The following is a 64,978-nucleotide window of genomic DNA, read 5'->3' on the forward strand; positions in this document are numbered from 1 at the left end:
GATTGCTTGTCTTTTAAAAGGCGTTTTATTGACCATTTTTAAAATATCACCTAGGAGAAAACTAAGGAGAAAAAGTTAATTGCATAAAGGCCCGTGTGTTTATGTTAACCCGCCTCTGATGGACATGACATGCACAGCCATTACTGACACCTAATGTGTGTCAAACCTCAATGGCATTAATGCGCATGACGCAGGTTAAAGTGAGTGGAGGAATCTCCCTAGTGATTCCCGTGATCGCCGGGAAAGCTGATGCTCATTGTGTCTTTCCACTCCCTGGCGGATTGCATGGTGCCATGTCTATATAGCCTTAGTCAGTGGCCAGCGGCAGATTCCCGCTGCAACACTTAGTATAGCTAGAACCAAAGTAAGCAACTTTACATTTTTGCTCCAAGGCTCCCCATTGGTCTGTTAATTTAACGATGCTTTTTGCTTTAGCTATACTAAGTATAACTACAGCGGTGCGGTGGAGCAGCGGCGTGGGAGTGGAAGAGATCTCAATCAAGCATGTTAAAGGATACTGGCGTGAGACTTTTCTAAGGCTATTGGCACTTGAACATTTTTTAAAGGTACAAGTACGTATTTATGGTTAATTAAACACTTACCGACCGCCCACTGCACAGGGGCGGCCGGAAAGTGGATCCCGCAAGGACCGCCGCATGTACAATTGGCGGCGGTCCTTGTACGGGCATGGGCGGAGCGATCGCGTCATTCGTGATGCGATCAGCCACCGGCGACTGGCTCCGCCCCCCTCGCGCTGTAACCCGCCAGTCGTTCGGAAGCGCCGGCGAGTTACTAGCACCCGGATCGCCGCATACAAAATGTATAATACACTTTGTAATGTGTACAAAGTGTATTATACAGGCTGCCTCCTGCCCTGGTGGTCCCACTGTCCGAGGGACCACCAGGGCAGGCTGCAGCCACCCTAGTCTGCACCCAAGCACACTGATTTCCCCCCCGCCCCCTGATCGCCCACAGCACCCCTCAGACCCCCCCTGCTCACCACCCAGAACACTGTTTGCACCCAATCACCCCCCCCCGCCCTAATCACCCATCAATCACTCGCTGTCACTATCTGTAAACACTAATTTTTTTTATGCCCTAAACTGCCCCCTGCTCCCTCCTGATCACCCCCACCCCTCAGATTCTCCCCAGACCCCCCCCCCCTGTGTACTGTATGCATCTATCCCCCCTGATAACCTGTCAATCACCTGTCAATCACCTGTCAATCACCCATCAATCTACCCTAAACACCCACTAATTACCCATAAATCACCCATCAATCACCCCCTATCACCACCCTTCACTGTTACCCATCAGATCAGACCCTAATCTGCCCCTTGCGGGCACCCAATCACCCGCCTAAACGCTCAGATTGCCCTCAGACCCCCCCCTTATCAATTCATCAGTGCATTATTTACATCTGTTCTTCCCTGTAATTACCCACTGATCACCTGTCAATCACCCCCTGTCACTGCCACCCATCAATCACCCCCTGTCACTGCCACCCATCAATCAGCCCCTAACCTGCCCCTTGCAGGCAATCTGATCACCCACCCACACCAATAGATCGCCCGCAGATCTGACGTCAGATCACCTCCCAAGTGCATTGTTTACATCTGTTCTCTAACCTAAACACCCACTAATTACCCATCAATCACCCCCTGTCACTGCCCCTAGGGCACTCAATCACCCGCCCACACCCTCAGAATGCCCTCAGACCCCAGCCCTGATCACCTCGCCAGTGCATTGCTTGCATCTATTCCCCCCTCTAATCACACCTTGAGACATCCATCAATCACCTCCTGTCACCCCCTAGCACACCTACCCATCAGATCAGGCCCTAATTTGCCCCGTGTGGGCTCCTGATCACTCGGCCAAACCCTTAGATCCCCCTCAGACCCCCTTCCGATCACCTCCCCAGTGCATTGATTGCATCTATTTTCCCCTCTAACCACACCTTGAGACATCCATCAATCACCTCCTGTCACCCCCCCTAGCACTCCTATCCATCAGATCAGGCCCAATACAACCTGTCATCTAAAAGGCCACCCCGCTTATGACCGGTTCCAAAAAATTCGCCCCCTCATAGACCACCTGTCATCAAAATTTGCAGATGCTTATACCCCTGAACAGTCATTTTGAGACATTTGGTTTCCAGACTACTCACGGTTTTGGGCCCGTAAAATGCCAGGGCGGTATAGGAACCCCACAAGTGACCCCATTTTAGAAAAAAAGACACCCAAAGGTATTCTGTTAGGTGTATGACGACTTCATAGAAGATTTTATTTTTTGTCAAAAGTTAGCGGAAATTGATTTTTATTGTTTTTTTTTCACAAAGTGTCATTTTTCACTAACTTGCGACAAAAAATAAAATCTTCTATGAACTCGCCATACTCCTAACGGAATACCTTGGGGTGTCTTCTTTCTAAAATGGGGTCACTTGTGGGGTTCCTATACTGCCCTGGCATTTTAGGGGCCCTAAACTGTGAGGAGTAGTCTTGAACCCAAATGTCTCAAAATGACCTGTGAAATCCTAAAGGTACTCATTGGACTTTGGGCCCCTTAGCGCAGTAAGGCTGCAAAAAAGTGCCACACATGTGGTTCTGCCATGCTCAGAAGAAGTAGTATAATGTGTTTTGTGGTGTATTTTTACATATACCCATGCTGGGTGGGAGAAATATATCTTTTTTTTTTTTTCTTGTCACAAACTGTCATTTTCCGCTAACTTGTGACAAAAAATAATATCTTCTATGAACTCACTATGCCTCTCAGTGAATACTTTGGGATGTCTTCTTTCCAAAATGGGTTCATTTGGGGGGTATTTATACTATCCTGGAATTCTAGCCCCTCGTGAAACATGACAGGTGGTCAGAAAAGTCATAGATGCTACAAAATGGGAAAATTCACTTTTTGCACCATAGTTTGTAAACGCTATAACTTTTACCCAAACCAATAAATATAGGCTGAATGGGTTTTTTTTTTTTATCAAAAACATGTTTGTCCACATTTTTCGTGCTGCATGTATACAGAAATATTACTTTATTTGAAAAATGTCAGCACAGAAAGTTAAAAAAAAAATTATTTTTTTGGCAAAATTCATGTCTTTTTTGATGAATATAATAAAAAGTAAAAATCGCAGCAGCAATCAAATAGCACCAAAAGAAAGCTTTATTAATGACAAGAATACTAGACAAAATTCATTTAGGTGGTAGGTTGTATGAGCGAGCAATAAACCGTGAAAGCTGCAGTGGTCTGAATGGAAAAAAAGGGTCTGGTCCTTAAAGGGACTCCGAGCAGTGCAGAAACTATGGAAAGATGCACATCATTTTCAAGCTCTCTTTCTCCTCTTTCCAATGATATATAAACCGCCACCCTACGCCTTTTAGTTTTCGCTATTTTCGCGATTGAAATTGCCGCGGCCGAGATTTCGATCGCGAAAATAGAGAAAACTAAAAGGCGTAGGGCAACTATTTAGGTGTCGTCAGAAAGAGGAGAAAGAGAGCTTTAAAATGATATCCATCTTTCCATAGTTATATTGTATTACACAGGGTGACTTTTTGTCAAAGTCAGCAGCTGCATTCAGCAGAATGGAGCTGCTGACACTCTGGAAAGTGTCGTCCTGTGTAATACAATATAACTATGGCTTGATGGATATCATTTTAAAGCTCTCTTTCTCCTCTTTCTGACGACACCTAAATCTTTGCCCTACGCCTTTTAGTTTTCTCTATTTTCGCGATCGAAATCGCGGCCGCGGCAATTTCAATCGCGAAAATAGCGAAAACTAAAAGACGTAGGGTGGTGGTTTATATATCATTGGAAAGAGGAGAAAGAGAGCTTTAAAATGATATGCATCTTTCCATAGTTTCTGCACTGCTCGTAGTCCCTTTAAGGGGGGTAAAGCCCGCGGTCCTCAAGTGGTTAAGAATATTAAAATACTTTTTTCGTTGTGTTTTTATACTTTTTTTCTCCTAGGGAGGGAACTGGTATCTGGGCTGGGGTCCCTTTCTTAAGGGGGACACCCAGATGCCACCATGAACTCCCTCCAGGGCATCATCACCTCCCCCACCTCTTCCTGGAGCACCGGAGGTGGACAAGAGTACCTTGTCCATGGATTGGGGGAGGCTTAGCCACCCCTCTCCCCAGAGTCCTCCCATACCATGGGACATGCCGGCTGGTATAGCTTAGGGTGCAAAGCCCCACGTGGCTGGGGCTCCGCATTCTGGTTATCCTAGCCTGAATGGGGACAAGGGGTTAAAGAGGCTCAGGAGGAGGGACCCTACATCATTTCTTTTTATTTCCCACACTCTGAAAATATATATAAAAATAAAAATACAGTGGGATGCGAACATTTGGGCAATCTTGTTAATGGTCATTATTTTCTTGTATAAAAGGTTGGTTTTTGTGATACAAAATGTCAATTAAATATATCATATAGGAAAGACACACAGTGATAGTTGAGAAGTGAAATGAAGTTTATTTGATTTACAGAAAGTGTGCAATAATTATTTAAATAAAATTAGGCAGGTGCATAAATTTGGGCACTGTTGTCATTTTATTGCTTCCTAAACCTTTAGAACTAACTATTTGAACTCAAATTGGCTTGGTAAGCTCAGTGACCCCTGACCTACATATACAGGTGAATCCAATTATGAGAAAGAGTATTTAAGGGGGTCAATTTTAAGTTTCCCTCCTCTTTAAATGTTCTCAGAAGAGTAGCATGGGGGGGTCCCAAAACAACTCTAAAATGACCTGAAGACAAAGATTGTTCACCATCATGGTTTAGGGGAAGGATACAGAAAGCTGTCTCAGATATTTCAGCTGTTTGTTTCCACAGTTAGGGACATATTGAGGAAATGGTAGACCTCAGGCTCAGTTCAAGTTAAGGCTCAAAGTGGCAGAAAAATCTCAGATAAACAGAAGTGACGAATGGTGAGAACAGTCAGAGTCAACCCACAGACCAGCACCAAAGGCCTACAGCATCATCTTCCTGCAGATGGAGTCACTGGGCATCGTTCAACTTTGGTGTACTTTACACAAGGAGATGCTGTATGTGAGAGTGATGCAGAGGAAGCCTTTTCTCCACCCACAGCACAAACAGAGCTGTTTGAGGTATGCTAAAGCACATTTTGACAAGCCAGCTACATTTTGGAATGCGGTGCTGTGGACTGATGAAACTAAAACTGAGTTATTGGGGCATTATGCATGGAGGAAAAATAACACAGCATTCTGAGAAAAACACCTGGGGCTGTGTGGCCAGTGTAGGGACTGGGAATCTTGTCAAAGTTGAGGGACGCATTAATTCCACTCAGTATCAGCAGATTCTGGAGACCAATGTCCTGGAATCAGTGGCAAAGCAGAAGCTGCGCCGGTGATAGATCTTTCAACAAGACGACTCTAAACACTGCTTAAAATCCACTAAGGCATTCATGCAGAGGAACTAGTGCAATGTTCTAGAATGGCCATCTTAGTCCCCAGACCTGAATATAATTGAAAATCTGTGTTGTAAATTAAAGAGCACTGCCCTTGCTCAGAAGCTATCAAACCTGAGCTGTTTTGTTAAGAGGAATGGTCCAAAATACCTTCAACCAGAATCCAGACTCTCATTGGAACCTACAGGAAGCATTTAGAGGCTGTAATTTCTGCAAAAGGAGGATCTAGTAAATATTGATTTCATTTCTTTTTTGTGGTGCCCACATTTATGCACCTGCCTAGTTTTGTTTAAACAATTATTGCACACTTTCTGTAAATCCAATAAACTTAATTTCCTTTCTCAAATATCACTGTGTGTGTCTCCTATATGATATATTTAACTGACATTTTTTATTGAAACAACCAACGATTCATACAGGAAAATCATGATGATTAACAAGGTTGCCCAAACTTTCGCACCCCACTGTAAATACATTTATTTACATGTTAATACATTATCTTTCATTTTACTGCAGTATTTTTGCTACTTTTTCATTTAACTTTAACATTGATTTTCAAAAAAAACTATAAGGTATTTTTGAAAAATAATTTTCTTCTTTTTCACAGTGTCCTCCTTTTTCACAGTGTCCAAAAATGTGTTTTCCTACTTTTTATAACCCACACAATTATCATATTTGCTTTTGTGCACAAGTATTATAATTCATTTATAAATTATAACTTCCCACAGTTCAGTTTATTTACTTTGAAAGCTGCTGGTGCATTTTATTCATAACTGTTGTAATACTGTTTTAAATGCAGCTATCAGTGATTTCTGACCTGTGTTTCACCCCAGGCCAGGACTCATCAGCTGAAGTCCTACACAGCCAGAGAATGTTTTCATAAATGTATCAAGTAAAGAATGTATACAGAAGATAAGCTAATCACCAGTTCGGATGTGGCAGCCCCTGCAGGAGAAAAAGTCAGTCCTGTGATGTAACCCTTTAAATGCTGTTTTACTAAAAAAAAAAAAAAACATTTGGCTTAATTCACTAAAGGGTGCTAACACAGTTAGCACGCCTAAAAGCTTTGCACGTGCAAACTAGGGTGCTAAGTAGTTTGCATGGCAAAGCTGTTACTGTTCATGTGCTATTTTCGCGCGCGTATAACAAAGTCAGCTACTTCGCATGCAAAGTATGCTTATCACACTACTTTTCACGCGAAGCAGCTGATTTTGCACGCACAGTAGTGCGCGTAAAACTTTACGCGCGCAAACTCTTACACGCGCATTAGCGCGCGTAGAGGCAGTTTGCACGTGATAAGCAGCTTTTCACTGGCGTGCTAAAACTTAGCACATTTTTGTGAATCAAGCCCATTGTGTTAGTATATTATATGCTGTAAATAATCTTTTAGAGCAAAGAAGAAATACTGGGTTATATTCCACTTTAACATACCCTGCAAATTTGGTGTTTTTAGCATGTTCAGGGGCTTTGCTATTAACCGCTAAAGTCAGCAGCCATGAAAACATTTCTCATACTCAAAACAAGAATTTAAAATTGATTTTCTCAAAAACTGTAAGGTCATTTTCAAAACTGTTTTCTTTTTTCTTGTTTCCACTATGCCGCTTAATACAGCTGGCAAATTTGGTGTGTCCAGGTCTAGCACGTACTGGGGCTTTGCTATTAACTGCTAATTTCGACAGCGAGTGACTACTGTAAAAAGTGCGAATGCAATTTTTTTGCAAAAAAATTTGTGTTCAATGTGAACGGCAAACAGTTCAAGTTCCCCAGGAACTGCTTACCGGGGAACTCTGTGGGCCATTTTAACCTATTTTGGTTCCTGGACGTAGAAACTACGTCCAGGAACCATGCGCGCTACCGCGCGCTCCCGGCCGCGGATTCGGTACCCAGGCAATCAGTGAATCGGGCTACGGTGCCCGAACACTGATTCCTCTCCCCCGCTGAAAAAGCGACAGCTTCTCTCGGAAGCTGTGCCTTATCTGGCTGTTCCCTCCCAGATGCGTCACTCTAAGCGTGTGTTACGCTTAGAGTGACGTCATGTAAACAAACTCAAGGCCGCCATCTTGTGGCCAAAAAGTAATACTACAACTGAAAATAAAAAAAATGAAAATCAACACACATTTACATTACAAACCTATTGTTTACCTCCCACCCTCCCAAAACTACCCAAATAAAATGTTTACTATAAAAAAAAAAACAAAAAACATTACAATAAAAAAAAAACATGTAAATATTTACCTAAGGGTCTAAACTTTTTAAATATCAATGTAAAGATGAAATATTTCTATATTTTTTTTATTTCAAACTTGTAAATAGTGATAGATGCAAAACGGAAAAAAATGCACCTTTATTTCCAAATAAAATATTGTCGCCATACATTGTGATAGGGACATAATTTTAATGGTGTAATAACCGGGACATATGGCCAAATACAATACGTGAGTTTTAATTATGGAGGCATGTATTATTTTAAAACTATAATGGCTGAAAACTGAGAAATAATGAATTTTTCCATTTTTTTCTTATTCTTCCTGTTAAAATGCATTTACAGTAAAGTGGCTCTCAGCAAAATGTACCCCCCCCCCCCCAAACAAAGCCTAATTGGTGGCGGAAAAAACAAGATATAGATCAGTTCATTGTGATAAGTAGTGATAAAGTTATAGGCTAATGAATGGGAGGTGAACATTTCTCACGTAAAAACGACGGAACCTGAATGGGTTAATTACTGACCGTTATTGTAAATGTGATGCTTAGTGCAAAAATAATAAACAGCATTATTTGTTTCTGAGAAGGAACTTACCTTCTCCTAACATCCTATTCTGGATCTCCTGTTGAATTTGTTGCTGCACCCAATTCGTTGCAGCTAAATCAAAGAAAAGGTAGGGTTACTACTGTATGGAGCTAATTAGCATATCATTATAAAACATACCTGCTGGGAAAAATGAATAAGTGTACATGAACACCCGCTGCAAGAGAAAGCTTTACAAGTTGCACTTCATTGATAATTTTAACCCTAATAAAGCTGCAATACAAATATTTCAGAAATGCTATCATTACCATGCAATTGTTAGAAAAAAAATTATATATATATATATATATATATATATATATATATATATATATATATATATATACATACATATATATATATATATATATATATATACATACATATATATATATATATATATATATATATATAATTTTTTAATTTTTTTTTTCTTAAAAACCACAAAGCAATATAAGGGAGCTCAAGGCATAGTCATCATAAATGTATTCAGCAAACAATGGTAGTACAAAAACGCTGAAACACCATATACAATCTCCCCCCATAAAACCAACTGTGCATAGACTGGCGCTGCATCATATAAGTCCCTGATTGGAGTGCATTCCTTAACCTAGGACACAAGTTTCATGCATACTTTATATCTTCAGGCCGAACTTTATACTGCGAATTGTGACATCCATCAAGGAAATGGTGTGTGCAAATAGCCATCTTTGCTAAACTCACCCCGTGTGTTTATGTAAACACGCCTCTGATGGACATGCTATACGCAGCCATTACTGACACCTAATGTGTGTCAAGCCTCAATGGCATCAATGCGCAAGATGCAGGCTAAAGTGAGTGGAGGAATCTCCATAGTGATTTACGTGATCGCCAGAAAAGCTGATGCTCAGCAATGTCTTTCCACTGCCTGACGGATTGCGTGGTGCCGCGTCCCGTATTGCCTAAGTCAGTGGCCAGTGGCAGATTCCGGCCTCACATTAGATACACCAACTCTGAGCTTGGAGGAAGGTTGGGGAGGCACGGGGGAGTGACACACCAGCCTGAGGACATCACAGACACTTGAAGTGTTTTGCCCAATGCGACGTCTTCTGACTTATGACCTCAGCTTAAAGGGTCCCCCTCCTGAGCCTTTTTAACCCCTTGTCTCCCATGCAGGCTGGGATAGCCAGAATGCGGAGCCCCAGCCAAGCGGGGCTTTGCACCCTGAGCTATACCAGCCCGCATGATCCATGGTATGGGGGGGCTTCAGGGGAGAGGGGTGGCCAATCCTCCCCCTCTCCCTCCAATCCATGGACAAAAGGCTCTTCCCCACCTCTCATGCCCCAGGAGGAGGTGGGGGGCCGACATCCTGGGGGGTTCATGGTGGCATCTGAGAGTCCCCTTGAAAAATGGTACCCCCAGAGGCCCCCCCAGATGAGTATAGGGGTACATAGTACCCACTACCCATTTCCACAAAGGGTTAAATGAAATAACAACACAACCATGAAAAAAAGTCTTTTAATGTTCTTAATTAACCATAAATACTTACCTATACCTTTAAAAAAATGTTCCCACACCTATATCCACGGAAAAATCCCATGCCAATATTCTCTGACGAGCTTGATTAACTATCTCTGCCACACCCGATGCCACACCTCCATTCCCTGCCGCAGCTAGCTATACTAAGTATAGCTAGAGGCTATCTCCTGTGTCTTTCCGCTTTACTCCCCGCCCACCAATTGAGGCTACGTATGCTATGGGTGCTCCAGGGTGCCAGCGTGGGTGGGTGCGATAGGTGCGGTCGATGGGGGGAAGAGCGGGAACCGTGCAGAAGGTAGCCTCTAGCTACACTTAGTATACAGTGGCTTGCAAAAGTATTCAGCCCCCTTGAAGTTTTCCACATTTTTTCACATTACTGCCACAAACATGAATCAATTTTATTGGAATTCCATGTGAAAGACCAATACAAAGTGGTGTACACGTGAGAAGTGGAACGGAAATCATACATGATTCCAAACATTTTTTACAAATCAATAACTGCAAAGTGGGGTGTGCGTAATTATTCGGCTCCCTGAGTCAATACTTTGTAGAACCACCTTTTGCTGCAATTACAGCTGCCAGTCTTTTAGGGTATGTCTCTACCAGCTTTGCACATCTAGAGATTGAAATATTTGCCCATTATTCTTTGCAAAACAGCTCCAGCTCAGTCAGATTAGATGGACAGCGTTTGTAAACAGCAGTTTTCAGATCTTGCCACAAATTCTCGATTGGATTTAGATCTGTACTTTGACTGGACCATTCTAACACATGAATATGTTTTGTTTTAAACCATTCCATTGTTGCCCTGGCTTTATGTTTAGGGTCATTGTCCTGCTGGAAGGTGAACCTCCACCCCAGTCTCAAGTCTTTTGCAGACTCCAAGAGGTTTTCTTCCAAGATTGCCCTGTATTTGGCTCCATCCATCTTCCCATCAACTCTGACCAGCTTCCCTGTCCCTGCTGAAGAGAAGCACCCCCAGAGCATGATGCTGCCACCATGATATTTGACAGTAGGGATGGTGCATTCCAAGTGATGTGCAGTGTTAGTTTTCCGCCACACATAGTGTTTTGCATTTTGGCCAAAAAGTTAAATTTTGGTCTCATCTGACCAGAGCACCTTCTTCCACATGGTTGCTGTGTCCCCCACATGGCTTTTGGCAAACTGCAAACGGGACTTCTTATTAGGGATGCTCATTCGGATTCCGCGGAAATGCAATTTCTGAAATTCCGATCGGAAATTGCATTTCCGTATTGGAATGCGGAAATCGGTAATGCAAGTGCGTTAGGCAGATTTCCGCTGGAAATCGCGGAAATTTCTGCCGGAAATCGTGGAAATTCCGCCCGACTTTAACATCGGTTTTCTCAAAAACTATAAGGTCTTTTTAAAAACTTTTTTTGCATCTTGTTCACAAGATTCAGTTTCATAAACCCTGAAAATGTGGTGTTTATGGAACTTAGGGGGCTTTGCTATTAACCGCTAAAGTCGGTGGCTTTTTACTGTAATGTAAAATGCAGATAATCTGCATCTGCCTATTTTCTGCATGTACATTACAGTAAAAATCAGCCGACTTTAGTGGTTAATAGCAAAGCTCCAATAAGTCCTAGAAACACCAAATTTTCAGGGTTTATTAAACAGAATCTTGTGAACAAGATGCAAAAAAAGCTTTCATAAGGATCTTATAGTTTTTGAGAAAATCAATGTTAAAGTCGGGCGGAATTTCCGCGATTTCCGACGGAAATTCCGCATTGGAATGCGGAAATTGGTAGCGGAAAGCAGAATCGGTAATTGGCAATGGCGGAATGCGGATTTACCGTGGAATCAGAAATTGGCATTTCCGACCATCCCTACTTCTTATGCTTTTCTGTTAACAATGGCTTTATTCTTGCCCCTCTTGCATAAAGGCCAACTTTGTGCAGTGCATGACTAATAGTTGTCCTATGGACAAATTCCCCCACCTGAGCTGTAGATCTCTGCAGCTCATCCAGAGTCACCATGAGCCTCTTGACTGCATTTCTGATCAGCGCTCTCCTTGTTCGGCCTGTGAGTTTAAGTGGACGGCCTTGTCTTGGTAGGTTTACAGTTGTGCCATACTCCTTCCATTTCTGAATGATCGCTTGAACAGTGCTCCATGGGATGTTCAAGGCTTTGAAAATCTTTTTGTAGCCCAAGCCTGTTTTAAATTTCTCAATAACTTGATCCCTGACCTGTCTGGTGTGTTCTTTGGACTTCATGGTGTTGTTGCTCCCAATATTCTCTTAGACAACAACCCGAGGCCGTCACAGAGCAGCTGTATTTGTACAGATATTAGATTACACACAGGTGCACTCTATTTAGTCATTAGCACTCATCAGGCAATGTCTATGGGCAACTGACTGCACTTAGACCAAAGGGGGGGTTGAATAATTATGCACGCCCTACTTTGCAGTTATTGATTTGTAAAAAATGTTTGGAATCATGTATGATTTTCGTTCCACTTCTTACGTGTACACCACTTTGCATTGGTCTTTTACGTGGAATTCCAATAAAATTGATTCGTGTTTGTGGCAGTAATATGACAAAATGTGAAAAACTTCAAGGGGGCCGAATACTTTTGCAAGCCACTGTAGCTAGAGCCAAAGTAAGTATCTTTAAATTTTGGCTCCAAAGCTTCTCATTGGTCTGTTAATTTAAAGATGGTTTTTGCTTTAGCTATACTTAGTATAGCTAGTAGCTAGAGCAGTACGGTGGAGCAGCAGTGTAGCGTGGAAGTGGAAGAGATATTCAATCAAGCATTTTAAAGCATATCGGTGTGAGACTTTTCTGAGGCTATTGGCATTTGAACATTTTTTTTAAGGTACAGGTAAGTATTTATGATTAATTAGGAATATTAAAATATTTTTTTTAGTTGTTGTATTTTTATACTTCTTTCTCCTGGGGAGGGAACTGGTATCTGGGGTACCCTTTTTAAAGGGGACACCCAGATGCCACCATGAACCCCCTCCAGGACGTCATAGCCCCCCACCTCCTCCTTGTCCATGGAGTGGGTGAGCACCTTGTCCATGGATTGGGGGAGGCTTGGCCACCCCTCTCCCTCAGAGCTCTCCCATACCATGGGCCATGCCGGCTGGTATAGTTCAGGGTGCAAAGCCCCACACGGCCGGGGCTCCACATTCAGGCTATCCCAGCCTGCATGGGGACAAGGGGTTAAAGTGGCTCGGGAGGGGGCACCCTACATCATTTTTTATTTCCCACACTCTGAACATATATAAAAAAATAAAAAATAAATATGTTTATTTACATTATCTGTCAATACATTATCTGTCGTTTTACTGCAGTAACTTTGCTACTTTTTTCCTTTAACTGTAACATCAATTTTTTCAAAAACTATAATGTCTTTTTAAAAAATGTTTTTTTCTTGTTCCCAGTGTCCTCCTTAACATACCCTGCAAATTTGGTGTTTCTAGCATGTTCGGAGGCTCTGCTATTAACTGCTAAAGTAAGCAACCATTAAAACATTTCCCACACAGGGTTGCTCGTAAACTACGCCAGCGCGAATCTACGCGTCGTAGTACGCAACTACGCATCGTAGTTCGTAGGCGAAGTTTAAGAACTACACGTACGCATTTCCGCGTAGTCGTAGTCCCGCTATGTGAAGCTTTGCCTGCTACGCGTAGTTGACGTATGTATTGAGAAGTCAACTACGCGTGCGGTAACTGCATCTATATGGATCATTGCGCATGCGCAGAAATTTTATTGCCCTTTTATACGCATACAATTCCGCATTGGAAGGTGGAATGTACACTTATATTAGTTTATATTTGCAAATAGGTTGAAGATTATTGTGGAAATTTTTCTGCATAAGGGCATAAGCGGTCGCATCAACTACGCTTCGCACTACGCGGAGCTTGCGTATTTTAACACGTAGTCTACGAAATGCAAATGTAGTGAAGTTTCTGATTACATAGCCGTAGATTGCGAAGCGTATTTGTGTAAAAATACGCGTAGTTCCAGCGTAGCGAAGTTGGCTGTTCCCACACTCAGAAAATAATTTAAACTCAATTTTCTAAAAAACTATCAGGTCTTTAAAAAAAAAAATTCTCCTTGTTCCCACTATCCCCTTAGCATATCCTGCAAATCTGGTGTTTCTAGCATGATCAGGGGCTTTGCTATTAATCACTACAATCGGCTACCAGTACAAATGCAAATGCAATTTTGTAAGAAGTGTAAATGCAATTTTTTTACAAAAAAAATTGCATTATATGCGAACTGCGAACAGCCCAAATTTGCAAGGAACTGTCTGCCAGTGAATTATTTGGGCCACCTCTAATTACTGACTGTTATTGTAAATGTGATGCTTAGTGCGAAAATGATAAACAGCATTATTCCTTTCTGGGAGGGAACTTACCTTCTTCTAAAATCCTATTCTGAATTTGCTGTTGAATTTGTTGGTTCCCCAAATTCACAGGAACAACCGCTGCAAGAGAAAGTTTTGCCAGTTTTGTCATTTGCACTTCATTTCTAGTTTTAACCTTAATAAGGCTGCAATACAAACAATTCAGAAAAACTTTCTTTCTTCTCAACAGAAGCGTTATCATAATTATGCAATTCCTTGATTATGTATTTTTTTTATGGAAACCTCAAAGCAATATAAGGGAGCTCAAGGCATAGTCATCATAAATGTATTCATCAAACAATGGTAGTACAAAATGCTGAAACACCATATAAAATCTCCCCCCATAAAACCAACTGCGGATAGACTGAGGCTCCATCATAAAAGTCCCTGATTGGAGTGCATTCTTTATACTGCAAATTGTGACTTCCATTAAGGCAATGGTGTGTGCAAATAGCAATCTTCGCCAAACTCACCCAGTGTTTTTATGTAAACACGCCTCTGATGGACATGCCACATGCAGCCATTACTGACACCTAATGTGTATCAAACCTTAACGGCATCAATATGCAAGATGCAGGCTAAAGTGAGTGGAGGAATCTCCATAGTGACTCATGTGACTGCCAGAAATGCTGATGCTCAGCGCGTCTTTCCACTCCCTGGGGGATTGTGTGGTGCCGTGTCCCGTATAGCCTAAGTCATCAGCCAGCAGCGGATTCCCACCTCACATTAGATACACCAATGCCCAGCCAGGAAGAAGGATGGGGAGGCATGGGGAGCAACACATCAGCCAGGGGACATCACAGACACTTCACCTGTTTTGCCCAATGCGACTTCTTCTGACTTATGACCTCAGCTTAAAGGGTCCCCCCTCTTAAGCCCCTTTAACCACTTGTATCCCATGCAGGCTGGGATAGCCAGAATGTGGAGCCCCGGTCGAGTGGGGTTTTGCACTCTGAACTATACCAGCCTACATGAACCTTGGTATGGTGGGGTCCTCTCCCCTGGAGCCCTTGTCCAATCCATGCACAAGGGGCTCTTCACCACCTCCAGTGCCCCAGGAGATGGTGTGAGCTGCTGATGTCCTGTTTGAGGGGGGTGGGGCGGGGAGGTTCATGGTGGCATCGGAAAGTCCCCATGAAAAAGGGTACCATCAGATGCCTGCCTCCTTCCCGGGAGAAAGGAGTATAGGGGTACATAGTACCTCCTGCCTTTTTTCCACAAAGGGTTAAATAAAATAAAAACACAACCATGAAAAAATTTACCAGAAATACACTAATTTCTCCTGGGGAGAGGGCTGGTGTATGGGAGTCTCCGTCTTAAAGAGGACTCCCAGATGCCACCATGAACACCCCAGGGCGTCTTCGCCCTCCCACCTCCTCCTGGGGCACTGTGGGTGGGGAAGAGCCCATTGTCCATGGATTGGACAAGGGCTCAGAGGGAGAGGGAGAGGAATGGCCACCCCTCTCCCCCAGAGCCCTCCCACACCATGGACCATGCAAGATGGTATAGTTCAGAGCGCAAAGCCCCATGCAGCCGGGGCTCCACATTCTGGCTATCCCAGCCTGTATGGGAGACAAGGGTCTTGATTCACAAAATGGTGCTAACTGTTAGCACGGCTGTTAGCACAGCTTTGCACACGTTTTAGTGCGTTTTCGCGCAAAAAAAGGTTAGTACGTGCAAAAATTCATGTTCGCGCGTTAACGTGAATTTTTCATGTGAAAACTCAAAATTATTGGTGAACGCGAGCATTAACGCGTGACAAAAAATTGCGTTAACGCGTGAACACAAATTTTTGCATGCGTAACCGTTATCATGCGAAATTTCACGTGAAGCACTTTTCACAGCGTGCTAACAGTTAGCACCATTTTGTGAATCAAGCCCAAGGGGTTAAAGAGGCTCAGGAGGGGGAACCCCACATTAGTTTTTAATACATCTATTTATATGTTAATACATAATCTGTCATTTAACTGCAGTAACTTTGCTATGTTTTTCCTCTAACGTTAACATCAATTTTCTCAAAAACTATAAGTTCTTTTTGAAAAATATTTTTCCTCTTGTTCCCAGTGTCCTCCTTAACATAACATGCAAATTTGGTGTTTTTAGCAGCCATTAAAACATTTCCTACACTAAGAACAAGCATTTTAAACAGACTTTCTCAAAACTGTTAAGGTCTTTTTGAAAAAATTAAAATGTTTTCCTTGTTCCCACTATCCCATTTAACATATCCTGCAAATTTGGTGTTTCTAGCTCATTCAGGGACTTCACTATTAACCACTAAAGTGGCCAACTGTTAAAACATTTCCCACACTCAGATCAAGAACTTTAACCACTTCAGGACCACAGTCTTTTCGCCCCTTAAGGACCAGAGCCTTTTTCTCCATTCAGACCACTGCAGCTTTCACGGTTTAATGCTCGGTCATACAACCTACCACCTAAATGAATTTTACCTCCTTTTCTTGTCACTAATACAGCTTTCTTTTGATGCTATTTGATTGCTCCTGCGAGTTTTACTTTTTATTATATTCATCAAAAAAGACATGAATTTTGGCAAAAAAATGATTTTTTTAACTTTCTGTGCTGACATTTTTCAAATAAAGTAAAATTTCTGTATACATGCAGCACGAAAAATGTGGACAAACATGTTTTTGATAAAAAAAACCCATTCAGTGTATATTTATTGGTTTGGGTAAAAGTTATAGCGTTTACAAACTATGGTGCCAAAAGTGAATTTTCCCATTTTCAAGCATCTCTGACTTTTCTGCGCACCTGTCAGGTTTCATGAGGGGCTAAAATTCCAGGATAGTACAAATACCCCCCAAATGACCCCATTTTGGAAAGAAGACATCCCAAAGTATTCAGTGAGAGGCATGGTGAGTTCATAGAAGATTTTATTTTTTGTCACAAGTTAGCGGAAAATGACACTTTCTGACAAAAAAAAGAAAAAAAAAAGTTTCCATTTCTTCTAACTTGCAACAAAAAAAATGAAATCTGCCACGGACTCACTATGCTCCTCTCTGAATACCTTGAAGTGTCTACTTTCCAAAATGGGGTCATTTGTGGGGTGTGTTCACTGTCCTGGCATTTTGGGGGGTGCCTAATTGTAAGCACCCCTGTAAAGCCTAAAGATGCTCATTGGACTTTTGGCCCCTTAGCGCAGTTAGGCTGCAAAAAAGGGCCACACATGTGGTATTGCCGTACTCAGGAGAAGTAGTATAATGTGTTTTGGGGTGTATTTTTACACATACCCATGCTGGGTGGGAGAAATATCTCCATAAATGACAATTGTTTTATTTTTTTTACACAAAATTGTCTATTTATAGAGATATTTCTGCCACTCAGCATGGGTATGTGGAAAAATACACCCCAAAACACATTATACTACTTCTCCTGAGTACGGCGATACCACATGTGTGGCACTTTTTTGCACCCTAACTGCGCTAAGGGGCCCAAAGTTCAATGAGTACCTTTAGGATTTCACAGGTCATTTTAAGAAATTTCGTTTCAAGACTACTCCTCGCGGTTTAGGGCCCCTAAAATGCCAGGACAGTATAGGAACCCCACAAATGACCCCCTTTTAGAAAGAAGACACCCCAAGGTATTCTGTTAGGAGGATGGTGAGTTCATAGAAGATTTTTTTTTTTTGTCACAAGTTAGCGGAAAATGACACTTTGTGAAAAAAAAAACAATACATATCAATTTCCGCTAACTTGTGACAAAAAATAAAATCTTCTATGAACTCATCATACACCTAACAGAATACCTTGGGGTGTCTTCTTTCTAAAATGGGGTCACTTGTGGGGTTCCTATACTGCCCTGGCATTTTACGGGCCCAAAACTGTGAGTAGTCTGGAAACCAAATTTCTCAAAATGACTGATCAGGGGTATAAGCATCTGCAAATTTTGATGACAGGTGGTCTATGAGGGGGCAAATTTTGTGGAACCGGTCATAAGCAGGGTGGCCTCTTAGATGACAGGATGTTTTGGGCCTGATCTGATGGATAGGAGTGCTAGGGGGTGACAGGAGGTGATTGATGGGTGTCTCAGGGGGCGGTTAGAGGGGAAAATAGATGCAATCAATGCACTGGGGAGGTGATCGGAAGGGGGTCTGAGGGGGACCTGAGGGTTTGGCCGAGTGATCAGGAGCCCACACGGGGCAAATTAGGGCCTGATCTGATGGGTAGGTGTGCTAGGGGGTGACAGGAGGTGATTGATGGGTGTCTCAAGGTGTGATTAGAGGGGGGAAATAGATCCAAGCAATGCACTAGCGAGGTGATCAGGGCTGGGGTCTGAGGACGTTCTGAGGTGTGGGCGGGTGATTGGGTGCCCGCAAGGGGCAGATTAGGGTCTAATCTGATGGGTAACCGTGACAGGTGGTGATAGGGGGTGATTGATGGGTAATTAGTGGGTGTTTAGAGGAGAGAAGAGATGTAAACACTGCACTTGGGAGGTGATCTGATGTCGGATCTGCGGGCGATCTATTGGTGTGGGTGGGTGATCAGATTGCCCGCAAGGGGCAGGTTAGGGGCTGATTGATGGGTGGCAGTGACAGGGGGTGATTGATGGGTGGCAGTGACAGGGGGTGATTGATAGGTGATTGACAGGTGATCAGTGGGTTATTACAGGGAATAACAGATGTAAATATTGCACTGGCGAATTGATAAAGGGGGGTCTGAGGGCAATCTGAGCGTGTGGGTGGGTGATTGGGTGCCCGCAAGGGGTAGATTAGGGTCTAATCTGATGGGTAACAGTGACAGGTGGTGATAGGGGGTAATTGATAGGTGATTGATGGGTAATTAGTGGGTGTTTAGAGGAGAGAATAGATGTAAACAATGGATTTGGGAGGTGATCTGATGTCGGATCTGCGGGCGATCTATTGGTGTGGGTGGGTGATCAGATTGCCCGCAAGGGGCAGGTTAGGGGCTGATTGATGGGTGGCAGTGACAGGGGGTGATTGATGGGTGGCAGTGACAGGGGGTGATTGATAGGTGATTGACAGGAGATCAGTGGGTTATTACAGGGAATAACAGATGTAAATATTGCACTGGCGAATTGATAAAGGGGGGTCTGAGGGCAATCTGAGCGTGTGGGCGGGTGATTGGGTGCCCGCAAGGGGTAGATTAGGGTCTAATCTGATGGGTAACAGTGACAGGTGGTGATTGATAGGTGATTGATGGGTAATTAGTGGGTGTTTAGAGGAGAGAATAGATGTAAACAATGGATTTGGGAAGTGATCTGATGTCGGATCTGCGGGCGATCTATTGGTGTGGGTGGGTGATCAGATTGCCCGCAAGGGGCAGGTTAGGGGCTGATTGATGGGTGGCAGTGACAGGGGGTGATTGATGGGTGGCAGTGACAGGGGGTGATTGATAGGTGATTGACAGGAGATCAGTGGGTTATTACAGGGAATAACAGATGTAAATATTGCACTGGCGAATTGATAAAGGGGGGTCTGAGGGCAATCTGAGCGTGTGGGCGGGTGATTGGGTGCCCGCAAGGGGTAGATTAGGGTCTAATCTGATGGGTAACAGTGACAGGTGGTGATAGGGGGTGATTGATAGGTGATTGATGGGTAATTAGTGGGTGTTTAGAGGAGAGAATAGATGTAAACAATGGATTTGGGAGGTGATCTGATGTCGGATCTGCGGGCGATCTATTGGTGTGGGTGGGTGATCAGATTGCCCGCAAGGGGCAGGTTAGGGGCTGATTGATGGGTAGCAGAGACAGGGGGTGATTGACTGGTGATTGACGGGTGATTGACGGGTGATTGACAGGTGATTGACAGGTGATCAGGGGGGATAGATGCATACAGTACACGGGGGGAGGGGTCTGGGGGGGGGGGTCTGGGGAGAATTTGAGGGGTGGGGGGGTGATCAGGAGGGGGCAGTGGGCAGGGGGGGGATAAAAAAAATAGCGTTGACAGATAGTGACAGGGAGTGATTGATGGGTGATTAGGGGGGTGACTGGGTGCAAACAGTGGTCTGGGGGGTGGGCAGGGGGGGGGCTGAGGGGTGCTGTGGGCGATCAGGGGGCAGGGGGGGGGAAATCAGTGTGCTTGGGTGCAGACTAGGGTGGCTGCAGCCTGCCCTGGTGGTCCCTCGGACACTGGGACCACCAGGGCAGGAGGCAGCCAGTATAATAGGCTTTGTATACATTACAAAGCCTATTATACTATTTCCATGCGGCGATCCGGGTGCTAGTAACCCGCCGGCGCTTCCGAACGGCCGGCGGGTTACTACGAGCGGTGGGCGGAGCCAGTCCCCGGCGGCTGATCGCGTCACGAATGACGCGATCGCCGCATAGCCACCCACGCAGCCGCCCCCGCCGATGGGCGTATTGCGGTCGTTTGGGCCCGGACTTTGCCGCCGCCCATCGGCTGGGGGCGGTCCTCAAGTGGTTAAAGTCAATTTTCTCAAAAACGATAATGTCTTTTTGAAAAATGTACTTTTCTTCTTGTTCCCACCATCCCGCTTAACATATTTTGCAAATGTTATTGTTTCTGGCACGTACAGGGTTTTGCTGTTAATCACTAAACTCAGCGGCCAGTGACTTAAACCTCCTTGGTGTTATGATTATTTACAGATTCAGGGTCTTAAACCTGTGCAATTTTTTCACAAGCTTTTACACCCTAAAAACAAGAAGAAAAACATTCCCCAGAGAGGTCTGCAGCAGCTCCTGCAGCAGCTTCTGCATCCCAAGCCTGACTTGGAATTACTGCTAAGAAGGTTAATGTAAAAGGTGCAAACACAATTTTTTTTACAAAAAAAAATTGCTTTATATGCAATTGGCGAACAGCTCAAGTTCTCCAGGAACTGTCCACCTGCAAATTGTTCAGGCCATCTCTAAATACTGACCGTCATTGTAAATGTGATGTTTCATGCAAAAATAATAACAGCATTATTTCTTTCTGGGAGGGAACTTACCATTCGGAATCTGCTGGTAAATTTGTTGCTGCCCCAAACTCATTGCAGCTAAACCAAACCCCCCTGTTGGAAAAAGGTAGGGTTACTACTGTATGGAGTAGCTAAGATACATATCATTATAAAACATACCTGCTGGGAAAAATGAAGTGTACATGAACACCCGCTGCAAGTGAAAGTTTCACCAGTTGCACTTCATTGATAATTTTTACCCTAATAAAGCTGCAATACAAACATTTCAGATCAACCTTTCTTTCTCCACAACAGAAATGTTGTTATCATGCAATTCCTTGACTATATATATATATATATATATATATATATATATATATATATATATATATATATATATATATATATATATTATTGTTTTTTTTTTGTTTTTTTGGGGGGGGAAACCACAAAGCAATATAAGGGATTTTAAGGTATAGTCATCATACATGTATTCCTCAAACAATGGCGTTACAAAAACCCTGAAACACCTTATGAAATCTCCACTCATAAAACCAACTGCGGGTAGACTGGCGCTGCATCATATAAGTCCCTGATTGGAGTGCATTCCTTAACTCAGGACACAAATTGCATGCATATTTTAGGTCTTTGGGCCTAACTTTATATTGCAAACTGCAATACAAAAATTTCAGACCAACCTTTCTTTCTTCTCAACAGAAATGTTATTACAAATTCCTTGAATATATATATATATATATATATATATATATATATATATATATATATACATATATATATATACATATATATATATATATTTTATTGGAAACCACAAAGCAATATAAGGGATCTTAAGGCATAGGCATCATAAATCTTGGGTCCCAACTTTATATCGCAAATTGTGACATCCATCAAGGCAATGGCGTGTGCAAATAGCAATCTTCGCCAAACTCACCCGTGTGTTTATGTAAACACACCTCTGATATACATGCCATACGCAGCCATTACTGACACCTAATGTGTGTCAAACCTCAATGGCATCAATGCGCACGATGCAGGCTAAAGTGAGTAGAGGAATCTCCGTAGTGACTCACGTGAACACCAGAAAAGCTGATGCTCAGCGCGTCTTTCCACTCCCTGGGGGATTGTGTGGTGCTGTATCCCGCATAGCCTAAGTCATCAGCCAGCAGCGGATTCCCGCCTCACATTAGATATACCAATGCCCAGCCGGGAAGAGGGTTGGGGAGGTATGGGGGAGCAACACATCAGCCAGGGGACATCACAGACACTTGACCTGTTTTGCCCAATGTGACTTCTTCAGACTTATGACCTCAGCTTAAAGGGTCCCCCTCTCAAACCCCTTTAACCACTTGTATCCCACGCAGACTGGGATAGCCAGAATGTGGAGCCCCGGCTGAGTGGGGTTTTGCACCCTGAGCTATACCAGCCCGCATGAACTATGGTATGGGGGGATCCTCTCCCTCTGAGCCCTTGTCCAATCCATGCACAAGGGGCTCTTCACCACCTCCGGTGCCCCAGGAGATGGTGTGGGCTGCTGATGTCCTGGGAGGGGTTCATGGTGGCATTGGAGAGTCCCCATGAAAAAGGGTACCACCAGACGCCTGCCTCCTCCCCGGGAGAAATGAATATAGGGGTACATTGTACCTCCTACCTATTTCCACAAAGGGTTAAACAAAATAAAACAAAACCATGAAAAAAATGAACCATAAATACTTACTTTGTACTTTGGTATATGGGAGTCCCCTTTTTAACCTTTAAATGACCGCCTCACGCCAATGGGTGTGAGCGCAGCGGCAGCCCCAGGACCGCCTAACGCCAATAGGCATCAAGTCCTGGGGTGGGGATTTGCAGGAGATTGCACACGCCATTGCGTGCGCAATCTCCGCATAAATGACTGAGCTCCGCCATCAGTCTCCCAGTGGCAATCGCCACTAGGAGACTGTTAGATGGCAAAACCGTCGTCTATTTACTGTACCAGGGACTGCCGTGTGACACGGCTGTCCCCTGGGGGAGACAGGAGAGATCTGCTGTCATAGGCTGAAAAGGGGGTGGGGGAATCACTTGTGTGCTGAGTTGTATGGCCCTGCAGTGAGGCCTTGAAGCTGCAGTGGCCTATTTAGCAAAAAATAGCTTGGGGACTAGGGTACTCCCAGGTGCCACCATGAACCCCCAAGGTCGTCTTCACCCTCCCACCTCCTCCTGGGGTACCAGAGGTGGGGGAGAGCCCCTTGTCCATGGATTAGACAATGACTCCGGGGAGAGGGGGAGGCTTAACCTCCTCTCTCCCCTATAGCCCTCCCATACCATGGACCATGTGAGCTGGTATAGCTCAGGGTGCAAAGCCCCACTCGGCCGGTGGGGCTTTGAATAAAACATTATTTTTTATTATTTCCCACACTCTGAACATATATATAAAAAAATAATACATTTATTTGCATGATAATACATTATCTGTCATCTAACTGCAGTAACTTTGCTATGTTTTTCCTCTAACTTTAACATCGATTTTCTCAAAAACGATAAGTTCTTTTCAAAAAATATTTTTCCTTCTTGTTCCCAGTGTCCTTTTTAACATCCCATGCAAATTTGGTGTTTTTAACTTGTTCAAGGGCTTTGCAATTAACCGCTAAATTCAGCCATTAAAACATTTCCTACATTTAGAATTAGAATTTAAAATAGATTTTCTCAAAAACTTTAAGGTCTTTTTGAAAAAATGTTTTTTTTTTCTTCTTGTTCCCACTATCCCGTTTAACATATCCTGCAAATTTGTGTTTCTAGCTTGTTCGGGGGCTTCGCTATTAACTGCTAAAGTCGGCAACCGTTAAAACATTTCCCACACTCAGAACAAGAAATTTAGAATCAATTTTCTCAAAAAATATAAGGACTTTTTGACAAATGTACTTTTCTTCATGTTCTCACCATCCCACTTAACATACGTTGCAAATTTGCTGTTTCTGGCACGTATGGGGTTTGACTGTTAACTGCTAAACTTAGCAATCAGTGACTTTAATGTAAAAGGTGCGAATGCACATTTTTTTTACAAAAAAAAATTGAGTTAAAAACGATTGGCGAACAGCTCACTTTTCCCAGGAACTGTCTGCCGGCAAACTGTTCAGGCCATTTCTAAATACCGACTGTTACTGTAAATATGATATTTAGTACAAGAATAATAAACAGCGTTATTTCTTTCTGGGAGGGAACTTACCATTCGGAATCGGCTGGCAAATTTGTTGCTGCCCTACATTCATTACAGCTAAACCAAACCTCCCTGTTGGAAAAAGGTAGGGTTACTACTGTATGGTGTAGCTAAGATAGATATCATTATAAAACATACCTGCTGAGAAAAATTAAGTGTACACCCGCTGTAAAAGAAAGTTTTGCCAGTAGAACGTCATTGCTAATTTTATACAATACAATACAATAATACAATACAATAACATTTCTATAGCGCTTTTCTCCCATAGGACTCAAAGCGCTTAGGCTCTCTCAGATTCAGTAATTAGTAGGATGAAGTATTCACACAACAAAAGTTATATTTCTGCAAATGCCAAACTGAACAGGTGGGCTTTCAGTCTGGATTTAAACACGTCCAGGGATGGAGCTGTCCTGATCTGTTGAGGTAAGGAGTTCCAAAACGTAGGGGCAGCATGACAGAAGGCTCTGGGACCAAAAGTTTCCAAGTGGACTCTGGGTATGACTAGATTATTAGAACCTGTTGATCTGAGAATGCGGGGATTGCTACGCAGCTGCAACATATCTTTCATGTATCCAGGGCCTAAATTATTCAGGGATTTAAATGTCAGTAGGCCGATCTTGAATAGGACCCTCCATTCTATAGGTAGCCAGTTAAGGGAGTGCAGGACTGGCGTTATGTGGCAGTGACGGGGTTGGTTGGTTAGCAGTCTGGCAGCAGTATTCTGTATCAGCTGTAGTCGGTACAAGACCTTTTTTGGAAGGCCAGTGTAGAGAGCATTGCAGTAGTCCAGTCGGGATGTGATGAAGGCGTGGACTAAGGTTGGCAGATCTTCTGGGGGTATGAGGTGCTTGATTTTTGCAATGTTCTTCAGGTGAAAATAGGATGATTTCACCACAGCAGAGATTTGAGTTCTGAAGTTTAAATCCCAATCAATTAGAACTCCCAGGCTACGCACATGATCAGAGCTGCGCAGATCCGTGCCTCCTATTCCCAGTGGTGAAGACTGCAAGTTAAGTTGTTTTGTTATCATGCTCTGCCCTCCTATCAGAAGGACTTCAGTTTTGTCTGCATTTAGTTTCAGCCAGTTGTCATTCATCCATTGCTGTAGTTCACGTAAGCAGGCGTTTATAGTTAGAGTTGGGTCTGTCACACCAGGCTTGAAGGAAAGATATAGTTGGGTGTCGTCTGCATAGCAGTGGTATGTCAGGCCATGTTTTTGGATTAGTTTTCCCAGCGATAACCCTAATAAGGCTGCAATACAAACATTTTAGACCAACTTTTCTTTCTTCTCAACAGAAATGTTATTACAAATTCCTTGACTATATATATATATATATATATATATATATATATATATATATATATATTTTTTTTTTTTTTTTTTTTTTTTTTTTATTGGAAACCACAAAGAAATATAAGGGATCTTAAGGCATAGGCATCATAAATCTTGGGTCCCAAATTTATATCGCAAATTGTGACATCCATCAAGGCAATGGTGTGTGCAAATAGCAATCTTCGCCACACTCACCCCGTGTGTTTATGTAAACACGCCTCTTATGGACATTCCATATGCAGCCATTACTGATACCTAATGTGTGTCAAACCTCAATGGCATCAATGCGCAAAATGCAGGCTAAAGTGGAGGAATCTCCGTAGTGACTCACATGAACACCAGAAAAGCTGATGCTCAGTGCATCTTTCCACTCCCTGGGGTATTGTGTGGTGCCGTGTCCCGTATAGCCTAAGTCAGACAATGTCAGATTCCCACCTCACATTAGATACAGCCAGGAGAGAGGTTGCAGAGGTGTCACACCAGTCAGGGGATGTATAGACACTTGACATGTTTTGCCCAGTAGGACTTCTTTAGACTTATAACCTCAGCTTAAAGGGTTCCCCCTCCTGAGCCTCTTTAACCCCTTGTCCCCATGGATAGCCAGAATTTGGAGCCCTGGTCGAGTGGAGCTTTGCACTCTGAGCTATAGCAGCCCACGTGGTCCATGGTATGGGGGGCTCCAGAGGAGAAGAGCGGCCAAACCTCCCCCTTTCCCCAGAGCCCTTGTCCAATTTATGGACATGAGGCTCTACCCCACCTCCAGTGCCCTAGGAGGAGATGATAGCTGGTGAAATCCTTGGAGGTTCATGATGTCATCTGAGAGTCCCCTTTAAAAAGGGTACCCACAGATGCCCGCCCCCTCGACAGGAGAAATGAGTACATTACTCATTTCCACAAAGGGTTAAATGAAATGAAAACACAACCATGTAAAAAGTGCATGTAAAAAAATGTCCTTTAATATGCTTAACCATAAATTCTTACCTGTACCTTTAAAAAGGTCTATGCCACTACATCTGATGCATCAGAGAATGAAATTTAACAATTCTATTCGACTTCTAAGACACACTGCAACAAGTATCTAATAAAGACATAATTTACATCATGGGGATTTCAACCCAAAAGTCGGCCACCAAGAAGAACAAGGCATAGCTGGCAAGTTTGGTCTGGGTTATAGAAATGATGCGGGTGACCGCTTAGTGCATTTTTTTTTCAGGAAAATAGACTCAAAATCATGAACACGTGGTTCATGCAACACACGCACCGCCTCTAAACTTGGACATCCCCAAGCGATTTACATCGTAACCAAATAGATTTTATCCTGTGCAGTCAACGGTGATGCAGTTCTGTGCTTGCTGTCAAAATGTATCCTAGTGCGGACTGTGGCTCTGATTATGAACTGCTAGTAGCCAAAATCAAAGTCAAGCTCTGTAACATCAAAAAGACAGCGCCACCAAAGAAGTACGATGTCTCAAAGATCCCATCTTCATACGCTGTTGAGGGGAAAAACAGGTTTGAGCTACTTGAAACTTCCAAGAAACTGCTGCATTAATTATAGCAGGAGTTTCAATCAATCATCATTGAAATGGCAGCAAATAATATCCCCCATGAGAAGCCAGAGAAATAATGCAAATGGCTAACAGAAGATACCATTTCGTGGTGCAGAGAAGAGCAGCCAAAGTTGTGCCTAATCGAGAGGAGACTGCGATGTTGAATGCAGAATTTCAACTGACAGTGAGACAGGACAAATAAATATTTTGGAACCGTCAATGCAAATGACTGGAAGAGGAGTTTGTGAGGGGTCCTTCCAGAAATGACTTTGCACAAGTGAAAAAGTTTTGAATGCACTTCTCAGCATGTAAAGGAACCTTTAAAGACAAGAAAGGCACCCGGCATTGACAGAATCTTGTCTGAAATGCTAAGACCCACACCGATTGCAGCCATCACTGCAATATGCCAGAAGATCTGTGAAACCAACACATGACTAAAAGAATGGAAAATGTCAGTTTTGATTCCATTGCAAAGAAGGGAGATTCTAAAATTACTCTAACTTCCACACAATTACCCTCATTCCTCATGTGAACAAAGTGCTTCTTAAAGAGACACTGAAGCGAAAAAAAAAATGATGATATTATGATTTGTATGTGTAGCACAGCTAAGAAATAAAACATTAAGATCAGATACATCAGTGTAATTGTTTCCAGCACAGGAAGAGTTGAGAAACTCCAGTTGTTATCTCTATGCAAACAAGCCATTAAGCTCTCCGACTAAGTTAGTCGTGGAGAGGGCTGTTAACTGACTTTTATTATCTCAACTGTTCCTGGACTATTTACTTTTCCTCTGCTAGGGGAGAGGTCATTACTTCACAGACTGCTCTGAAAGACTCATTTTGAATGCTGAGTGTTGTGTAATCTGCACATATTATAGAATGATGCAATGTTAGAAAAAACACTATATACCTGAACATAAAAGTATGAGGATATTTTCTTTGCTGCTAATCTTCTAGTAATTATTCATAGTACACAACCAATTCACTATATCATATATTTTTTTCGCTTCAGTGTCTCTTTAAGATCGTACATCAACGTCTCAATTCAGTCATTGAAAGAGAGTTACCTGATGATCAAGCAGGTTTTAGAAGAGGTTGCGGTACCCGCGATCACCCAATGGATACACGGATTGGTTAAAAATTGGTAAAGGTGTGAGGTAAGGTTGTATCCTATCCCCCTTCCTGTTCAATCTTTACGCCAAAGTGATCATGAGAAAACTGGATCTTGAGGAAACAGAAATTGGCTTTAAAATCGGTGGACGGAACATCAACAACCTTCAGTATGCTGATGACACAACTCTTCTCTCAGAAACAGCGGATGGCCAGCAGCATCTGATTAATCGAATCAAAGATGAAAGTGCAAAGTTTGGCCTCCTCCTGAATATTAAAAAAGACCAATTTCATGACAACAGTAGATGACAGTAATATCAAGATAGCAGTTGACAGTGAAAAGAGTATGTGCAGGAATCCACCTTCCTCGGCTCTCAGATCAATTGAAATGGAGATTGTAGTCATGAAATAAAACGTTGGCTAACCCTCGGCAGAAACGCAATGGTAAGCATGATTCAAGTATGGAAAAGCAAAGACATTAGCATAGTGACCAAATGTAGACTGGTTCATGCCATCATTTTCCCCATAACCATGTATGGCTACAAACGTTGGATTCTAAGAAAAGCAGATAGAAGAAAAATTGACTCCTTCAAGTTATGGTGCTAGTGATGGTTGCTTCGCATTCCATAAACAGCAAGGTTGACTAACAAAGAAGTATTGGAACATATAAGATCAGACATGTCACTGGAAGGCAAGATCACCAGACTCACATATTTCGGCCATGTGATGTGATCAAATTCCTTGGAGAAAGTCCTAATGCTAGGACTGATCAGTGGAAAAAGGCGTCAAGGCCGCCAGAGAACATGTTGGCTTGACACCATCAAAGCCGACACAGAGCTTAAGAAAACTGGTGGAAATGGTACAAGATCAGACAGCATGGAGAGAGCTAACCCATAGAATCACTAAAAGTCGGATACAACTGAATGGACAACATCATCATCAACTTTAAAAAAATTCCTTAAGAATATTAAAATACTTTTTTTTGTTCTTGTGCTTTATTTCATGTAACCCTTTGTGGAAATAGGTAAGGGATACCCCCTTTGTACCTCTACACTCATATCTCTTGGGGAGAGGGCTGGTATATAGGCGTCCCCTTCTTAAAGAGGACTCCCGGATGCCACCATGAACCCCCAGGGTGTCATTTATTTACATGTTGACGCATTATCTTTTATTTTATTTCAGTAACTTTGATAATTCCTTTAACTATAATATCGATTTTCTGAAAAACTATAAGATCTTTTTGAAAAAGGTTTTTCCTTATGTTCCCAGTGTCCTCCTAAACATACCCTGCAAATTTGGTGTTTTTAGCTTTGCTATGGACCACTAAAGTCAGCGGCTGTTAAAACATTTCCCACACTCAAAACAAGAATTTAAAATCGATTTTCTCATAAACAATAAGGTGTTTGTCAAGGTTTAATCTCCCGTGTCTCAGGTGTATTGATGCCCTTCGAACCTTTCACCATGCTTCTAGGCCAACCACTCCCTCAGATTAAAAAGCATATTAAACTCCTCATTAACCTCCCTGGCGGTGCATTTCTGTCTGGAATTAGGAGTCAAAAGCAGTACTTTTTTTTTTTCAAGAATTTTAGACCTCCAATTCTTAAGTCTTAACTCACCAAAATATATCAGAATAAAGGCCTGGTAGACATTCTGCATATAAATAAAAGACTGGAAAACAAATTTGCTGAAATAATTAAATTTATCAATGAAAAAATAGGAAAACTGTACAAATAAGGCAGCAAGAAGATAATTATACACTATGTACATGTATACTTAGTACACCTCCCGTGTATGATAAGTTTTAAAGCAGGGAGCAGCACAGAGTCCAACATTGCAGTCAGGGCAGTAGATACGTGACTCCTTCATGAATTTTTTGCCCCTCTCATCGGTCTTGGAGCAGCACACCACACATGTCCTGGTTGGTGTGTTTTTTTTTAGCAGTGGGAGGTATGTGCTCCGGGAAGTGCCGGCCAGTGAGTCGCACCTGGTTAACGACATAGGAGGCACGTCGCCTGGTTCTGGCATCTGCGGCAGTCTGGTACCTCAAACAGATACACTCGCACATCCTCCATATGTAGCCCGCGTGAGTAATTGGCCTTTCACTGCGCTGCTTGTAAAGTACATAAGAATTCCACAGAGACTGCTCCAGAAGATGTCGGAATATCTTTTTGTAGTACCTCTTCTGCTGCTTGTGGACTGTGGGATAAAAGGTCACTGCTTGGTCCGCTCTGTCCACTACACCCATTGTTAGGTTGTAGTCCACCACAACCTGCGGCTTCTGTATTTCCTTTCCTCCTCTCATTCTGGTGGGAACAGTGGAGGTGTCGTGGACCGTGGAAAGGAGACAGACGTCTTTCTTATCCCGCCAGCGGAGAGCCAGCATCTTTCCTTTCTGCCAAGCAGCTATGTCTCCGGGTTTTAATTTCTGCTTCCCAAAAGATGTTGGCATTAGAGGTGGGCTGAACGGTTCGCCGGCGAACGTGGTTCGCGCGAACGTAGGTGGTTCGCGTGCGGGTACCGCACGCGAACGTTTTGCGGAAGAAGTTCGGTTCGCCCCATAATGCACCTGAGGGTCAACTTTGACCCTCTACATCACAGTCAGCAGGCCCAGTGTAGCCAATTAGGCTACACTAGCCCCTGGAGCCCCACCCCCCCTTATATAAGGCAGGCAGCGGCGGCCATTACGGCCACTCGTGTGCCTGCATTAGTGAGAGTAGGGCGAGCTGCTGCAGTCTCTCATATAGGGAAAGATTAGTTAGGCTTAACTTCTTCCTGGCTGCATACCTGTTCTGTTCAGTGAGCCCTCAGCCCACTGCATACCTGTACTGTGATCCTGCCACTGCATACCTGTTCAGTGATCCTGCCACTGCATACCTGTTCTGTTCAGTGAGCCCTCAGCCCACTGCATACCTGTACTGTGATCCTGCCACTCCATACCTGTTCAGTGATCCTGCCACTGCATACCTGTTCTGTTCAGTGAGCCCTCAGCCCACTGCATACCTGTACTGTGATCCTGCCACTGCATACCTGTTCAGTGATCCTGCCACTGCATACATGTTCAGTGATCCTGCCACTGCATACCTGTTCAGTGATCCTGCCACTGCATACCTGTTCAGTGATCCTGCCACTGCATACCTGTTCTGTGAACCCGCCACTGTATACCTGTTCTGTTCAGTGGACCCGCCACTGTATACCTGTTCTGTGAACCCGCCACTGTATACCTGTTCTGTTCAGTGGACCCGCCACTGTATACCTGTTTAGTGAACACGCCACTGCATACCTGTTGTGTTCAGTGAACCTGCCACTGCATACCTGTTCTGTGAACCCGCCACTGTATACCTGTTCTGTTCAGTGGACCTGCCACTGTATACCTGTTCTGTTCAGTGGACCCGCCACTGTATACCTGTTCAGTGAACCCGCCACTGCATACCTGTTGTGTTCAGTGAACCTGCCACTGCATACCTGTTCTGTGAACCCGCCACTGTATACCTGTTCTGTTCAGTGGACCCCCCACTGTATACCTGTTCAGTGATCCTGCCACTGCATACCTGTTCTGTGAACCCGCCACTGTATACCTGTTCTGTTCAGTGGACCCGCCACTGTATACTGCGGGCAGCTGCAACAACAAAAGAAAAGGCATGTACATGCGCCCATTCCCCTTCGTGATCATTACCTTGCCGTGGTGAAGGGGCTTGCGTATCACAATGAAGCAATGACCGGCGCCTAGATGAGTGTCTCGGGGGGCACACAAAAGATAATAAGGTCGTTGCTTCATTGTGGTCAGACCAAATTTGATCAGCTGGACAGTCACTGTTCTGTCATTCAGCTACATCAGCCAGGCCGACCATATGGGCTGTAAAGCCACCAAAACCTGCACTCTTGCCATGGTGCGCACCAGTCCAGCACGGCCGTCACTACACAAACAGCTGTTTGCGGTGCGTTACACGGTGAGTTTGGTGTGTCAGTGTGAAGCAGTACCTTAATTACACTACCTGATTGATGTATACACATGCAAGATGTTTTAAAGCACTTTAGGCCTGTCATTTAGCATTCAATGTGATTTCTGCCCTTAAAATGCTGCTTTGCGTCAAATCCAGATTTTTCCCGGGGACTTTTGGCGTGTATCCCACTCCGCCATGCCCCCCTCCAGGTGTTAGACCCCTTGAAACATCTTTTCCATCACTTTTGTGGCCAGCATAATTATTTTTTTTTTTCAAAGTTCGCATCCCCATTGAAGTCTATTGCAGTTCGCGAACTTTAACGCGAACCGAAAATCGGAGGTTCGGCCCAACTCTAGTTGGCATCTCCCGCCTGTTTGGCCTAACTGTGCCGTAGGCATCAGTGCAATGCTTTATGAGGATCTCAAAGAGTTCTAGGGAGGAATAAAAATTGTCCGTGGTGACACAATATCCCTTGTCCAGTAACGGCTCAGCAAGTGATAAAACTGAACTTTTCGCCACTCCATAGTCACTGAACCGGGGATTGAACTTTGTTTCCTTTCCGGTGTACAAAACCGTACTCCAGATGTACCCGCTTGAAGACTCACACAACATATAAGATTTTATTCCAAAGCAGGCCCGCTTAGAAGCTATAAATTGCAGCCAGCTCAGCCTCCCCTTATAAGCTATCAGGCTCTCATCCACAGATATATCCTGCTCTGGAACATAAGTGGTCCTGAAGTTCTCCACCACCATCTCGTACACTTCCCAGATTTTTTTCAGTTTGGGAGCAGGGTGAGAGGACTCCTCAAAGGTGTCGTTATTGGCAAAATGGAGAAATTTAATGATGAGCGAAAACCAATACTCGCTCATCACTGTACCAAAGAACGGGGTCGCTATAATTTTGTTGGTGGTCCAATACCACTTCTGCAGGGGCTTCCCCACCACTCCCTGCAGAATGATAAGTCCCAAAAATAGCCAAATATCTTCTTTGGTGACCGGCTCCCAGGTCCTGCTTCTTGAGAAGGGGCGTCGTGGAGCAGCCAGTTGTTGGGTGGCATAACGATTAGTCTCCTCCACAATCTTCTCAATAACGGCCTCATCAAAGATGAGATACAGGTAGGCCAGGGGGTTGTGCTCACACACTTTCTGTAGGCCAGGCTCCCCAGTAAAAGAAAAACAGGGGCTGGTGGCGGTGCCTGAGAAAGGTACCAGACCCGGACATCTCTAACATCCGTGGTGATGGAATCACTCTCGCTGTTGCTACCTGGGTCGAATGAGAGGTCCCCAGATGCGTCACTGTCACTTGAGTCAGCCAGTGACTGCAAATCGCTGTCCTCCAACTCCACCAGTGATTCCGCAACGAGCTGCCTTCTTGAAGCTGACGCCATAGCAGACTACAGGCAGACAGAGGTTGGTGAAAACGGCAGGCAGAGAGTTGTCAAATCCACGCAGAGGTCGGTGCAGGCAGCAGGAAGAGTAGTCAAAATCCAAGCAAAAATCGATACACAGTAAATCAATCAAAGTCCAGGCAAAATCAGTGCAGGGAGAAGGCAAAGAGAATAGTCAAAAATCCAGGCAAAAATCAGTAACGGGTATCCAATAATCAACAATCAGCAATCAGCAACTCACAGATCAAACAGCCAGCAGCCACGGTCTCCTGAGAGCAAATGGCAACATTGAATTGAATACAAACTAACTTGTATTCAATGTGGCCAATCAGATCACTTGTCATTTTTTTTTTCATATTCTACCTCCCTACCCCTGTGGCCAATCAGATAATTTGTCTTCCCTCCTTCCCCCATGACCCCACGCCGCCCCCTGACGTCACGCCGCACCACTGCTCCATGCCATCGATTGGCCGCCGGGTCCCCGGAAGATCAGACAGCTAATGGGGACTCCGGCGGCCGGGAGGGAGAAGCCTGGGTCCTGCTGTGCAGTGCGATCAGCACGCGGGACCCAGAGAAACAGTGCGTGCGGTGTTTTGACCCAGCCCAACCAATGTTCGGGCTCACCGCTTTCAGCACACAAAGCGGAGCCCGAACACAGGTCGAGCTTACCGCCAGGGGGGTTAATCATATTCTCACAGCCACTCGGTTGGCCATTGCTTCCTGTTGGAAGAACATAGCTCCTCCCTTGCTCTCTGATATTATCCGTAAGGTCTCCTGGACTAAAGATATGGAACAACTAACAGCAAAATTAAGGGACACAGTGGATACATTTACTAAAATTTAGGAATCTTGGGAATCATTTATCTCTATCTACCTCCCTAAAAAACCTTGGTATAAGGTGGTTTGGGGGGAGCATGGTGGGACCTTCTCATATGGAAATAAATTGATTCTTATTGCTACTGTATATTTACCAAGGTTAGTTGCTGATTTTTTGGGGCTCTTGACCTTTTTATTTTTATCCAACTTTAAAGTAATAAAGGGTCAATGCGACTCCTTCTTGACCTTCACTCATACTAGCTCTTTTCTTGTCAAAGGTACTCACTTACTCTTCCTTTCCTTCTCTACTTATCGTGAAGCCTTCCCCTGCTAGTTTCTTTTAAATGTTTGGCAATTTATCTTTCTAGCATGTTCGGGGGATTTACTATATTAATCGCTAAAGTCAGCAGCCTTAAAAACATTTCCCACACAAGAACTTTAATACTGATTTTCTCAAAAACTATAAGGTTATATTTTGAAATGTTTTTTCTTCTTGTTCCCACTATCTGGCTTAGCATACACTGCACATTTAGGGCTTGACTCACAAAGCAGTGATAACTGTTATCACGGCTGTGAAAAAGTGTTTACGTGCGAAAAATGGTCATCTCGTGCAAAAAACAGTTATTGCGCGCAGAAATTTGTGTTCGTGCGATAACGCAAATTTTTGTGCGTTAACGTTCGCGCGATAATGCAAATTTATTGCGCAAACGCAGAACATTGCCATGCACAAAATTCGCTTTATCGCGCAAACCCAAATTTTTGCGTGCAATAACCGTTTTCATGCTTAATTTCACACAAAGCACTTTTCACAGCGTGATAACAGTTATTACTGCTTTGTGAATCAAGCCCTTAGTGTTTCTAGCACATACTGGGGCTTTGCTATTAACCGCTAAATTCGGCGGCCAGTGACTAATGTAAAAAGCGCAAAGGCAATTTTTTTACAAAAAAAATTTGCGTTAAATGTAAACGGGGAACAGCCCAAGTTCACTAGGAACTGTCTGTCGGCGAACTGTTTGGGTCATTTCTAATTACTTACCGTTATTGTAAATGTGATGCTTGGTGCGAAAATAACAAACAGCCTTATTTAGTTCTGGGAGGAAACTTACCTTCTACTAAAATCCCATTTTGGATCTGCATTTGTTGCTGCCCCCAATTCATTGCAGCTAAACCAAACCTCCCTGTTGGAAGAAGGTAGAGTTACTACTATATGGAGTAGCAAAGATACATATTATTATAAAATATACTTGCTGGGAAAAATGAATAAAAAAAATGAAATGTACAAAACACTTGCTGTGAAAGAATATTTACCAGTTGCATTTTATTGCTAATTTTAACCCCCCCCCCCCCCCCCCCAAAAAAAAAAAAACAAAACAAAAAAAAAACTGCAATACGAACAGTTCAGTCCAAACTTTCTTTCTTCTCAACAAAAATGTTATCATTACCATGCAATTCCTTGACTATATATATATATATATATATATATATATATATATATATATATATATATATTTATTTATTTATTTTTATTATTGGAAACCACAAAGCAATATAAGGGAGCTCAAGGCATAGGCATCATAAATGTATTCATCAAACAATGGTAGTTCAAAAGCCCTGAAACACCATATAAAATCTCCCCCATAAAGCAAATTGCGGGTAGATTGGGGCTGCATCATATAAGTCCCTGATTGGAGTGCACTCTTTAAAGGACAACTGAAGTGAAAGAATTTGGAGGCTGCCATATAAATGTATACATACATTTGTGATCTCCTGCAGAAGAAAGCCATTACCTCTGAGGAAGCTGATGAGGTGGTTGACTGGCTCAGTCAACGTTCCACCTCTTCGACTGCTTCTGCTGCCAACGTTCCTGCTCCCTCCTCATCTTCCTCTGCTGGGGGCAACCACATAACCACCTCCACCACCACCATACCCCTTACTGAATTGGAGTGCTCAGAGGAGCTATTTACTTAGGCAGTGATGGACCAGAGAGACACGCAGGTGTTATTGCCATTGGATGAGGGGGAAGAGCAAGGCAGACACTCTGATGAGGAAGCAGGAAAAAAGGGCGCATATGGCTAATGGACAAAAAGGGCACCACCACTGGCAGCAATGCAAAATATCGGCTATTGAGCACCCGAGAGGAAATCTCGGCGCCTGAGAAATAGCAGTTGCAGGGATCGCGCTAACAAAAGTTTTCGTTTACAGAATAAGGTTTATTACAAATATTGTTTAAAAATTCGTTTTGACTTTTGGATTAACTTATTTCATTGTTTTTAAATTTCCCTTTCAGGAATGTAACAAGTAAATTTTCCTTTACACTTATTTAATTGGGTATTTTATTCAAGCACATAAAATTGACAACGTGTGGCCACGCTGTTAACAGAGAGGCGCTCATGCTTGCTACACATCCATAGCAGTTAAGGCACCTGTTTTTTTTCACTGATCTGAGGTCAAGTACTTACAAAACGCATTGTCAATTTTATGTGCTTGAATAAAGGACCTTTTTTCAATAAACTGGTCCAAATTCTTCAAGAGAGGTAAGATTCCCTCTCTGTTTATAAGATTAACATCTTATTAGCCTATCTTTTATGCATTGGGTGCCTCCACCCCTGTTTTAAGTGTCTTGTCATACCTCTTTTAGAGGTGATAGTTTTTTAGTTGTCCTAAAGAACTTCTGGAGTGAGACCACCCAGTTCCTGTCAACAGACCTGGGAAACCGAGCGGGGAAGGTTCCCACCTGCTCTGACAGTGGTTGCAAGGATTTGCAACCCCACCTTTGTGAGTATATACATTCTTAGCAATTTGCTTTCCTTAATCTTACGCAATCCTGCACCATTGGGCTCCTGGTCTCCTTTTGTCTTTTAGATGAACCTGAGGTTGTTATAATCACAGGAACCATTGACATAAGTTACACTGTTAATGGCAGGGTTCTTAAACTGTAGAGTTGACTGGGATAAATATTCAGAAAAGTGAGTGGAGCCTACAAAAGCAAATCAACATTTGCCTGTTTATTTTCAAGGGGAATATTTAACCACTTTACCCCCGCCCGTACGGATTTCTCCATCCCTTTTTCCATCCTTTAACCCCCAGGGACGGAGAAATCCGTACTTTCCGCGTTCCCGACGCTGTCCGCGCTCCCGCTCGTAAACACGCCGCCGCCCGCTCGCCCGGAGATCAATGAACGGGAAAATCCATTCCCGTTCGTTGATCTAAGCCCCGCAATGATCCGCTGCTCTCCTATGGGCAGCGCGATCATTGTGAAAAAAAAACTCACGTGTCCAGCCTCCTTATACTTCCTCCAAGCTTCCGGAAGGACACTTGGAGGTCGCATGAAAACAAAAAGTTACTGTGGCCATCTTGTAGCCAAATAGTAAACTACACCCTACACATTTTTCACATACAAATAAATGACTTTTACACAAAAAATTAACTCATTACCTCCCACACTCCCCATTTTTTTTTTTTTGTAATAAAAAAAAAATTAAAAAATTTACAATTAAAAAAAATACATAAATAGTTACCTTAGGGACTGAACTTTTTAAATATTTATGTCAAGAGGGTATAACACTGTTACTTTATAAACTATGGGCTTGTAATTAGGGATGGACGCAAAACTGAAAAAAATGCACCTTTATTTCCAAATAAAATATTGGCGCCAAACATTGTGATAGGGACATAATTTAAATGGTTTTATAACCGGGACAAAAGGGCAAATAAATTTCATGGGTTTTAATTACAGTAGCATGCATTATTTAAAAACTATAATGGCCGAAAACTGAAAAATAATTATTTTTTCCCCACCTTTTTACCTATTTTCCCATTAAAACACATTTAGAAAAAAATAATTCTTGGCATAATGTCCCACCTAAAGAAAGCCTAATTGGTGGCGGAAAAAACAAGATATAGTTCATTTCATTGCGATAAGTAATGATAAAGTTATAGACGAATTAATGGAAGGAGCGCTGAAAGGTGAAAATTGCTCTGGTGCTCAGGGGGTAAAACCCCTCAGTGGTGAAGTGGTTAAATTGCTAACATTCTTGCACTGTTAATGGCACAAGCCTCAATCCTGGTACAGTTGGTCATTTGGCCACTGGGGTTCAAATTCAGAAAAGGGGGTGGAGCCACAAACACCCAATCATATTTGTTTCATTTCAATGGCAAAATACAAATTATTGATGCCAATGACCCCAAAGCTCACAAACGTGGTCATTGAGTGTTTGTGTGTTAGTGTTAGAAAAAGGGAGCAGAGCGAAGGCGCATGCGATGCGGATCTGAGATGGCCGCTCAGAGTCAGAGCTCCGGCCCGACCCCGCACTGATTCCGCCGCTCTCAGCCACATCTCCACAGAGATCAGAATCGGAGCACATACCCGACCAGATGGCAGCCAAATCCAGCCTCAAGACAGCCCCACAAACCGGAGCTATGGATCGGTTTGTGCGCACCTCCTCCAGCCAAGATGGCACCGACCACGCTGACTCCCCTGGCGCTGATACTCCATCACAGGCCTCACAGCCACAGCAGCAGCCTGGCACATCTCCCCAATCAGCAGAAGGCACCCCGCTGACGGCCTCCATGCTAGAGGTAACACTTGAAAAGCACTATAGATCCCTCCATGACTCTTTGCAACAAGTAATACTATCTGCTATTAAGGATCTTAAAGGGGACATTACTTCTTTAGGGGAGCGCACTAATGTTATGGAGGAAAAGATGGAAGCTCTAACAATTAAGCAGCATGAAATTGAGGACGAACACAAAATCATACAGAATGACTTAAAAGCTATAAGGGCTGCACAAGAGGATAGCGAGAATAGGGACAGGAGGCAAAACATCAGAATCAAAGGCATGGCTGTGACAGTTACACCAGATTTACTGATGCCTCATCTCCTTGAGCTATTCAGATCGATTGTGCCTGATCAATCAGATGAATTCTGGCGTATGGATCGTGCCCACAGGTCCCTGGGTGAAAGACAGGCGACTGCACGCCGTCCTAAAGACGTCATACTTAGAATGCACTACTATGAAGCAAAAGAGGCTTTAATGCGCGCTCTTCGCAATACCTCCAAAGTTCCTTTCAAAGGAGATGAACTCTTTATCTTTAATGACCTATCCCTTATCACTCTGACCAAAAGGAGGGCTCTAAGGCCTGTTACGCAACTTCTGGCTGATGCAAAGATTCCATACAAGTGGGAATTCCCGTTCCGCTTAATAGTAAATAGGCAAGGCCTCCAATATTCGCTTACTGATCTGGATGATGCTCCCCTCTTCTTAAAACAGATGGGCCTTCGTCCACCTCCAAATGTGTCCTCTCAACATACCCTCTCGCCATCTGTTAGATCTTCACCACGAAAATTTCGCCACACCTCTGACTGGACTAAAACCCCTGTCCGGAGTCTCACCTACCCGGACAGATCAGAGGAAATGGAAGCTCTCCCAAGCTGACTTTCCTTTCCGGAAAAGCCAACAACTTTATGATGCCAATCTAGATATATGCTTCCCAACTGGCTCCTTATACTATATTCTATTCTATACTGCCAGCACAAAGATAATCTGATCTACATTATTCTATAATAAGTGCCGGACTCTGGGCTCTGAAGGGTTATCCAGAGACCCCCACATGTACCTCCGGATACCTGCCAATAGGTCTGCCTGGCCCTCTCGAGGACCGGTCACACCTTGGCGGTTCGCTTTCCTACAACCACTTTTGGTTGTCCTGATATGTTGCCACAACCTATGCAGTGGCTATCATAAGTTCAAAATAGTTTTTTGGATGTTAATGTTATTGTTCTTAATTATGTTATATGCATATCTTCTGATTTCTCTCCCTTCTCAAATGCTATTCCAAGGTCCTTGCACTCATTCTCAAATGGCTACCAATCTACATTTTGATGATATCCTCTTACTGGACAATGGTTAAACTATATACTTTGAATGTTAAAGGCCTCAATGTTCCACAAAAAAGAATGTCTCTTCTAAAAGACCTACAGAAGCTTGATGCAGATTTGGCTTTTTTACAAGAGACACATTGAACTGCACAAGATTCAGTACGGCTAAATAACAGACATTATACAAATGTATATCTGGCCTCTGGACCCAAAAAACGCGCTGGTGTAGCCATACTAGGTAAAAAAGATCTACCTTTACTAATAGATAAAATCATACGTGATGAAAAGGGACATTATCTGATACTAATAGGATCCTTAGCAGGTAAACCAATCACATTGGCAAATGTGTATGCACCTAATACACAACAGATCCCCTTTTTATCCTCTTTCCTTTCAAAACTTCATAAAACTGCCAAAGGTGTCATTATCCTGGGGGGGGGGGGACTTCAACTTGGCCTTCTCATCTACGAAAGATAGAAGTAAAACTCCCCCCACATCTACTTTCGCTTCGCATGAACGAAATTCCCGTAAATTCCGAATATTACTTCGAAAATATGGGTTGATAGATCTATGGAGGGTAGCCAACCCCACAGCAACTGATTTTACTTTCTACTCCCCACCCAATGCCTCCCACTCGCGAATTGACTATTTCTTCGCTAAAGCCCCGCTCCTCCCTATACTAACTGACTCCACTATAATCCCAACAGCTTGGTCTGATCACCAGGCAGTAATAATAGAACTTGACTGGCTATCTAACCCACACAAACCACTATATTGGAGGTTAAATGAATCCCTACTGAGAGACAAGACACTCACTCTAAATTGCTTAGAGGAACTACGTTCCTTCTTTGAAATAAATACGGATTCTGTTTCATCATTCGGCCTAGTCTGGGAATCACACAAAGCCTTTATAAGAGGTTTTTTTTATAGCACAAGGATCTAGGAAAAAACAATACACATCCCAAAAACTGACAGAACTGAACACCTCCCTGGCAAAAGCAATCACTTCATATAAAAAAGACCCGATACAAGAGCACTTTTCAGCTATACAGCAACTTAAGCTAGATATACGCACCCTTCAGTCCTCCCAACTGGAAAAGAGCTTAAAATGGACTAGACAATTATTATTTGAAAGGGGCAATAAACCACACACCATACTAGCTCGAAAACTTAACCCACAGAGTAGCCAGCAGATAATTTATTCAATGAAGGACGATCAAGGAGTCACATATTATAACCCAACTAAAATAGCTAACATCTTCACCTCCTTTTATGAACAATTATACAACCTACCCAACCCTTCTGGAAACCCACAGTACTCAGAGAAAGTATCATCCTTTCTAGAACAGCTTCACCTCTCTAAACTAACAGATGAAGATCGAGCCACCCTCAATGCCCCTATAACCTCAACTGAATTATTAGAGGTCCTCAAAAAACTACCATCATCCAAATCACCAGGACCAGATGGTTTGCCATACTCCTACTACAAACACTTCCAATCAGTTCTTATCCCACCCCTAGTAAAACTAGCTAACAAAATTATGAAAGGTGAGAATCCCCCGAATTCTATTCTTAAATCTCTCATCACTGTCATTCCTAAAAAAGGCAAGGACCCCCAGATACCCCAAAGCTACCGACCAATTTCCCTTCTCAACTCAGATCTAAAAATCATCACGAAAACAATAGCCAATCGCCTTAACCCCATATTAATTAGACTCATAAATAATGACCAGGTAGGCTTTATTATGGGTCACCAGGCGGGAGACAACACCAGGAAGGCCATTGATCTAATATCACTGATGGACAGATCCAACAGACCTTCTCTGCTCTTAAGTTTAGATGCAGAGAAGGCCTTCGACTGTTTACACTGGCCCTTCCTATTTAAAGTCCTTGATCACCAAGGCTTTACAGGTCCTTTTCTCCACCTAATCAACTTCCTCTACTCCTCACCAACAGCTTCAGTTAAGCTCCCCTTCGCCCCCCACTCGCCTTTCAATATACATAACGGCACACGGCAGAGTTGCCCCCTCTCCCCTCTCTTATTCGCTCTGAGTATACAGCCACTAGTCTCAGCCATTAGACAAAACGCTAATATCAAGGGGGTTATTCAAGGCAAACACGAACATAAAATATCCTTATTCGCGGATGATATCCTATTGACCATCGTCGACCCTCTCACCTCTCTTCCAGCCCTGCATGTTACTCTAGCCCTCTACGAATCTTTATCTGGTTTCAAACTAAATCAGGAGAAAACTGAAGCCCTACCAATAAAAATTACTCCTGATCTTCTCATTTCCCTGAAATCAAGTTTTCCCTATAAATGGCAATCCCACTCTATAAAATACCTAGGAATCTTTCTAACCCCCACGTATAATACTAAATATAAACATAACTTCCCATCTCTTATACAAAAGATCCTACAGGATTTACACAAGTGGACAGCCTATAAGATTTCCTGGCTAGGCCGAATATATGCCCTAAAGATGAATATTCTACCTCGCCTCTTATACCTATTTGAAACCCTACCAGTCCTAGTACCATCCTCCCAATTCAAAATCCTACAATCGGCTTTCTGTAAATTTGTATGGAATCATAAAAGAGTCCACAGGACCGTACTTCTCTCCCCTAGAGAACAAGGCGGCCTTGGGCTTCCCCCCCTACGTTCCTACTATTATGCCGCACACTTAAGACAACTTCCTGAGTGGTCTAGTCTAAAAGTCTACACAAAATGGGGTCTCATAGAAGCTACCAGCTTGCTACCAATTTCACTAGCATCTTTAATCTGGTCTCACTCCACTCTAAAACTCCCCCAACAGCAAATGTTGCCTACTATCAAATTTACCCTACACATATGGCGCACTACGGCCAATATGGCCAAGTTGAAGTCCTCCCCCTCACTATTATGTCCAATATTGGGGAATCCTGGTTTGAAACCGGGCCTTTCCGAATTCTTTATGGCCACCTGGTTCAAAATGGGCTATTTTAACCTCAACAACTGGATACACCCTCTTACAGGCAAAATCTATACCAGAACTCAACTTGAGGATAAAATACCCTTCACACCTCAGTTAATTATGGGCTACAACCAAATTACGCATTTTATACGCTCCATTATACATGAACCTGTCTTAACACTCAGATCTTCACCATTTGAACGACTATGTGGTCAGGGGGGGATACCAGAAGGGCCTAATCTCCCAAATCTATACACTACTCATTACCAAATCGGAATCCTGGATACCAGACCATCATTACATGACAAAATGGTCAACCTCACTTTCTACAGTGATATCTATGGAAGACTGGGAAGAGATTTGGGAAAACGCCAAACATTCTTCCATGTGCACACAAATTAAGGAGAATATTTACAAAATTATTTACCGCTGGTACCTCACCCCCGAAAAATTATCAAAAATTTACCCGGGTACATCAGATTTGTGTTGGAGAGGCTGTAACAACAATGGCACTCTAGAACACATATTCTGGAACTGCCCCTGTCTACTCCCTTTTTGGAATGAAGTTCAAGAACTCATTATCTCCACAACTGGTGTTACAGTCCCAATAGACCCTCTATATATGATACTAGGCAAACCAATCCCAGAAGTGAATAGACATGTGAATCGCCTAATCACCCATATACTAACTGCCTCTAGGCTAACTATTGCCTCAGCCTGGAAAAACATCGCCCCTCCAAACATCTCTGAAGTCATCCTCAAAGTCAACTGGACTAGGTCCATGGAGCAACTTACAGCCTCACTCAGGGACAATGAACGCAATTTCCATAAAATCTGGGATTCATGGCCCTATACATCACCTATTTATCACCCCCCTTGACCACATAAAATTGTCTTCCTTAGCCTACCAACATTAGGCCTTTACCTACCTACCTAATTGCCCAAACTGTCCATTCCTCTCAAAAGTATTGGCTAACCTTTGTGAAACTATGCAACTCCATACACAGGACCACTATTTTTTCTATTTCTGCTCTATACTTGGTTATCTCTCTTTACCCCTTTCCTTTCCTCACCACTCCTACATATACTTTTCTAACTGCTCTTCTCAACTACAACTTAATACTATTCTGGACGCAGGTCTTCTCAGATACTTCAACTGTTTGATTTTTCTGGGGTTATAAGAAAGTAGATATACTAAGCTTGTTGTCTTTACCCTTTTGTCAAGTAACTACATAAGGATCCCTCCACCTATAATCTAATTATGAGATGTCTGTACCATCTGTAAACATAATATTGCTCATCCATATGTTTTACTTGACTCTTGAACTGTGTCCATTGATCCTTCTGAAATTCCTTTTGATTGATGTTTTTTCTTTAAAACTTAATAAAAACAGTATAACAAAAAAAAAAAAAGAAAAAGGGAGCAGAGCCAACAGCAGCCAAATACATACCCGGGCAATGCCGGGTCCTCAGCTAGTGTGTGTATATATATATATATATATATATATATATATATATATATATATATATATATATATATATATATATATTCATTTGGATAGCTAGCTGTGCTTTTCCAGCACGATTGTTAGATCTCACAGCGAACTATACCATGTAAAAACACTACAGCACACACCAGAAAAAAAATGGCAACACTCCTCTCATTTCCCCCTACCCCAGAACTGTACCTGTAGTGAACAGAATAAACTAATTATCACACCACATTTGGCCAGCTGATGTCAATCAGGCACATGTGTGGGAGGGGGAGGCTCTGGTTGCTCAGGCACCCCCTTTTCTTCTTTCTTCAATAAAAAGTCCCCTTTGGTAGTGCAAAAGAATCTTTGCCCCGATCATGATAAGCTCCCACCCGCAAGAAGCCCCACCCCTGCCTGGAACACTTTGGAGTGAAGAGGCTCCAGCTCCAAACAGCGATCCTAGTGTGGCCATTATGTTAGCTGTGTGGAAGCAAGTAAGATGGTGTCTCCTTAACAGCTGCATCCACTATGACTTCTCCCTCCCCCAGCCCCCACAGTGACCTTTCCCTCCCCAGCACTAGCAGTCATCCAGCCTACCTTAGCACCCACAGTGACCAATTCCTCCCCCAGTGGCACCCCTCCTGTCCCCAGCAGCACCCACAGGGACCTCTTATCCCACCAATATCCAGCACACACATTACACTCAGCCAGTAACCCCCACAATGGCAAGCACACAGAACTTGCACCATGATATCCAGTCTAGCTCCACACACACATTACACCCAATACTCACATCTGGCCTCCATATGGTATTTGCATTAAACAGCCAAATGACACCCAGTACCTGCACCCCTTCACCCTATAGCTGGCAACCAGTACTTGCACCCACATGGCACTGTACCTGCAACCAGCCCAGACATGACACCCAGTTCTCACACCTGCACACAGCCACCACATGGCACCCACTATCTGCAACCACATAACCGGTATTCGCACCCAAAATACCTGCACCCAGAACCCACATAACACACAATGCCCACCCATAGCCAGCACCTAGTGCTGGCATGGCACCAAGTTTTTGTACCCATGTGATACCCAGTACCTGCACCCAGCACCCTCATGTTTCATCTGCAGTAGTTTCAGCTGTTCAAAGCCCTCATTTGGTGCCCAGTATCCACACAAAGCACTCACATGACATCCAGGACACACACCCAGAATTTATAATACACTGAGAACCTGTAACCAACACCCACATAATATTAGACAGAACCCACATGACACCCTGTGCTGGAACCAAGAACCCACATGGCACCCAGCATCTGCATTTAACACCCACATGACAACCAATACCCCACTAGCCAGCACCCATTACCCACATGGCAACAGGTACTCACTCCCAATACCCACTTGGCACCTAGTATTTGCACCTAGGACCCACATGACACCTTGTACTCCCCATCATAAACACACACATGGCACAGTACTCACACGGCACCAAGTTCCCAAGCCATTATATGCACCTAGTAACCTTCCATGTCCGGCAACTAAATATCACCCAGTACCCACCGATGGTCTGAACCCATATGAGAACCAGTACTCTCCCATGGCAGTCACACATCCAAACCCCACATGGCACTCACTACTCACTCATGGCCTGCCCACCGCACCTACATCACCCAGTACCCACTCTTGGCCTGTAACCAGCACTTAAATGGTGCCCTGTACCAATTAGCACTCACATGGCACCCACTATCATTTATTACCATCTGCTATTCATCACCCAATACAGCTTAGCACCCACTGCAAATAAACACCCGATACAAACTGGACCTTGGAATTCAGCTTCCCACAGACTTCCCACAGTTCTTTTGCACCTCAGCACACACTGCAAGTTAGCACAAACTGGACCTTTGCATCTTACCACGCACTGCATCTGGGCACCCACTGCACCTTGGCAGTTCTTGCAGTTTTGCAACTACTAATGCTTAGCAACCACTGTATATTTGCAGACAATTATTTTTTACCTAAAAGGAGCTTGTGTGCTGATCAAGAAGGACAGAGGTTCCCAGTAATGACAGGTGAGTCCGTTTTTACATCAGGCTCCACTGTGCACATTATACTGTAATAGTGGGCCTCTATACTGCTGATTTGAGGGTGGTGGAGCCAAAAGACTTGGTTGGAAGGAGACACAAAGTCTGCCTGATACTGCTTTAAAGGAAAAGAAGGGGGAGTGGGGGATAAGACTGCCTAATACTGCTTTTTGGACAGGGGGTATTACATACGCAATTGGTTAGGGTACCTTTTTCAAATTTGATCACCACGCCTTGAGTATCCTCTGCACGGCCTTGATGTCAATGGTCCAATTTCCTCTGAAAGCTGTAACAAGAGTGGTACCACACAATAAAATCAACATAATATTTCCTGAAATGTTTACATACATGTATTTGGATTTTTTTTTTATTTATTTTTTTCACAAATGATCCACTTCCCCTTTCCAGGGATGAGTATCTACATCCCTGCATTTCTCCATATCTTCTCGCAGGGATGTAGATACTCGTCCCCTGCTGTTGCGCGCTAGAAGCCCCAGGTTAGTAAAACTGTTTTTTTTTTGTCTTTTTAAGGCTTAAGTATCCCTTTAAGGGGAAAAACCCTTGGAGGTGAAGTGTTTAACCTGTCATTTGTGAATATGCCCTGAAAGAAAATGTTAACTCTATTTAAAGGAGTACTGAAGGGGGGTCGGGAGAAAAAGAGTTGAACTTACCCGGGGCTTCTAATGGTCCCCCACAGACATCCTGTGCCCACACAGCCACTCACCGATGCTCCGGTCCCTGCCTTCGGTACACTTCAGGAATTTCCGACTTTAAGGTCGGAAAACCACTGCGTATGCGCTGCCGCGCCCTCGTTCCCGCTGATGTCACCAGGAGTGTATTGCGCAGGCCCAGTATAGTCTGCGCCTGCGCAGTACGCTCCTGGTGACGTCAGATGGAGCAAGGACAAAGCCGCAAAGGCGCAGTGGTTTTGTGACTTTAAAGTCGGACATTCCAGAAGTGAACCGGAGGCAGGGACCGGAGCATTGGTGAGTGGCTGCGCGGGCACAGGACGTCTGCAAGGGACCATTAGAAGCCCCGGGTAAGTTCAACTCTTTCCCCCCCTACCCCCCTACAGTACTCCTTTAACAAATCAACATAGCATGTATCAGTGCAACAAATGTCACTTTGCAATTTAAAGTTTCTTAAATTACTTTTACATTTCAGCCTGCAGCCAGCTGTGATTTTCCAGACTTGACAGAGAATTCTAAGCATACTGACTTGCAGCCAGGACCGCAGTGCCCTGTTTGGTGGATGACTGACCTGATTTCCCCTTCACTTACTGTAAGTTTAAGCAATTCATCTTGTAATACCAGTCCATGCATACCTGTTCATGTTCACTGCACCTGTGTGACAGCACACAGTTTTATATACCAGTCCGTGCATAACTGTTCACTGTACCTGTGTGTGTGACAGCTGCACATTGTATTGATACCAGTCCGTGCATACCTGTTCACTCCACCTGTGTGACAGCATGCAGTTTTATATACCAGTCACTGCATACCTGTTCATGGTACCTGTGTGTGTGACAGCTGCACATTTGTAATACGCCTTCTGATGACGCCGGAAGCCGGCAAAACTAGCAGGGGCAGTGCGTCTCATGAGACGCCATCCTGCCACGCGAACTCCATAGCCGCCGTCGCCGATCCACCAGCCTTGCACTTCAGGGTCACTGTGCAGGCCGAGGAGACCCATTGACCTGCAGGTTACCATTCCCATAGCCGCTGGTGGCTGGATACTGCAGCGACCGGACATTTCAGCATTTGAAGCAGCATTCATTGATCACCACACGTGAGTCAGCCCCCTGTCGGGGCCAGCAAACATACATCCTTCAGCTGTCGCTGTGGCTATATGCATATCCTCAGGTGTGATATGTGGGCATCTGGACAATTGTCATGCTGAACAGCCCGTCCCAGCTTTCTAAGACATGAGCAATGACTGTGGCATGATGAGACTCTCTACATGCTTATGTGGCTGCTGTAATTGCATGGAGCTATATCTAGTATCCTGTGCCATATTAATATTGCCTGCTGGTGAGACCCTTTACACCCATATATTGCATCTGCATGGAATCTTTTCACTGATTAGTGCCATAGTAACACTGCCTGCTGGAACTTTGTTTGTTGCATCTTTATCCATTGGCTTTCTATCATGAACTGTTGCCTGCATGTTTTATGCCTAGGAGCTCTTCCCTGCTTTACTGCTGCACCGCATGAGGTTGAAGATCTTCTGTGAACTGTACTCCCCGATTTGTATGATACTGGGCAGTTCTATTGATTAGTGCAGGTGTGGTGACAGTGTGGAGTGAGAGTGCTTGTGTGGCGGGATGGCCATCTCGTGGTGTTTTTAAAAGTTTTTTATAGATATGATTTGATTAATAAAATAGATTTGATACTTTTGAATCAGTTGGATATTGTAATTATTTTGGGATTACCTGTAGCCTTAATTTCCTCTCCTTTCTTGTATAAATAACATTTGTAATACCAGTCCGTGCATACCTGTTCACTGCACCTGTGTGACAGCATGCAGTTTTATATAGCAGTAACTGCATACCTGTTCACTGCACCTGAGTGACAGCTCGCAGTTTCATATACCAGTCACTGCATACCTGTTCACTGTACCTGTGTGTGTGACAGCTGCACATTTGTAATACCAGTCCATGCCTACCTATTCACTGCACCTGACCTGTGTGACTGCAGCACATTTGTAATACCAGTCCATGCCTACCTGTTCACTGCACCTGAGTGACAGCTCGCAGTTTCATATACCAGTCACTGCATACCTGTTCACTGTACCTGTGTGTGTGACAGCTGCACATTTGTAATACCAGTCCGTGCCTACCTGTTCACTGCACCTGACCTGTGTGACAGCTGTACATTTGTAATACCAGTCCGTGCCTACCTGTTCACTGCACCTGTGTGACTGCACATTGTATTAGTCAAGTCAGTGCATACCTTTCACTTCTTCCCCTCCAATATGAACCAAACAACAGGCAGAGGCAGAGCCAGAGGCAGGCCACCCGGCAGGTCTGTTCGAGGCTGTGCTGACGTGATTTCGTGCGGCCCTGGGCCAAAGTACAGTACTCAGAAGAAGCCACGTGCCATCAACTCCCAAGATTTTCAGGGCGTAGTTGACTATTTAACACAGAACACCTCATCTTCCGCAGCCACCAGCCCTACTACAAGCACCACATCTGCTCCATTTGACACTTTTCAGGAGTTATTTGATAGGGAATTAACTGATTCACAGCCATTATAGTTACAACAAGATGAAGCAAGTAACACCACCTCATATGTCTGAGTTAGGCATCACTATGGACCTAAGGTGTGAGGAGGAGGATGAAGTACCTGCTGTTGGTGCAGTTTATGAGGTGTCTGATACAAGCGAAGCTGTGGAGGATGATTATGATGATGACGATGATGATGATACTAACATGGATGTCACGTGGGATCCTAATAGACATGATGACCAGGGGGACAGTTCAGAGGGGGAGTCAGAGAGAAGTAGGAGGAGACGAGTTGCTGAAAGGAGCAGGGGAAGCTCGTCATCAGAAACACCTCATGGCAGTGTCTGGTGACATGTATCGCCACCTATGGACAGCCAGCCAACATGCCCTTCAACGTCAGCTGCTGACGCCACCATAGTGCCATCATCCCAGGGCTCAGTGGTGTGGAAATGTTTTTGTGTGTCTGCCTCAGAGGAGACCAATGCCATCTGTACTCTCTGCCACCAAAAATTGAGCCGTGGAAAGACCAAGACCTGCGTAGGGACAACTGCCTTACGAAGGCACCTGACAAAAAGCACAAACTGCAATGGGAAGACCCCCTGATCAAAAGCAGCACACAAAATAAAAGCCACCCTCCTTCTCCTCTTCCTCCTTCAGGTGCATTATCTTCAGCCACTTTCTCCCTTGCACCTTCACAGCCACCCTCCTCCACTCCACCTCTCACCTTGAGCGCTTCCTGCTCCTCTGCCCACAGCAGCCAGGTGTCCGTGATGGAAATCTTTGAGCGGAAAAAAGCCAATTTCTGCCAGTCACCCCCTTGCCTGGCATCTGACTGCTGGCATGGCGGAACTGTTAGCTCGCCTGCTGTTACCATACCAGCTGGTGGACTCAGAGACCTTCCGTAAATTTGTGGCCATTGGGACACTGCAGTGGAAGATACCAGGCCGCAATTACTTCTCTAAAAAGGCGATACCCAAACTGCACCGTGAAGTGGAGAGGCAAGAGGCGTCATCTCTGGCACACAGCGTTGGGTCAAGGGTCCACCTGACCACGGATGCCTGGTATTCCAAGCACGGTCAGGGCCGCTACATTACTTACACAGCCCATTGGGTCAACCTGGTGACCCGATGGCAAGCAGGGAGTACGTGGCTGTGCAGCGGACCAACTTGTGACAACTCCACGGATTGCAGGCAAGCCTCTTGCCACCTCCTCTCCTCCTGCTACATTCTCTTCGCTGTCGTCATCCTCCTCCTCCGTGGCTGGTGCCACAATCTCCTCTCCAGCTACACAGCCCCAGCTCCCCAGGGCCTATGCTGCATGCCAGGTACGACGGTGTCACGCCATCTTAGACATGTCTTGCCTCAAAGCAGAGAGTCACACTGGACCAGCTCTCCTGGCTGCTCTTAACAAACAGGTGGATCAGTGGCTGACAGTGGCGTATCTGGGTAAAATAGTGCCTATGGCAAACACTACAATTGCGCCCCCCCCATCCCTGCCCCCAAGCTCATTCCCCCATAATAAAAGCAGCCAGATGCCTCAAGATAAAGAAATTAAAAGCCAGGAGCGCCAAGATAATTAAGTAGCAAAGAGCCCCCTATATACATAATTTGAGTAGATATGTTCCCCAGACAACCGAATTAGGTAGACACGTGCTTCTAGATATTAGTATACGGTAGTCATATGTGCACTCCACATTTGAAAAATACTCCTCAGTCAGTGACATGACTATGTAATCTGTAAAGTACCGCAGAAGATGTCAGTGCTATGTAAATACATAATAATAATATGGAAGGACATTAGACTATGACTATGGTAGGATTAGAGTGAGTTCCTCTGAGGACAGTCAGTGACATGACTATGTACTCTGTAATGTGCTGCAGAAGAGGTCAGTGCTATATAAATACATAATAATAATATGGAAGGACATTAGACTATGACTATGGTAGGATTAGATTAGTGAGCTCCTCTGAGGACAGTCAGTGACATGACTATGTACTCTGCAAAGTGCTGCAGAAGATGCCAGTGTTATATAAATACATAATAATAATATGGTAGGACATTAGACTATGACCATGGCAGATATTAGATTGGGAGCTCCACTGGGGACAGTCAGTGACATGACTATGTACTCTGTAAAGTGCTGCAGGAGATATCAGTGCTAAATAAATACGTAATAATAATATAGTAGGACATTAGGCTATGACTATGGTAGGATTAGAGTGTGAGCTCCTCTGAGGACAGTCAGTGACATGACTATGTACTCTGTAAAGTGCTGCAGAAGATGTCAGTGTTATATAAATACATAATAATAATAATATGGTAGGACATTAGGCTATGACTATGGTAGTTTAGAGTGTGAACTCATCTGAGGACAGTCAGTGACATGGCTATGTACTCTTTAAAGTGCTGCAGAATGTCAGTGTTATATAAATACATTATAATAATAATATGCTTAGGACATTAGGCTATGACTATGGTAGTTTAGAGTGTGAGCTCCTCTGAGGACAGTCAATGACATGACTATGTACTCTGTAAAGTGCTGCAGAAGATGTCAGTGTTATATAAATACATAATAATAATAATAATAATAATAATAATAATAATAATAATAATAATAATAATAATAATAATAATAATAATAATAATAATAATAATATGGCAGGACATTAGACTATGCGCATGGTAGAATTAGATTGTGAGCTCCTCTGAGGACAATCAGTGACATGACAATGTATTCTGTAAAGTGCTGCAGAAGATGTCAGTGCTTTATAAATACATAATAATAATATGGCAGGACATTAGACTATGCGTATGGTAGAATTAGATTGTGAGCTCCTCTGAGGACAATCAGTGATATGACTGACTAGGTACTCTGTAAAGTGTTGCAAAAGATGTAGATACTCGGATTCAAAATGTAAATTATACAGCGGTGACCGCGGGAGATGGGCGTTAACTTACCCATAAGTCCGTGGGATCCTATGCATTCCATTTGCGTCATGTTACACGCCAGTATTGTGCTTTCTCCTTCAAGCTAGGAGAAGGAAGTGCGGTAGTGACATGAAATGTGTCACACACACATTGCGTGTGATGTGAATGATGTGAATGCATATGATCCCACAGACTTATGGGTAAGTTAACCCCCATCTCTCGTGGTCAACGCTGTATAATTTACATTTTGAATCCAGGTAAGCTACTCAAAAGACCATCCCTGCTTTAATGTACCTTTTAAGGGATGTACAATAGATGGGGGGAGGGGGGTAAGACAAGCAGGGAGAATGGAGATTGAGATGGGGAAATGGAGGACAGTAAGAAGTGTGGGAAAGGCAGGGGGTGGGCACAAGAGAGTACAAAAAAAAAAATGAAGAGTGGGGGATAAAGAGATGGAGAATCAGACTGTGTGGAAAGTGAAAAATCTCACAAGGGCTATCTTCACCAGTCCCATTTGGCAGGAACATCACACCACGAACATGATGCACAGTACAGGAGAGAGAGGGGGCAGAGAAAGGAGAGCACATGCTGGGAGCAGAGAGAGGACAGGAAGTATTCAGCGTAATCATCTTATCTTTATTGTGGGGAGCTGCCTCTCTCTGCTCTGTGAACTTCACACACATCCATCGGCTATCAGCTTCCCCACTCCTGCCTCTACTGAAGTAAAAAGACTCACTCACTGTCTGTGTCACTAGGCTTGTCACTTGGCTGCAGCTACGCAGACTCTTGATCTCCTCTATGCTCCATCCTCCATCAGCTCCCGCTGCAGCAGCAGGGCTCCATGCAGCCAATCAGGAGGGAGATGTGAGCAGTGCCCGGGCAACGTAAGCAGCAGAGAGGGGAATGGGACACGGAAAGCGTTTCCCACTGCTGTACAGTGCTGGCTGCCAGCTAGATCATCGCCATGGAGGAGGTGCTCAGACCTGGCTAGGAGGGAGAGGGGATTCTCTCATGTATGCGCCCCCTGGGAGGTGAGTGACAAAGGGCGCCTATAGCAGCTGCCCTATGTGCATGCCTCCAGATCCGCCTCTGGTGGCTGACCCCGCACCAGCTGGAGATCGGCAACGTGGTGTGAGACAATGGCAGCAATCTCATTTCCGCTTTAAATTTGGGAAAGCTGACACATGTACCCTGCATGGTGCATGTGCTCAATTTAGTCATTAAAAGATTTGTGTCAAAGTACCCAGGCTTAGCAGATGTCCTGAAGCAGGCCAGGAAGTTGTGTGGTCATTTCAGGTGGTCTTACAAGGCCATGGCACGTTTTTCAGACATTAAGCGGAGAAACAACTTGCCGGTGAGACGCTTGATATGTGATAGCCCGACTCACTGGAATTCGACCCTGCTCATGTTCTCTCGCCTGCTAGAACAGGAGAAAGCCGTCACCCGGTACCTCTACAATTTCAGTAGAAGGACACGATCTGGGGAGATGGGGATGTTCTGGCCCCCGAACTGGACACTCTTGCGAAATGCATGCAGGCTCATGCGGCCGTTTGAGGAGGTGACCAACCTGGTGAGTCGCACTGAAGGCACCATCAGCGAATTGATCCCGTATGCTTACTTCCTGGAGCATGCCATGCGTAGAGTGGTGGATCAAGCTGTGGAGGAGCGTGAAGAGGAACAGTTATGACAGGAACAGTTGTGGGAGCAATTTACATCAGAACCAGATGTTTCCTCAACACCTGCGGCAGCACAGAGGGGGAGGAGGAGGAAGAGTCGTGTGGGGAAGAGGAGTCAGACTCGGATGATGAGGAAGGTGTTTCTTCAGAGGAGGAGGCAGCGGCAGAAGAACAATCGTAGCAGGCATCACAGGGGGCTTGTGCTGCTCAACGTTCCTGTGGTATTGTTTGTGGCTGGGGGGAGAAGGAGGACTTACCTGACATCACTGAGGAAGAGCTAGAGGAGATGGAGAGTACGTCTGGATCCAACTTTGTGCAGATGTCATCTTTCATGCTTTTCAGCCTGTTGAGGGACCCCCGTATAAAAAAACTCAATGGGAATGACCTGCACTGGGTGGCCACGCTACTAGACCCTCGATATAGGCACAAAGTGGCAGACATGTTACCAAGTCACCTGAAGGCAGAAAGGATGCAGCAGATGCAGAACAAGCTGGCAAGTATGCTTTACAATGCGTATAAGGGTGATGTCACAGCACAACGCAATAAAGGCACCACTGCCAGTAATCCTTCTCCCATGTCCACGCAGGCAAGGACAGGACGCTCCAGCGATCTCATGGTGATGTCAGACATGCGGACATTCTTTAGTCAAACGCCTCGCCTTAGCCCTTCTGGATCCACCCTCCACCAACGCCTGGACCGACGTTGGTGGCCTGGCCTTAAGTGTGGATGTAGACACTGTGAGCAGCTATGAACCCTTGGACTACTGGGTGCGCAGGCTTGACTTGTGGCCAGAGCTGTCCCAATTTGCCATCCAACTTCTGTCTTGCCCTGCCTCAAGCGTCCTGTCAGAAAGGACCTTCAGTGCAGCTGGAGGCATTGTCACTGAGAAGAGAAGTCGCCTAAGTCACAAAAGTGTTCAGTACCAGTGGTGCTCAGCAGAGCTCGAATATTCGAGTAGCTCGAATATTCGAGCTCTTTTTCAGCTATTCGAGCTCGGTATTCGAGCTCCGAATAGCTGGAGCTATTCGAATGGGCTATCCGAGTACACTCGAATAGCCCATTCACTATTCGAGCTATTCGAGCAACTCGGCGCTATTCGAGCTCGGTACCGAGCTCGAATAGCATCATAGCCCAGATTGATGTCCTTAGAGCCAATCAGAGGGCTCCCAGGCCCTCTGACGGCAGCCAATCACAGAGGGGGACCCTGGCCAGCCCCTACCCTATAAATAGCGGCCGCCATGTTCCGTTTCTCCATGCTTGCCTGAGACTTGTACAGAGAGAGAGTTGCTCCTTTGTGCTTTGGCTTAGCAAGTGCTCTATTGTGATCATTTACCTAGCGTTTTTGCTCACCTACACCTGCCATATACACCTATATTGTTGTTAGTTAGATAGACATTGTATTTTAGTTAGTAGCTTGTGTGTTACATTAGAGACAGGCAGCTGCTGCAAGCTTACAGGTTTAGGCCTCAGGGGGGCCTTGCCTCTGTGGGCAGCTGTCCTCTGTTTATTTCTCTCATCTATACCAGTATTTCTGCTGTCCTTTACTAATAGTATTGTAGTTATACTGTACTAGGAGTAGGACACTCACTGACTGTCACTGTTTATAGGCTACTAGCTAGCTCCTGCGTGTGTGCACTCACTCACTGTCTGTGTGTACACACACTCTATTTCCTTCTGATTACTGATAGATTATTGTTAGTTAGTTGTACTTACTTACTACTTACTCTTACTGTACCCGTAGGGACACTCACTGTCACTGTTCATATAGGCTACTAGCTCCTGCGTGTGCGCACTGCACTCACTGTCTGAGTGTACACACACAACACACACTCTATTTCCTTCTGATCGCTGATTGATTATCGTAATTAGTTAGTTCTACTTACTGTTACTACTTACTCTTACTGTACTAGGAGTCTAGGACACTCAGTCACTGTCCATAGGCTACTAGCTCCTGCGTGCGTGCACTCACTGTCTGAGTGTACACACACCCACACTCCATTTCCTTCTGATCGCTGATTGATTATTGTAATTAGTTAGTTCTACTTACTGTTACTACTTACTCTTACTGTACTAGGAGTCTAGGACACTCAGTCACTGTGTTCATAGGCTACTAGCTCCTGCGTGCGTGCACTCACTGTCTGAGTGTACACACACCCACACTCCATTTCCTTCTGATCGCTGATTGATTATTGTAATTAGTTAGTTCTACTTACTGTTACTACTTACTCTTACTGTACTAGGAGTCTAGGACACTCAGTCACTGTCCATAGGCTACTAGCTCCTGCGTGCGTGCACTCACTGTCTGAGTGTACACACACCCACACTCCATTTCCTTCTGATCGCTGATTGATTATCGTAATTAGTTAGTTGTACTTACTGTTACTACTTACTCTTACTGTACTAGGAGTCTAGGACACTCAGTCACTGTGTTCATAGGCTACTAGCTCCTGCGTGCGTGCACTCACTGTCTGAGTGTACACACACCCACACTCCATTTCCTTCTGATCGCTGATTGATTATTGTAATTAGTTAGTTCTACTTACTGTTACTACTTACTCTTACTGTACTAGGAGTATAGGACACTCAGTCACTGTGTTCATAGGCTACTAGCTCCTGCGTGCGTGCACTCACTGTCTGAGTGTACACACACCCACACTCCATTTCCTTCTGATCGCTGATTGATTATTGTAATTAGTTAGTTCTACTTACTGTTACTACTTACTCTTACTGTACTAGGAGTCTAGGACACTCAGTCACTGTGTTCATAGGCTACTAGCTCCTGCGTGCGTGCACTCACTGTCTGAGTGTACACACACCCACACTCCATTTCCTTCTGATCGCTGATTGATTATTGTAATTAGTTAGTTCTACTTACTGTTACTACTTACTCTTACTGTACTAGGAGTCTAGGACACTCAGTCACTGTGTTCATAGGCTACTAGCTCCTGCGTGCGTGCGCTCACTGTCTGAGTGTACACACACCCACACTCCATTTCCTTCTGATCGCTGATTGATTATTGTAATTAGTTAGTTCTACTTACTGTTACTACTTACTCTTACTGTACTAGGAGTCTAGGACACTCAGTCACTGTGTTCATAGGCTACTAGCTCCTGCGTGCGTGCACTCACTGTCTGAGTGTACACACACCCACACTCCATTTCCTTCTGATCGCTGATTGATTATTGTAATTAGTTAGTTCTACTTACTGTTACTACTTACTCTTACTGTACTAGGAGTCTAGGACACTCAGTCACTGTGTTCATAGGCTACTAGCTCCTGCGTGCGTGCACTCACTGTCTGAGTGTACACACACCCACACTCCATTTCCTTCTGATCGCTGATTGATTATTGTAATTAGTTAGTTCTACTTACTGTTACTACTTACTCTTACTGTACTAGGAGTCTAGGACACTCAGTCACTGTGTTCATAGGCTACTAGCTCCTGCGTGCGTGCACTCACTGTCTGAGTGTACACACACCCACACTCCATTTCCTTCTGATCGCTGATTGATTATCGTAATTAGTTAGTTGTACTTACTGTTACTACTTACTCTTACTGTACTAGGAGTCTAGGACACTCAGTCACTGTGTTCATAGGCTACTAGCTCCTGCGTGCGTGCACTCACTGTCTGAGTGTACACACACCCACACTCCATTTCCTTCTGATCGCTGATTGATTATTGTAATTAGTTAGTTCTACTTACTGTTACTACTTACTCTTACTGTACTAGGAGTCTAGGACACTCAGTCACTGTGTTCATAGGCTACTAGCTCCTGCGTGCGTGCACTCACTGTCTGAGTGTACACACACCCACACTCCATTTCCTTCTGATCGCTGATTGATTATTGTAATTAGTTAGTTCTACTTACTGTTACTACTTACTCTTACTGTACTAGGAGTCTAGGACACTCAGTCACTGTGTTCATAGGCTACTAGCTCCTGCGTGCGTGCACTCACTGTCTGAGTGTACACACACCCACACTCCATTTCCTTCTGATCGCTGATTGATTATTGTAATTAGTTAGTTCTACTTACTGTTACTACTTACTCTTACTGTACTAGGAGTCTAGGACACTCAGTCACTGTGTTCATAGGCTACTAGCTCCTGCGTGCGTGCACTCACTGTCTGAGTGTACACACACTAAATTTACTTGTGATTACTACTGATTATTGTAACTGCTAGTTGTACTTCCTGACTGTTACTACTTACTTACTGTACTAGGGGACACTCACTCAGTCACCTCACCAACCAACCCACTCCATTAAAGTACCCCACTTTTCACCCGCCCTTTTACAAAACTTTTGTCTATACGCCCAAAACATTTAAGATGTCTGGAAGTGGCAGCCAGCGCGGTTTGGGCAAGGGGAAGGGCAGCAAGGGAATCAGGAGGAGAGGGAGCAGCATTGTGGCAAGCCGCGGCCGCGGGCGCGCCACCATGCACAGTTCCGCAGCAGCAGCAGCAGCGTCAGTGGCTAACATTCCTCCCATAGCCACTGGCCGTGGACGCCTTGGGCGCCGCCCAGCAGGAGCATCTGCAACTCACGCTGCAGAGACACAGCAGCAGCAGCGTGTAGCACCTGCTCCCATTTTCCTCCAGCCGGGTCGGAAACGTCCCATTGAGGAAAAGGATGCAGACACTGTGGTGCAACTCATGACGGAGGATGAGCAGCCCGCCATCAGCTCTGCATCCGAGGCCTCCACCCTCACCACCACCACCACCCCTGTTCGCAGCAGCCGCCCAGCAGGGTCTGGGGAGGAGGCCAGTTCACCGTCACTCGCCGACCTGTCATTCAGCAGTCTTTTGACCCCAGGCATCATGAGTAAATTGTCTGCTGTTGTTGGCGATCTTGAGGATGAGATGCTGATGGGCACTTTGGGGGATGAGGGATTGGACAGCAAGACTGTGGCGACAGTCAAGCAGCCCATCCATGCATCAGGAGAGGAGTTTGGGGGGTCCTCATCCCAGCAGGACATGTTTCAGGAGGGGGAGGATGATGATGACCCGGTGACAGACAGAGACTGGGTGCCACCACCTCCAGGGGATGTCGTCCTCAGCAGCTCTGAGGAGGAGGAGGAGGATGCGCTTGTGGGCCTTGCAAGGAGGCGCATCATTGCAAGCATTGGCAGCGTCCCACAGCCTGCTGGTGTCTCAGGCTCAGCAGCAGCAGCAGCAGCATCAGCCAGTACCACCCCCAGCCGCACCCAAGCCCCCCCCCCCCCCAACCACCACAGGGAGACAGGCAGCAGCGCTTCCATGCCGTAGGGGGAAGTTTCTGTCACCAATCTGGCGGTTTTTCACCATGCCCACTGTGTACAGCAAGTACGCCACTTGCAACCACTGTCAGCGGAAGTTGAGCAGAGGTGCAGACCCCTTAAAGTTCAGCACCAGCTCGCTCATCAACCACCTTGCGGCTAAACATTTCCACCAGCATGAGGAGTTCCAGAGGCTGAAGGCATCTGCTGCTGGCAGTGGCACCACACCCATCACTGCACAGCCTTCAGCAGCAGCAGCAGCAACAGCAGCCACCCGCCCTCCTGCTCCTCCAGCAGCACCAGCAGGAGTGCGGAAACGCACTGCTCCTCCCCCCTCTGCAACTCCTGCCGCCGACACTGAGGCCTGTTCTGGCAGCCAGTCCTCAGTGGCCTCCTCTGCTGTGTCTGCTGATTCCCGTGTCAGCAAAAGGCCACGCCAGAGCCTTTTGAGCGAGTCCTTCCAGGGGGTGGTTAGGGCTCTGCCTCCCAGCAGCCGTCGCGTGCGGCAGCTGAACGGCTTGCTGGCACGGGCCATGTGCTCCCAACTCCTGCCGTACACGCTCGTGCAGGAGGGGAGCGACATTCGTGCGCTGCTTGCTTGCGCAGCCCCAGACTGGCAGCTCCCCAGCAGACACTTCTTTGCCCGCAAGGCCATTCCTGCACTGCACCGCTTTGTGATGGCCAATGTGGAGCGAGGGCTGGAGCACGCGGTTGGTGAAAGGGTCCACGTCACCATGGACTCCTGGAGCAGCCGCTTCGGGACAGGCCGCTACCTGTCCTTCACTGTCCACTGGGTCAGCTTGGTGGAAGGGGGTGAGGATGGGAGAGCAGCAGCGGGCACAGCAGCAGCAGCAGCAACACAGTGGGTGGTGCCACCCCGCAGGCTCAGGGGAACTGCAGCAGGTTCCTCCGATCCTCTGCCATCCTCCGGCACACCTGGCCAAACCCCCCGCCTCAGCAGCAGCGTGAAGGCCCGCCACTGCCAAGCGCTGCTGCACTTGGTCAGCCTTGGGAAGACCAAGCTGACGGCAACCCATGTGTTGGCCAAACTCCAGGAGCAGGAGAGGATTTGGCTGACCCCCAGAGGCCTCAGAGTCGGAGAGGTGGTGGCCGACAATGGGGCCAATCTGGTTGCCGCAATAGACAGGGGAAACCTGACCCACATCCCCTGTCTTGCCCACGTGCTGAACCTGGTGGTGCAGAAGTTCCTGCGCACCTACCAGGGGATGGGCGAACTGCTGGAAATGGCAAGGAATGTTGTGCGTCACTTCCGGCGCTCGGCTGCAGCCTGTGCGAGCCTGGAAGACGTGCAAAAGGAGCTGGATCTGCCACGCCATCGGCTGATCCTTGACGTTCCGACTCGCTGGAACTCCACCCTGGCGATGTTGGAGCGTCGGGTTGAACAGAGGCGCGCTGTCAAACAGTACCTTGCCCTGGCCACTGTTTCCGCAGCTCAGAGAAGGGACAAGACCTGCAACTTCCCGTCCATCGTCCCCGATGATGACTGGAGGCACATGCAGCAGGTGTGCTTAGTGCTGGCTCCCTTCCTGCAGGCCACAAACATGGTGAGCAGGGACCATGCTATGGTCTGCGAGTGGGTGCCCCTGGTTTCTTTGCTAAACAGGGCCCTCGATGCTTTGCTGGAACAGGGAGCGGCAGCCTTGGACCAGCAGGAGCGGCAACCAGCTGCGCAGTCCACCTCTGAGGGGGAGGAGGAGGAGGACTTGGTGGAGGTCCCTGACCTGGCTGCTGATGAGGGGGATCAGCACAGCGCAGCTGAGTTGGTGCGGGGGTGGAGAGAGGATGAGGCGGCAGAGGAGGAGGATGAGGACAGCACTGACGTCGATGTGCCAGCAGACGTGGCCCGCCTCTTCCCAATGGCAGCGCACATGCTGACGTGCCTGCGCAGGGACCCCAGGGTGATCCAGATGAAGCAGAGGGAGGACATCTGGATCAGCATGATGTTGGACCCACGCCTCAAGGGGAAGTTGAGCCAGTTCCTGCCGCCTGCAGGAGGAGACCCAGCGCAACAAATAAGGAGCTTGCAGCAGGCCCTTGTTGAGCGCTTGGAGGAAGCCTTCCCCCAGCCTTCCACCCCCACTGTCCAGCAGCCAGCACAGAGGCAGCAGCAGGTGCCTGCATCCAGCAGCAGCAAGCGCCCCACAGACCTGCTGTCTCTCAGCCACGAGCTCTACAGGACTGTAGAGGCTCCGGCAGCAGTGACTAGAGAGGAGATGCATGCAGCAGCATCCTCCTCCGGTCACAGCCAGCGCCTGACCCGCATGGTGGCTGACTACATGGGGTCGTACAGCGGGCTTGACAGCGATGCCCCTGTTGATCCCATGGAGTATTGGGTCAAGCGCATGGAGATCTGGAGCGAGCTGGCGCAGTACGCCCTGGAAGTGCTGTCCTGCCCCCCTTCCAGCGTGCTGTCCGAGCGCTGCTTCAGTGCAGCTGGTGGCGTGGTCACCGAGAAACGCTCACGTCTGTCTCACAAGTCTGTGGACAGACTGACGTTTCTCAAGATGAACCAGGCGTGGGTGGAAGGCGAGTTCCTGGCCCCTGTTGTCGGCGAGAGGGGGACATGAACTGGCTGCCGGAACCATCGTTAATGTGCCTTACCACCCTTTACCACCTCCTGGCTCCTGCTCACTAAGCCAGCCTGGTTCACTTTGACTATTACGTCGCCTGCAGCCACACATTTTACACCTACAGTGGGCTGCTGTGTACTGCCCTTCTGCTGTCTGTCTGTGTTTCCCACTGCCAGGGTACACAGAATTACCTTCTTCTGCTGCCACTCTGCCACCAGCTATTACGTCAAACAATAGCTATATTGGTTGCAAAACCAAAAACCAAAAAACCATAAAAAAAAAAAAAAAAAGGTTTAATTTTTCTGAGGTGCCCGGGTTGAAAACTGTGTTGTCCCAGTTGTGTATTGGACACAATGTGGGCTGCACGACCGCTGTCTGGGACCTCCTGTTGTGTTTATTTACAGCCCTGGTATCACCGCTAGGTACCAGGGCTATTATGTCACGCTGCCTACCTGCTGCCCACACTCACACTGCTCCTCCATACCTCCTCCTGCTGCTGCTGCTGTCTGTCTGTGTTTCCCACTGCCAGGGTACACAGATGATTTACCTTCTGCTGCCACTCTGCCACCAGCTATTACGTCAAACAATAGCTGCTCGCCTACTCCTCCATTCCTCCTCCTGCTGCTGCTGTCTGTCTGTGTTTCCCACTGCCAGGGTACACAGATGATTTACTTTCTGCTGCCACTCTGCCAACCAGCTATTACGTCAAACAATAGCTGCTCGCCTACTCCTCCATTCCTCCTCCTGCTGCTGCTGTCTGTCTGTGTTTCCCACTGCCAGGGTACACAGAATTAACTTCTGCTGCCACTCTGCCACCAGCTATTACGTCAAACAATAGCTATATTGGTTGCAAAACCAAAAACCAAAACAAACCATTAAAAAAAAAAAAAAGGTTTAATTTTTCTGAGGTGCCCGGGTTGAAAAACTGTGTTGTCCCAGTTGTGTATTGGACACAATGTGGGCTGCACGACCGCTGTCTGGGACCTCCTGTTGTGTTTATTTACAGCCCTGGTATCACCGCTAGGTACCAGGGCTATTATGTCACGCTGCCTACCTGCTGCCACACTCACCACTGCTCCTCCATACCTCCTCCTGCTGCTGCTGCTGCTGTTCTGTCTGTGTTTCCCACTGCCAGGGTACACAGATGATTTACCTTCTGCTGCCACTCTGCCACCAGCTATTACGTCAAACAATAGCTGCTCGCCTACTCCCTCCATTCCCTCCTCCTGCTGCTGCTGTCTGTCTGTGTTTCCCACTGCCAGGGTACACAGATGATTTTACCTTCTGCTGCCACTCTGCCACCAGCTATTACGTCAAACAATAGCTGCTCGCCTACTCCTCCATTCCTCCTCCTGCTGCTGCTGTCTGTCTGTGTTTTCCCACTGCCAGGGTACACAGAATTACCTTCTGCTGCCACTCTGCCACCAGCTATTACGTCAAACAATAGCTATATTGGTTGCAAAACCAAAACCAAACAAACCATTAAAAAAAAAAAAAAGGTTTAATTTTTCTGAGGTGCCCGGGTTGAAAACTGTGTTGTCCCAGTTTGTGTATTGGACACAATGTCACGACCGCTGTCTGGGACCTCCTGTTGTGTTTATTTACAGCCCTGGTATCACCGCTAGGTACCAGGGCTATTATGTCACGGCGAGCTGCCTGCCTCATTGACTGCCTGCTGCCACACACTCATCCTCCTCCTCCTGCTGCTGAATTTACCTCCTGCTGTCTTTGTGTTTCCACTGCCAGGGAGCACATACAATGGCGCTTCCAACATGCCTGCGCCCACCAGCTATTTGTTACGCTCAAAAATAGCTGCATTTCTTTAAAAAAAAAATTGAAAAGAGAAATACGTGAAGAAGAGAAGACGATGATTCTGAAAAAGGAAGAGAAGAAGAAGATGAAAGAAGAAGAAGAAGATGAAGAAGAAGGAAGAAGAAGAAGAAGAGATGAAGAAGATGAAGAAGAAGAAGAAGATGAAGAAGAGATGAAGAAGAAGAAGATGAAAGAAGAAGAAGAAAGAAGAAGAAGAAGGATGAAGAAGAAGAAAGAAGAAGAAGAAGAAGAAGAAGAAGAAGAAGAAGAAGAAGAAGGAAGAGAAGAAGAAGAAAGAAGAAGAAGAAGAAGAAGAAGAAAGATGAAAGAAGAAGAAGAAGAAGAAGAAGAAGAAGAAGAAGAAAGAAGAAGAAGAAGAAGAAGAAGAAGAAGAAGAAGAAGAAGAAGAAGAAGAAGAAGAAGAAGAGAAGATGAAGAAGAAGAAGAAGAAGAAGAAGAAAGAAGAAGAAGAAGAAGAGAAGAAGAAGAAAAGAAGAAGAAGAAGAAGAAGAAGAAGAGGAAGAAGAAGAAGAAGAAGAAGAAGAAGAAGAAGAAGAAGAAGAAAGAAGAAGAAGAAGAAGAAGAAGAAGAAGAAGAAGAAGAAGAAGAAAGAAGAAGAAGAAGAAGAAGAAGATGAAGAAGAAGACAATATAGAAGAAGAAGAAGAAGATATAGAAGAAGAAGAAGAAGATATAGAAGAAGAAGATTCGAGAAGAAGAAGAAGAAAAGATAAAGAAAGAAGAAGAACAAGTATATACAGTAACACTTAC

General features: G+C 45.0%; 1 long non-coding RNA gene across 1 annotated transcript; it reads right to left on the bottom strand.

The window, feature by feature from the left end:
- Positions 1-24,198: 24,198 nt before the first annotated feature.
- LOC137525542 (uncharacterized) lies at positions 24,199-47,008 on the bottom strand. The gene is made up of 3 exons (XR_011022934.1): positions 46,932-47,008; positions 35,431-35,502; positions 24,199-24,262 (listed from the first exon to the last, which is right to left on the bottom strand). It is a non-coding gene; the product is annotated as an uncharacterized lncRNA (long non-coding RNA).
- Positions 47,009-64,978: the final 17,970 nt, after the last annotated feature.

This window comes from Hyperolius riggenbachi, chromosome 7 (genome assembly GCF_040937935.1).
Source record: "Hyperolius riggenbachi isolate aHypRig1 chromosome 7, aHypRig1.pri, whole genome shotgun sequence".
In the NCBI taxonomy this organism is placed as follows: domain Eukaryota; kingdom Metazoa; phylum Chordata; class Amphibia; order Anura; family Hyperoliidae; genus Hyperolius; species Hyperolius riggenbachi.